The sequence below is a fragment of the Musa acuminata genome, chromosome BXJ2-9 (assembly GCF_036884655.1).
Source record: "Musa acuminata AAA Group cultivar baxijiao chromosome BXJ2-9, Cavendish_Baxijiao_AAA, whole genome shotgun sequence".
Taxonomy (NCBI): domain Eukaryota; kingdom Viridiplantae; phylum Streptophyta; class Magnoliopsida; order Zingiberales; family Musaceae; genus Musa; species Musa acuminata.
Genome location: NC_088346.1, coordinates 22308425 through 22380513, shown reverse-complemented (window position 1 = coordinate 22380513; position 72089 = coordinate 22308425).

Sequence of the window (72089 nt, the reverse complement as noted above, 5' to 3'; positions counted from 1 at the left end):
TAAGCACATACCCTTTACCATTTCTGGCAAAGGTCCAGAATATCCCACAGAGCGAGACCCCACAGAGCGGGCAATAAGCGCATACCCTTTACCATTTCTAGCAAAGGTCCAGACAATCCCACACACCAGAGTACAAGAGGGCAGTTTTAACAATAAGTAGCATATATCGGATGCACACGCGGAACAACAAAATGTGCATGTGCCTTTTCGAGACAATACGAAACAAAGAACAAATCTCTCACAAATGTATTCAGATTTGGAATGAAATGAAAACAAAAGTGTACAGGGATTCCAAGCAATCATATTTAGCTCAATTCCAATAATAAGGTTAGACAAATTCAAATATCCAAAGGAACGGAACAGAATACGCGAAATCGACCAAAGCTCGATTTCGGACAGAATTCCAGTGGCACATCAAACAAATACTTCAGAATATCAATTATGCTCTCCAATACCCATAAGAAAGCTATGGTCGAACCATATATCAATCTATATTCTGATGGAACAAATTTCATATGAAACATGGTTCCCAACACGGAGTTACCTTTGATTTGGTAACACAAGGTCAAAAACACAATCACTGTTTTGCAGAATTTATAGGGTCGGATTCAACAGATAATAGGGTAGGCAATTGAATTCCAAAATTTACAAACTATATGTCAAAAGAAATATTTTCAAGTCTAGTTTCAAATAAAATCAGTTTGGTACAAATCAGAATTTTCAACAGGGAGTTATAGGCATTTTAGTATCGACATGTCAGAAATCTTGAACCCTGTTCTACAGCATCTATAGGCTCATTTGAAACAGATGTTTGGGTATGTATTCGGTGTCCAAAATCTACAAAATTAGTGTCAAAAGGAAGATACAAGAGTCTAATTTCAAACAAAATTGTTCCTTTCCGAATTCACATTTTGTACTAAATCTTATAGCTGAAACAGTGTATAAGGGTCAGTTTACCGAAAAAACTTCAGAATCCATGGTTCTATGTCCAAAGAGAGACATATCAATTTCTAAATAGAAATCCTTCAATTTATTTTAAATAAACATAAAAACAGAGACTAAAAATTCTGTAGGATGGGGTTAGAACACTTGCCTTTGAGAATTTTGACCCGAAGTGAAAAGATTAAAGCAAGAACCCTAAAAACCCCAATTTTTTTTTTTTCTTCTTCTTCTTCTTCTTCTTCTTTCTTTCTTTCCCTGATCACCCAAGAGCTGCCTTCTCTGCTTCCTTAACAACGAAGGCAGAGAGGCTTAAACGGTGGAATTTGTCATTTTGTGTGTTTTGCAGTTTAGTCCTTGTTTTTATCATATTCACGATTAGGTCCTTAGGGTTTACATATAGGTCCTCAGATTTTCTTTATTTTTTTGAACAGATCTCCCAAATCTTAAAAATAAGTTACCTCTGATTCATACTCTATTTCTTTTGTCAATTTAAAATAGATGCTTACATTATCACCAGAAATTTATACGAAAATTCAGAAATGAGGGATGTTACACTCTCCCCCCTTAAAAGAAAAATTTAGTCATCTAAATTTATCGTACCTCTATCGATGAAAAGACGGGGGTACATCTTTTTCATTTCCTCCTCTAGCTCCCAAGTTGTCTCCTCTCCAGAATGATGTCTCCAAATTACTTGAACCAGTGGGATGACCCGATTCCTTAGGACTTTTTCTTTCTTATCAACAATCTGAATAGGCTCTTCCACATAAGATAAATCTTTATCAATCTCCACTAGCTCATACTTAATGATGTGAGAAGGGTCATATATATACTTCCTAATCATCGAGACATGAAATATATCATGGACATGACTCAATGATGGTGGCAAGGCAATCCTGTAAGCAACAGAACCAACCCTCTCAAGAACCTCAAAAGGTCCAATAAATCTGGGGCTTAACTTTCCTTTCTTCCCAAACCTTATAATGCCTTTGGAAGGGGAGACTTTCAAGAATACAAAATCTTCGATTTCAAACTCAATATCTCGTCTTCTATTGTCGGCATAACTCTTTTGACGACTTTGAGCAGTTTTTAACCTTTTCCTTATAACTTAAATTTTCTCGAAAGTTTCTTGTACCTTGTCCGGTGCTAACAGCTTTCTATCACCAACTTCCTCCCAACATATAGGTGTTATGCACTTTCGCCCATATAAAGCTTCATAAGGAGCCATCTGAATACTTGAATGATAACTATTATTATAAGTGAACTCAACAAGTGAAATATCCTTATCCCATTCACCTTTCCAATCCATAACATAGGATCTAAGCAAATCCTCAAGTGTTTGAATTGTTCTTTCTGATTGACCATCAGTCTGAGGATGATATGCAATACTAAACTGAACTTTAGTGCCCATAGATTCCTGTAATCTTCTCCAGAATCTAGAGAGAAATTTGGAGTCTCTATCAGAGATGATCTCCTTTGGAATACCATGAAGTCTTACTATTTCACTGACATATAAATCTGCAAATCTATCAAGCGAATAAGTCATATTAATCGGTAGGAAATGTGCAGATTTTGTTAACCTATCAATGATAACCCAAATAGCATCATGCTTTTTAGAGGTTCTGGGTAGTCCTGAAACAAAATCCATAGTAATGCATTCCCATTTCCATTCAGGAATATCTAAAGGTTGTAACAACCCTCTAGGTCTTTGGTGTTCTACTTTGATTTGCTGACAAGTCAAACATTTTGAAACATACATTGCAATTTCCTTCTTCATGCCTTCCCACCAATAATGACTTTGAAGATCTCTATACATCTTAGTGCTCCCAGGATGTATGGTGTACTTTGAAGTATGACTTTCCTTTAGGATTTGATTCTTGATATCTGGTTCATTTGGTACACATACCCTCTCCCCAAATCTCAATAGGCCATCCTTTGAAACTTGAAATTGTGGCTTCAATTCCTTTTCTACTTCATTCCTCAAGTAGATTAAATGTGGATCTCGTAATTGTCCTTCCTTAATTTGTTGAATAAGATCGGATTGCACTTGAATGGAGGCCATCAATATCATCGAGTCTTGCTCTTTCCTCAAAGCTTTCAAATCAAAATTTTCTTCTAATAACTTCCATTGCTTCACAACCAGACTAGCCATAAAACTTGTAGATTTCCTACTAAGTGCATCAGCTACAACATTGGCTTTGCCCGGGTGATAACGGATGGCACAATCATAATCCTTCAGAAGTTCTATCCATCTTCGCTGCCTCATGTTTAACTCTTTCTGAGTGAAAATATATTTTAAACTCTTGTGATCAGTGAAGATTTCAAACTGTCGACCATACAAATAATGTCTCTAAATCTTTAGAGCAAAAATAATTTCTGCTAATTCCAAATCATGAGTTGGATAATTTAATTCATAACCTTTAAGTTGCCTAGAAGCATAAGCAATTACTCTCCCTTCCTGCATCAAAACACCTCCTAGGCCTTTTCTTGAAGCATCAGTATAAACTACAAATCCCTCACTACCACTTGGAATAGTGAGAATAGGGGCACTAGTCAATCTTCTTTTTAACTCTTGAAAAATTTGCTCACAATCATCACCCCACACAAATTTCGTATTCTTCTTAGTGAGTTTGGTGAGAGGTTGAGCGATTCGAGGAAATCCCTCCACAAATCTCCTGTAATAACCTGCCATGCCCAAAAAGCTTCTAACTTCTGTTACATTTGTTTGTACTTCCCATTCAACTACAGCTTCTATCTTCCTTGGATCAACAGATATACCCTTCCCTGAAATCACATGGCCTAAGAAAGCAACTTCATTCAACCAAAATTCACATTTGCTGAACTTTGCATACAACTTCATTTCTCTTAGTATGGACAATACATTTCTCAAGTGTTCCTCATGCTCCTGATTACTCCTTGAATACACTAATATGTCATCAATAAATACAATTACACAGATATCCAAGAGCGGTTGAAATATCCTATTTATTAGTTCCATAAAAGCTATAGGGTCATTTGTCAAACCAAAAGGCATCACCAAGAATTCATAGTGACCATATCGAGTTCTAAAAGCTGTTTTTGAAATATCCTCCTCCTTGATCTTCAACTGATAGGAACCTGACCTCAGGTCAATCTTAGAGAATACTTGTGCACCCTGCAGTTGATCAAACAAATCATCAATTCTAGGTATGAGATACTTGTTTTTGATGGTCACCTGATTCAACTGTCTATAATCAATACAAAGCCTCAATGTTCCATCCTTCTTCTTCACTAATAGTACCGGAGCACCCCATGGGGATACACTGGGTCGTATGAAACCCTTATCTAATAATTCTTGTATTTACTTCTTTAATTCCTCTAGCTCGAGTGGTGCCATTATGTAGGGAGGCTTAGATATTGGGGTTGTACTAGGGACCAGATTAATAGCAAATTCACCCTCTCTATCTAGAGGTAAACCAGGCAAGTCATCTGGGAATACATCAGGGAATTCTTTGACCACTGAAATTTCATCTAGGTGGGTTTCCTGATTTGAATGCTCCTTTACACACACCATATAACAAAAACAACCTTTCTGCATAAGACGATAAGCTTGAAGTGCCGATATCAAGCAAGGAGGCAAATCATGCTTAATGCCCTCAAAGAAAAATATAGGCTGATCTGGTATGCAGAAAGTAATTATTTTTTTGTAACAATCAATACTAGCGTGATGAGAAGATAACCAATCCATGCCAAGTATAATATCAAAACCCTGGATCTCTAGGAGAATCAAATCAGCAAAGAGTTCGTGGTCTCCAATAGAGATCAAACAAGATGGGTAAACCAAGTTTGTTGCCAATGAATTTCCAATAGCAGTTGTTACATATAACATATAATCCAGGGGTTTAGGTAGAATATCCAAGTGACAAGCAAAGTATTGTGAAACAAACGATAAGTTGGAGCCGGGATCAAACAAAACTTTTGCATTTCTTTTAGAAACATGAAGAATACCTTCCACCACTGATTTAGAAGCTTTAGAATCTTGTTCAGTGATAGCGTACACTCTAGCATGGGCTGAGGGTCTAGGAGACAGTGGCTCTTTCTTCTTCCTCAAAAGGCAATCTTTTATTTGATGATCCAACTTTCCATAACCAAAACATGCTCCAGTCACCCGAAAACACTGACTTGTTTCATGATTTAATCCACATTTTGCACATGACTGAGTCCTCCGCAATGGTTTCCATTTCTCAAATCCAGATGTCTTAAACCTCTTGTTACTAGCTTCATATTCATTTTCTCTCCTGCTTTTGCTAGTAAATTTGTCCTTTTTGTTCTTGCCAATGATTTCTTGAATTTCCTCCATGTCTCGTTCAATTTTCAAAGCTCTTTCTACCGTATCTGCATATGTTTGTAGTTTTAAAGCTGACATTCGGCTTCTTATTGCTGGCCGTAATCCCCTTTCAAACCTTCTTGCTTTTCTAGATTCATCATCAGTCATATGCGTGGCAAACCTGGAGAGCTCAGTGAATTTAGATTCATACTTTGTAACCGTCATACTTCCCTGGATAAGATTCAAGAACTCCAATTCTTTTTGCTCTCTCATACAATCTGGAAAATATTTATCATTAAACTTTTCTTAAAATAACTTCCATGTCATTAGCTCATGTTTGATTTCAGACATCCTCTTAATCATTCTCCACCAGTGTTCAGCTTCTCCTTCCAGCATAAAGGTGGCAAGAAAAACCTTTCGATCATCAGAGTAATTTAAGGCATCAAATATTTTCTCTATCTGCATCATCCATCGTTCTGCCACTATTGGATCAGACTCACCACTAAAACTGGGAGGACTAAGCTTCTTAAACTGTTCAATTCCCAACCCCGTCTGGTTTGATGTTCTTGTTCCATCATTTCTTCCTTGTAGGACAGGTTGTTGTTGTTGTTGCATCACTTGTGCCATAGTCTCCAAAGTCCGCATGATACCACTCAATTGATCAGCAGTAGATGCAATAGGAGAACTAGATGATCTCATCATCCTTGCTTCCTAAAACATCAAAAGAACATTTTCTTTGATCAATCTCTAAATAATAGTCAATAAACCTAAAAAAAATAATATTCTTCGTGATTCTCAAATCATGCTCTGATACCACCTCTGTCAAGCCCCTCAAAATATCGACAATATTTAAAATTTTCATCACAACTAATCCAGGATCCAAACACACATTTGAGGTCACTAAGAAAACATTCAAATAAAAAATTTCACCTCTATAGTCTACAAATTCATAACCCTGTGCAGTTCATAAACATCCCACACATCACTCGATAATTCAAACAAACTGAACTTAACTCATCAAAATAATAACCACAACATAATATTCACAAGTGGGGAAGTCTATGTAGTCACCAAACCAACGATTACCATAAGATCATATCATTACATAAATTTAACTTAACATTCTAAAATCCTATACATGAGGGATCCTTTATCTTACACAAAATCCACACGTTTAGATTTATCGTCACATTTCATAAGATGCAAAGTATCTTATACAACAAATACACATATGCTAACAAAGATCTGCCCAAAATCTTCTAAACTTTCCATTGCCTTAGCCTAATCTTAACATTTAAGCAAGCGATACGCTATCCTGAAAAATTTATCAACAAACGAGGTGAGCATAAAGAGCTCAGCAAGTGACTAACATATCCATATCAAAATAGTACAATTTCCAAAGAGATACAGTTTCAAAATACAAGGCAGAATATACGATTTCGTAGACATAATATCATTAGGAGTAGAAACACAATTGTCCTTTCAATCTTACATATTTGGTTCCTGACAGTTGGGGCATAGAGTAATTGGAGCATATCAGTAACAAAGGAAACATATCGGAGCTTATCAATGGCATATAAAATGTTCCGAAGCATATCAACGGCATATGGAACATTTCGAAGCAAAATCATCAGTGAATGAAACATTTCAGAGCATATCAAAAACAAATATCATACAGAAGCTCAAACGTCATCCTTGACGTTGCAATCATATCATTCTTATCCAGAGCATGAACAGAAACAACTCACCAAAACTCTGGATGTCATATCAAACATACAGAAGGTCTAGTGGGATCTCAGTTAGAATGTGATTCATCCATTTCTGAATGACCACCTGACAAAAGTCTCCCACGTCTGGGAGCTCCATCCACCCACGTCTAGGTGAAGTCAGAGAGGGCCGGCAGAGCATCGCAGGCTCTAAGCACATACCCTTTACCATTTCTGGCAAAGGTCCAGAATATCCCACAGAGCGGGACCCTACAGAGCGGGCAATAAGTGCATACCCTTTACCATTTCTGGCAAAGGTCCAGACAATCCCACACACCAGAGTACAAGAGGGTAGTTTTAACAATATGTAGCATATATCGGAAGCACACGCGGAACAACAAAACGTGCATGTGCCTTGTCGAGACAATACGAAACAAAGAACAAATCTCTCACAAATGTATTCAGATTTGGAATGAAATGAAAACAAGAGTGTACAGGGATTCCAAGCAATCATATTTAGCTCAATTCCAATAAGAAGGTTAGATGAATTCAAATATCCAAAGGAACGGAACAGAATACGCGAAATCGACCAAAGCTCGATTTCGGACAGAATTCCAATGGCACATCAAACAAATACTTCAGAATATCAATTATGCTCCAATACCCATTAGAAAGCTATGGTAGAACCATATATCAATCTATATTCTAATGGAACAAATTTCATATGAAACAGGGTTCCCAACACGGAGTTACCTTTGATTTGGTAACACAAGGTCAAAAACACAATCACTGTTTTGCAGAATTTATAGGGTCGGATTCAACAGATAATAGGGTAGGCAATTGAATTCCAAAATTTTCAAACTGTATGTCAAAAGAAATATTTTCAAGTATAGTTTCAAATAAAATCATTTTGGTTCAAATCAGAATTTTCAACAGGGAGTTATAGGCATTTTAGTATCGACAGGTCAGAAATCTTGAACCCTGTTTTAAAGCGTCTATAGGCTCATTTGAAACAGATGTTTGGGTAAGTATTCGGTGTCCAAAATCTACAAAGTCAGTGTCAAAAGGAAGATATACGAGTCTAATTTAAAAAAATAGTTCCTGCCTGAATTCAGATTTTGTGCTAAAACTTATAGCTGAAACAGTGTATAGGGGTCAGTTTACCGAAAAAACTTCAGAATCCAAGGTTCTATGTCCAAAGAGAGACATATCAGTTTCTAAATAGAAATCCTTCAATTTATTTTGAATCAACATAAAAATAGAGACTAAAAATTCTGTAGGATGGGGTTAGAACACTTGTCTTTGAGATTTTTGACCCGAAGTGAAAAGATTAAAGCAAGAACCCTAAAAACCCTAATTTTTTTTTTCTTCTTCTTCTTCTTCTTCTTCTTCTTCTTCTTCTTCTTCTTCTTCTTCTTCTTTCTTTCTTTCCCTGATCACCCACGAGCTGCCTTCTCTGCTTCCTTAAGAACGAAGGCAGAGAGGCTTAAACGGTGGAATTTGTCATTTTGTGTGTTTTGCAGTTTAGTCCTTGTTTTTATCATATTCCCGATTAGGTCCTTAGGGTTTACATATAGGTCCTCAGATTCTTTCTTTATTTTTTTGAACAGATCTCCCAAATCTTAAAAATAAGTTACCTCTGATTCATACTCTATTTCTTTTGTTAATTTAAAATAGATGCTTACTTTATCACTAGAAATTTATACGAAAATTCGGAAATGAGGGATGTTACACAATTAGATTGACCCACGTGGCCTTCCATCGTTATAGGTAAGGATCGATTCTCGGTGTAGGTTGAGTTGGTTGAGTCCCTCAAGACTTATTTATATTTTGATTCGCTATCTTTCCTACGACATTGTTAGGATCCTTTTATTTTTTCTTTTATTTTCTATGCTTTAATTTTATTTTCTGCATATTTATTAAGTCTGTTTAGTTTAGCTAAAGTCGGAACTCTATAAATAGGGATGTAACTGCTTCTTTTCAATTATCTATGAACAATACTATTCTGTCTTTTGATAAACCCTAGGAGGCCAATCCCCTCGAAGCGATCAAGGAGGCCGATCCCCTCGAAGTGATCATCCCTTTCTCTTCTTCTTTTTTACGATAAGACTTTAGGGTCTTATCATTTGGTATCAGAGCGGTGATCCTTGGCGTTCTCGCTGCAACGTAACTATTTTTTAAAAAAAAAAGAAAAGGGGAAAAGGGTTGTTACCCCGGTGGCCATCGAGAAGGGTTCCTTGCTTCCCTTCTTCCCTTACTGCTACGAACGCCGGCTGCCGCCACCGTCACTTCTACTACCCAACTACTATGCAGATGCCCTTGACTAGACATCAGAAACAAGAATTGGGGATTAACGACTTGCAATCGTATGCAATGACTGCCAATAACTCAGTGAAGGCACAAATGGAGGCGTTGAAAACCAGAATTGAGAGTTGGCTACAAGAAACTCTTCATGATTTCAAAAAGAGATTGTTGGAGCACTTTAGCAGGTTTCAACAAGATGGGAGCTCCAATTCTATATTGAATAGATCGAGAGATATAGGAAAAGGGCCCCAGGATGGTGACACACACTACTCACGCATCAGGGTAGAATTTCCACGATGGGAAGATGGGGATCCGACCAGTTGGATTTCTAGGGCGGAAATTTTTTTTCATTTTCATAGAACCCCAGAAGAATCCAAGGTAGAAGTGGCCTCAATCCAGCTCGATGAAGATGCAATCCAATGGTATGATTGGTATGAAACTTATCATGGAGTTCCTTCGTAGGAGTAGTTCAAAAGAGGGCTTCTTATTCGCTTTTACCCATCCGAATATGAAAATGTTAATGGCCAACTCGCCAAAATTCGTCAGACTTCTATAGTATTGGAATATCAGAGTAGATTTGAAAGATTATCCAACCAAGCTAGAGATTGGTCAGAACGATAACTTTTGGGTACATTTATTGAAGGGCTTATTCCGAAGATCCGGTGCGAGGTTAAGGCTCGTCAACCCCGCACTATGATGGCTATGATTTCATTTGCACGCCTACATGAAGAAAAAATTAGTATGGAATATCGTCGAAACAGAGGTGCTAATAAACAGGTGATTAGCAGGCAACCTACCTCATCTACTCCTAGTCGAAACCATAACACTAGTAGACTAACCCGAGAAGAACTCAAAGAAAGGTTAGTGAAGGGTTTATGCTGGCAATATGATGAAAAGTGGAGTAAGGAGGACCGATGCAAACAAGGAAGACTTTTGATAATTGAATCGATTAAGGAGGAACTAGAAGTAGAAGTATCAGATTCTGATCATGAAGAAGTGGAAACCGATAATGATGTTGAAGCCGTAACACATATAGTGCATGTATTGGCTGGCTACTCTAATCCACAAACTATGAAAATTGGGGAACTCTGAAACACCAGTCTATCACTATTTTGATTGATATGGGTAGCACTAATAATTTTATGGATAGGAAAGTTGCAGCTGAATTAGCTTATCACATCGAATGTTATGACAAATTTGAAGTCAAGGTCGTTGATGGATAGATTTTAACCTATGACAGCAAGTGCTCAAAGATAAAACTAATTTTGCAAGGTCAAGAATTATTTATGGATTTCTTTTTATTACCCTTGGAAGACTATGAAGTGGTGCTCGGAATTGAATGGCTATCAATCCTAGGTTATATCTCCTGGAATTTTTCTAAACTAATTATGAAGTTCTTTATTAATGGAAGATAGGTGAGTCTCAAAGGAAGACGAGGAGGTAAGGTTACAACTATCACTAGCCATTAGATGGAGCGGGTCCTTCATAAGACACACACTGGATTTTTGGTGCAATTGCATAACATTGAAAAGGAAATGACAGTGAACATTCCGGCTAGAAATATTAAATCATTACTAACATAGTTTGCAGATATATTTGCAAAGCCACACGGACTTCCACCTCTTAGATGTCATGATCATCGGATCCCACTATTACCCGAGAAGGCACCAACCAATGTCTGACCCTATAGATTGTTGGGAAATCTTGGGGCGACATCATATGCGCAGTAGAAGAACAAGAAAACAAAATCCCCGATTCCCAAAAAGTTGTTCGTCGTCGTGCGAAGATTGGTGCGCAAAATCTGCGAAACTTAAAACTGCATATATAGTAGATTGTGTTACATAGGGAGATCGTATATCCTTGTTTCCTTACAGATCCTTAGGAGAGGGTGAAGGAGGTCAAGTGTCCTCCTCTCTAGCGGTGATTCACACAGTAGGGTTGCAACGACGCTCCTCAAAACTCCAAGCCTGCTCTGAGGTGGAGAGGGAGAGGAGAATAGGAAAAGCAAGCAAAGACTCTAGCCTATGAGGCTTTGAATCCCTCCTATTTATAGAGGTCCCCTGTCAAACCCTAATGGGTCCTCCCCTAGTGGGTATTGGATCTGCATCCAATAAGACAAGGGCTCTGTCGGATATCTCATATCAGAACCTCTACTCGTCGTAATACCTACCATATGTGTGTGACCCTCTAGGCCCAACATCGAGCTGGCCGTGAGTTATACCTATCAGAACTCCTTCTAACTCAGTGAATTATTATCTCTGTAATAATTCACTTGACTCAACGACTATGGACGTACTAGGCCACTACGCCGTAGTCCCTAGACGATATAGGAGAATCCAATCCATTGGACCTGTCCATCCTCAGTTACCGTGTACCTATAGTCCCTCATCCATCTAATATTCCAGAGACCGTATATCGAGCATGGTGTTGTCAGACCCATACGGTTTTTACTCGAGTTTCGCTCTAATCGGATTCTCCCGGAGAACTCTTTCTCTCTCAACCCGAATGACCCTGGCCAGGGATTTGTCTGAGCAAGAACACATGGGATATTCCTCTCATGATGTCGAGAGTGGATGATCCTCTATCGACACTCAATAGCCCTCGTAAGGTCGACTACCACTCCCAATGACCAATTGTACTAGATCTGGGACATCCAAACCTATAAGTCTGGTATCAAAGAGTGGAGCACTCATACAGGACATCCTTGGTGTCTTAAGTCTAAGAACCATATACACCACTAGGACCACGGAATCATTGTCTGACAATAAGGCATCATCAACCATCCGGCATTCCGTAAGCGGATTAATCAGTGAACTCATTCTCCAATGAGCATCTGTATTGTATCCCTAGTGTCCCTACACGAGCAGCTATGAGACCAGCTGCATCCATCATATGGACGGGTATACAGCACACCAGTCTGTCCGGTTATCACGATGTCCCTCTCGAGTAACCTATGAACGGGATTATTTAGGATATGTGTTTAAAGGTGAATCGATCTCATTATCGTGATCTCATCACGATCCGATTCCCATTGCACAAATCCAAGGACATCACAATATATGTATGCATTTATGCAATAGTTATAAAGTGATATACGCCAAAATATAATAGGCAAAAAGATTTTGTATTAAGTCACACGTGCTATCACTCACGTGATTGGCTTGCTGGGCATCTATGACTAGCAATCTCCCACTTGACCCAAAGCCAATCACCTATGTGTCTGATCCCCATCAGACCCCTGTGATGCTCAAAGACAAAATGAGACAACGACTTTGTCCGTGGATCTGTAATGTTATCTTCGGATGGAACTCTTTCCACTGCTACATCTCCTCGGGTTACGATCTCTTTGATAAGTTGGAACCTCCTCAGAATACTTCTGATGAGACCCGGGTTCCCTTATTTGAGTAATCGCCCCTTGTTGTTGCAATATAAGGAGATCGGCTCCTCGCTACCCAGCACGACTCTCAAATCTGTGATGAACTTCTTCACCCAGACTCCCTCCTTGCTGCATCTGATGCAGCAATATACTCCGCCTCTGTGGTCGAGTCAGTAGTGGTATCTTGCTTGGAACTCTTCCAGCACACTGCTCCTCCATTCAAGGTGTACACATACCCTGAATTCGGCTTGCTATCATCGACATCAGACTGAAAACTTGAGTCAGTGTAGCCTTCAACCTTAAGGCTATTACCTCTATATACTAGTAAAAGATCCTTAGTCCTTCTCAAGTACTTAAGGATACACTTTATTGCTTTCTAGTGCTCCAAGCCTGGATCCGCCTGATACCTGCTCATGACACTCAGAGCATGCGCTATATCAGGCCTAGTATATAGCATGACATACATGATAGACCCTATTGCTGAGGCATAAGGTATCATATCCATGTTCGCCCTTTCTTGGAATTTTCCATGCCAAACCTTTTGACAATGGTTTCTATGTACCTGGACTGGGACAAGCCAAGCATCCTCTTGGATCTATCTCTATAGATTCTAATCCCTAAGGTATAGGATGCTTCCCCTAAGTCCTTCATGGAGAAGTGTCTAGATAAGCAAGCCTTTACTGTGGATAGCATTCCTATGTCATTCCCAATGATGAGGATGTCATCCACATATAACACTAAAAAGGTGATAGCGCTCCCACTTACCTTTCTATATACACAAGGCTCATCTTCGTTCTTAACAAAGTCATAAGATCTGATTGCCTCATCAAATCTTATGTTCCAACTTCGGGAAGCTTGCTTTAGTCCATAAATGGATCTAAGCAACCTACACACCTTATCTGGGCAGTTCTTGGACACGAATCCCTCAGGTTGCATCGTATACACCTCCTCCTCGAGGTTCCCATTGAGGAATGCGGTTTTTACATCCATATGCCAGATCTCATAATTGTTAGGATCGAGAGCACTAAGAGGGGGGGGGGGGTGAATTAGTGCAGCGGAAATCTTTCAGCGATTAAAAACGAAAGCTGCGTTCGTTCGATAAAAACTATTTTAATGCAAAAGCCGATTCTAAGATTACTTATGATTAAGTGCAGTTTACGTTTAAACACAGTTAGCATCTAAACGCAGTTTGCGTCTAAATGCAGATTGCGTCTAAACTCAGATTGCGTCTAAGCGCAGTTTGCGTCTAAGCGTAGTTTGCGTCTAAACACAGTTTGCGTCTAAGCGTAGTTTAAGCAGAAGTATAAAGACAATGTGCTGCTATTGTACAGCTCAAAAAGTAATCTACAAAAAACATATTTACGTCTAAAAGCAGATTTACGTCTAAACGCAGATTTACGTCTAAACGCAGATTTACGTCTAAACGCAGATTTACGTCTTAAACGCAGATTTACGTCTGAACTTTGAAACTCGTTTGTATACTCGCAGAAGGCAGTATGCAGTTAAAATCAAGACGTAAACGTAAACTGAAATCTGATGATTGTGCGAGGAAAGCCGATTTACGTCTAAATGCAGTTTTACGTCTAAATGTTGAAACTCGTTCGTAAAATTGCAGAAGACAGTTTGCAGTTATAAATAGAATCAAAATGTAAATGTAAACTGCTAGGAAACTCGTTCGTAAAAACGTAGAAGACAGTTCGCAGTTATAAACAGATTCAAGACGTAAATGTAAGCTGCAATGTAAAGATCGTACGAAAACACCTATTGACGTCTGAATCCAGATTCGGAAAGATTAGAACTTAGAAACTTGTTCGTAAAAGCACAGAGAGCAGTAGCTTTGTAGGAGGTTTGCAGTAATGATAAAGTGCTCAAAATAAACGCAAACCAGAGATTTAGAGTGGTTCGGTCAGTCTTGACCTACTCCACTTTTGGCTTCCTCCACCGGCGAGGTCACCGACGTCAACTAGGGGCCTTCCTTCAATAGGCGAAGGCCAACTGCCCTTTTACAGTTTCTCTCCTTTTGACGGGCTCTGGAGACAACCCTTACAGATCCTTTCTCTCCTCTCTTTACAACTCAAGACTTGAAGAACAGAAAAGAGGAGAACTTTTGGACTTTACACAAATTTGAGCTCTTAGAATCACTGAAAAGATCAAGAATTCGGTGTGGATCTGTATCCCTTCAGTGCTGAATGGGTGGGGTTTTTATAGGCCCCAACCCAATTCAAATTTGGAGCTCAAAACGATCAAATCCCAGAATTTCGGGATCAGGCGGTTGCACCTCTTGACTGGAGAGGTTGCACCGCCTGGCAGAGCTCGAAGACCGAGCTCAAGCGGTGCCACCTCTCTATCAGGGAGGTTGCACCGCCCAGTCTTGCTCGAAGACTGAGCTCAGGCGGTGCCACCTCTCTGTCAGGGAGGTTGCACCGCCCAGTCTAGCTCGAATACTGAGCTCAGGCGGTACCACCTCTCTGTCAGGGAGGTTGCACCGCCCAGTCTAGCTCGAAGACTGAGCTTAGGCGGTGCCACCTCCTGGCTGGGGAGGTTGCACCGCCCAGTCTCGCTGGGAGGCTTAGCCCAGGCTGTGCCACCTCTTGGCCTAGGCGGTTGCACCTCCTGGTGCAATCAGGGTCCGAATGGTTAGCTCCATTCGGCCCAATTTCAATCTTTTCAAGGGCCCAATTGCCCCAAGATTAAGCTAATGGGATCACCTCCCATTTTCCAACTTAATCAACGTGCTAACTATGATTAAATCTAAGACAATTTCTGTAGCTTTGCTCCGATGCGTCAATCGCTTCTTCCGGCGAGTTTCCGGCGAACTTCCGTTGATCATCCGATGAACCCTCGGTGATTCTTCTGCGGACTTCCGGCAAACTCTTGGACTTTGCGACGATCCACTTGGCGAGTTCCGACGAGCTTCACTTGGCAAGCTTCTGGACTTCTCGGATCTGTTCTCGCAGAACCTCCGACGACCGTCCGAACTTCCTGTCGAACTCTCGAACTCCCAACGTGATCATGAACTTGACTCCGGCGCAACTCCTGCTGCTTGTCTAACTTTCATCGTAGTTAATCCTGCACACTTAAAACAAAACTTCGATCGAGACTATTAATCCTAAGCAATTAACCAAGTTGTCCGACATGTCATTGGTCCCTCGACGCTTCGTCCGATTCTTCGGCGCATCGTCCTCTCCTGCAGCCTATTGCCCAATCGGCCAATTGACTCCGTAACTCCAATATCCTTGGCACAATACCCGCTCTTCTTGGCCCGATGCCCGATTCCACGGCCCGAAGCCTTCTGTCGATACGTTGACCGATCCACCGGCCCGACGTCCAATCTTCTGACATGTTCCTTCAACACAACATGATTTTCCTGCTTTAATTGTCTCATCCTGATCGAAGCATCCTGCGTCACTCAAAACGTAGATTAAATCATAAACATACATCAAGTAGTTTCATCATCAAAATACGAGATTCAACAATAATCATAGTGTGCTGCAATAGCCAATAGAATTTTGATGGATTTTAGCATTGCTACGGGTGAGAAGGTTTAGTTGTAGTCAACACCTTGCCTTTGACGATACCCCTTAGCCACTAGCCTTGCTTTATAGGTCTCTACCTTTCTATCTACTCCGATCTTTTTCTTAAAGATCCATTTGCAACCGATGGGTACAATACCTTTGGGCGCATCAACTAGGTTCCAAACCTTATTAGAGTACATAGAATCCATCTCAAAATTCATGGCTTCTTGCCACTTCCCGGAGTCTATACTCATAATAGCCTCCTCGTAGGTCTGAGGATCAATATCCTCAACATCCTCTCCTCTAATATGTCCCACATATCTCTCAGGAGGATGTGATATCAGACCTACGTAAAGTTGAAACTTGTGTATTAGGTACCTGAACAGACTTGGGCTATAGAGTGGTGCTTGAGCTTGGTTCTCTAACCTCACTCAACTCTATCATTCTCCCACTGTCTCCACGAAGAATTTGTTCCTTCTCAAGGAACATTGCTCTCTTAGCTACAAAGACCTTTTGGTCCTCGAGATGATAGAAATAATACCCACAAGTTTCCTTGAGGTGTCCCACAAATTTGCATCGCTCTGTCCTTGATTCTAACTTATCGGGGTTGTGTCTTTTAATGTGGGCAGGGCAGCCCCAAATCTTAACAACCTTAAGATCAGGCTTCTTCCCTTTCCATATCTCATATGGTGTAGACACTACCGACTTAGTTGGAACTCTGTTCAGAAGGTAAGCTGCGGTCTCTAGGGCATATCCCTAGAATAAGATGGGTAGGTCAGCGAAACTCATCATGGACCGTACCATATCTAATAGCGTACGATTCCTCCTTCCAAAGACACCATTGAGCTGAGGTGTATAAGGAGGTATCCATTGGGATAATATCCCATGGTCCTTGAGGAACTGAGTAAACTCTGTACTTAAGTACTCACCTCCTCGATCTGATCGAAGAGTTTTGATACTCTTTCCAGTCTGGTTCTCCACCTCATTCTTATACTCTCTGAATTTCTACAAGGCCTCGGACTTGTACTTCATTAAGTACACATATTCATACCTTGAGAAATCATCAGTAAATGTAATGAAGTAGGAGTAACCTCAAATGGCATGAGTTGACATGGGTCCACATACATCACTATGTATGAGTTCCAACAACTTAGTGGCTCTCTCTCCAGTTTCACTAAATGGAGAGTTGGTCAATTTTCCACGAATGCAAGGCTCACAAGTTACATATGACACAGTCGAATGGATCTAGATATCCATTATTTAGCAACTTTTGAATCCTTCTTTCATGGATGTGACCTAGCCTACAATGCCATTGGTATGCACTATTCACCTCATCTTGTTTCCTCTTAGACACTTACATTCATGATATGTGGAGTAGTGTCTTGCATAAACAAACCTTTTTGCAATATTCCTCTCGTCAATCTCCCCTCGGCTTTGTTAGAATTTACAATAAATTATAGATGTAATAAGCAATACTGGTATCCAATACCAATGCACTATCACAAAAATCTGCCAATTGGAGATTGATCATGAATGTACCTGAAGCTTCTCCAAGCTTCTATTTCGCCCTTTCTACAAGGTACTCTTTGCAGTTCCTCTTCCAGTGCCCATCTTTACTACAGTGGAAGCACTAGCCTTTGTCCTTTGCTGGGTCTTTCTTAGTAACCTTTGCTTTACCTAGTCTGCCCTTGCCCTTTCCCTTCTTAACGGACCTTTTTACTTTCCTTTTCTTTTTGGTCTCACCAGTGTAGAGAACTGGCTTCTCTTTCTTAATAGTACTCTCTGCCTCCCTTAACATATTGAGGAGCTCTGGGAGAGTCACCTCAAGCTTGTTCATATTAAAATTTATTATGAACTGTGAAAAGGAATCTGGTAGGGACTGAAGTACAATGTCCACACACAAGTTATCCTCTAGGACCATTCCTAGACCTATGAGTTTCTCTATCCACTCAATCATCTTTAGGACATGGTTCTGAACCAGTGTCCCCTCAGTCATCCTAGCGCGGAAGAGGCTCTTGGATATCTCATATCGCTGAGTCCTTTCTTGTTCCTCAAACAATTTGTGGACATGTAGGAGAATGGATCTGGCATCCATCTTTTCATGTTGTCTCTATAACTCAGGAGTCATAGAGCCCAACATATAGCATTGAGCAAGAGTGGAGTCATAAATGTACTTCACGTAGCGAGCGATCTCATCCTCGTTTGCCCCTTCTTCGGGGCATCACTATATCAAGGACGTACATGATTTTCTCCGCTGTGAGAACAATTCTCAAGTTACCGAGCCAATCCGTATAATTTGGACCAGTGAGGCGGTTGACATCAAGTATGTCATGTAAGGGATTTAAAAGCGACATTTTCTGAAAATAAAGATGCAGCAGAAATGAATAACATGCAGATTTTGCAAGAAATAAACTATCAAGATATGAACTTCTATCTTAATATGCTCCCACTATTTTATTAGTGAGTTACACGACACCCTCATCACGTGAAACGGAAGTCTCCGGCAGACTTCTAGTGGGGATCAGGATCCAATCAGTGTCTTAGTGTAACCTCGAGGGACTCGACCAATCACACTAAGCCTAAAAGGTAGGCAACTCTTGCCGATCACAACTCCTTGTGATTCCCGTCCTGTTCGGCCTACGAATCACCATGGCCTCGAGGGACTCAACCAACCATGATGCTCGGTTAAGTCAACACCTTCGTTACAAGATGAGTCTGATTTGATGATATACCCTCGAGGGACTCGACCAAGTATACCATGCCCTCAAGTCACCGGTGACATCTCTATGTCGTAAGCAAGATAGCGAATCGCGATATAGGTGAGTCTCGAGGGACACGACCAACTCAACCTACACCGGAAATCGGTTCCTACTTATAACGATGGAAGGCCACGTGGGTCAATCTAATTGCCTTACGTTTACCGACTTAATATTATCGAGAGATGTTTCTAAGATTTGGTCTCCTAATATGACATGTCACACATATATATATTTAATATATATCTACATCGCATGCAAATATATATACTTATCTAGTATGTGTATAATCAATTACACCAGATGTTCATGGACCACAACCTAATGTGATTAGGCCTGAGCCAGTAGGCCTAATCACTCACATCAAGATCTATGTGTGCAACAGTGCATCTCCATGCCCTGTGATCGTCCATCTCGTCCTCGTCGGCTCCGTCGACATCTTGATGCATCTTCATGCATCGTGATCGTCCGTCTCGTGGGTCCCGCTATCGCATCCATGCTCCCGCTGTGCCTCCTCATGTGATTACAACTTAATCATAGGCACGTAGGCCCGACAATAAATGAGAAATATAATGGAGGCTCGCAGACCTCAATAATAATAATCACAAGTACACATATCACACGGTCTATGATCATCCGTCCACACATCATACATCACATGTATAATAATAATCAACTAAACCTTTTAATTAATTAATATTTTCTGAAATCAGGGACATGTAGGGAATTTTTGAATTTATAGGGGTATTTTCGTAATTTGGACAAAAGACAGAAATTGGAATTTCTCAATTTTCGAGGGGCAAAACTGTCTTTTGCCCATAAAACCCTAATGCCCTTGCCGGCGGCAGCCTGTGCGGCGGGGCGAGGTCACTGCCCTCGCTTGCAGGCGGCACGCTCGCTGGCGGCGATGCCGCTACGGGTGGGCGCCCCCTTCGGGCGCCGCTGCATCCGCAAGCGATGCTGTCCCGCCGGGCGGCCGCCCTTGTGGGGGGGGGGTTTCTTCCGCAGGAGCAGCGGCGGCAGGCGCCGCTGCCCTGCGGCGCCTCTGCCCGTGGGCTGCCAACCCCGCCGGTAGCATGCCTGCTGCAAGCAGGCCGCCGACCGGCTGCTACAGACGCAATCCCTGTGTTGCCCGCCTTCGGCTTCGCTTCACGCACGCAGATCGAGGGTAGCAACTGTTGCTGTCCTTTCTCGCTTTTGCGGCAACGATTTTGACATCAATATTCTTCCTAAACACAACACACACAGTTCAAAATCAATCATTCGCACGAACAACCTGGCTCTGATACCACTGTTGGGAAATCTTGGGGCGACATCATATGCGCAGTGGAAGAACAAGAAAACAAAGTTGTTCGTCGTCGTGCGAAGATTGGTGTGCAAAATCCGCGAAACTTAAAACTGCATATATAGTAGATTGTGTTACCTAAGGAGATCGTATATCCCTATTTCCTTGCAGATCCTTAGGAGAGGGTGAAGGTGGTCAAGCGTCCTCCTCTATAGTGGTGATCCACACAGTAGGGTTGCAACGACGCTCCTCAAAATTCCAAGCCTGCTCTGAGGTGGAGAGGGAGAGGAGAATAGGAAAAGCAAGCAAAGACTCTAGCTTATGAGGCTCTAAATCCCTCCTATTTATAGAGGTCCCCTGTCAAACCCTAATGGGTCCTCCCCTAGTGGGTATTGGATCTGCATCCAATAAGACAAGGGCTCTGTCGGATATCTCATATCAGAACCTCTACTCGTCACAATACCTACTATATGTGTGTGATCCTCTAGGCCCAATATTGAGCTGGCCGTGAGTCCTACCTGTCAGAACTCCTTCTAACTCAGTGAATTATTATCTCTGTAATAATTCACTTGACTCATCGACTACAGACGTACTAGGCCACTACGCCGTAGTCCCTAGATGATACAGGGGAATCCAATCCATTGGACTTGTCTGTCCTTAGTTACCGTGTACCTATAGTCCCTCATCCATCTAATATCCCAGAGACCGTATATCGAGCATGGTGTTGTCAGACCCATACGGTTTCTACTCGAGTCTCGCTCTAATCGGATTCTCCCGGAGAACTCTTTCTCTCTCAACCCGAATGACCCTGGCCAGGGATTTGTTTGAGCAAGAACACATGGGATATTCCTCTCATGATGCCGAGAGTGGATGATCCTCTATCGATACTCAATAGCCCTCGTAAGGTCGACTACCACTCCCAATGACCAACTGTACTAGATTTGGGACAGCCAAACCTATAAGTCTGGTATCAAAGAGTGGAGCACTCATACAGGACATCCTTGGTGTCTCAAGTCTAAGGACCAGATACACCACTAGGACTACGGAATCGCTGTCTAACAATAAGGCATCATCAACCATCCAGCATTCCGTAAGCGGATCAATCAGTGAACTCATTCTCCAATGAGCACCTGTACTGTATCCCTAGTGTCCCTACACGAGCAGCTATGAGACCAGCTGCATCCATCATATGGACGGGTATACAGCACACCAGTCTGTCCGGTTATCATGATGTCCCTCTCGAGTAACCTATGACCGGGATTATTAATGATATGTGTTTAAAGGTGAATCGATCTTATTATCGTGATCTCATCACGATCTGATTCCCATTGCACAAATCCAAGGACATCACAATATATGTATGCATTTATGCAATAGTTATAAAGTGATATACGCCAAAATATAATAAGCAAAAAGATTCTGTATTAAGTCACACGTGCCATCACTCACGTGATTGGCTTGCTGGGCACCTATGACTAGCATAGATATCCACATTTCCAAAAGGCAGAGATAGATAGGATTGTCATAGAGATGCTCAAAACAGGAGTTATACGAGTTACTGTTAGCCTAGATTCCTCCCCAGTCTTACTAGTCAGAAAGAAGGATAGCTCATGACGGATGTGTGTCCACTATCGAGTACGTAACAACATTACAGTGAAAGATAAATATCCTATTCCAATAGTGGATGAACTGTTGGATGAATTGGGAGGAGCTCAGGTCTTCACTAAATTGGACCCACGATCGGGCTATCATCAAATTAGAGTACATGAAAGGGATGTTCAGAAAACTGCCTTCAGAACACATAATGGCCATTATGAGTTTCTATTAATGCCTTTTGGGTTAACCAATGCGCCCTCTACCTTCCAGAGTTTAATGAATGACATATTTCGAGCTCATCTCCGTAAGTTTGTTTTGGTTTTCTTTGATGATATTTTAATATACAATCATTCCTTAGAAAGTCATTTATTATATTTATGAATTGTCATTAATATTCTTCGTGAGCATGGTCTTTTTGTCAAGAAATCCAAGTGTAGCTTTGGGCAACCTAAGATTGAGTACCTCGGTTATATCATATCTCAAAAGGGTATTGTAGTTGATCCTTCAAAAATCCAAGTGATGACAGACTGGCCAATTCCAAAGTCAATCAAAGTTTTAAGGGGTTTCTTGGGACTAATAGGCTATTATCAAAAGTTTATGAAGAATTATGGCAAAACTAGTGCCCCCTTGACGTCACTTCTAAAGAAAAATGCATTCAGATGGTCAAAAGAGGCAATTTAGGCATTTCAATTCTTGAAAACTATAATGACTACTACACCCATGCTTGCTCTACCCGATTTTAATAAGATGTTTCTGATTGAATATAATGCTTCTAGAGCTGGAATAGGGGCTGTATTAATGTAGGAAGGTCGGCCTATCACTTATGCTAGTAAGGCTCTTTCCCCTTCCCATTTAAGTTTATCTATTTATGACAAGGAGATGCTAGCCATAATAAATGCAGTCACAAAATGGAGACCCTACCTAATTGGTCGATGGTTTTAAATACGCACTGATCACAAAAGGCTCAAATATTTTCTAGAGCAAAAGATTTCTTATTCAGAGTAGCAGAAATAAGTCACAAAGCTATTGGGATTCGATTATGAGATCGTTTATAAAAAGGGGAGTGAGAATTTAGTAGCAGATGCCCTCTCACGCCTTCTAGAACAAGTTGAACTAGTAGCTATTTCTATTCCTATTTGTGAGACTTTGGAAGTGATCAGAAGGGAATGGTCAAATAATCCTGAGATCTAAAGCATCATTAAAAAATTAGAAGAAGCCCTAGGTTCTGTCTCAAATTATAGTTGGGATTCGGTGGACTTGCACTATAAAGGCCGAATAGTGGTTGCCCCACATTCTTCTTACCAGGCAATAATTCTAAAGGAGTTTCATTCATCACTAATTGCTGGTCAATCGGGATTTCTCCACACTTATAAGCGAGTTCGACAACTTTTTTTACTGGAAAGGTATGAAAAATTTTATTAAGAAATTTGTTACTGAATGTGATGTTTGCCAATATCACAAAAGTGAGACAGTAGCCACCCTAGGCTTACTACAACCCCTCCTTATTCTTGATGCTACTTGGACTGACATATCTATGGATTTCATTTACGGTCTCCCATCATCTCAAGGAAAGAGTACTATACTTGTAGTTGTGGATAAACTTACAAAGTATGCTCATTTTTGTGCTTTATGACATCCTTATACTACTGCAAGTGTTACTCATATTTTCATGGAAAACATAACTAAATTGCATGGGAGTCCCCGTTCCATTGTTAGTGACAGAGACAAGATTTTTACTAGCTCTTTCTGGACAGAACTTTTTCGTTTACAAGGTACTTAGCTGAATATGAACACTGTTTATCATCCACAAACAGATGGGTAAACTGAAGTGGTAAACAGGTGCTTAGAAAATTACCTCCGATGCTTTACTAGTGACAAGCCGAAGGAATGGGTCAAATGGCTTCCTTGGGCAGAGTGGTGGTATAATACCTCTTCCCATTCTTCTTTTAAAATAACACCTTTTGAAGCAGTTTATGGTAAACCCCCACTTACAATTACAAAATATATACCCGGTTCTTCTAAAGTTGATCAAGTGGACAAGGAATTGGTGGATAGAAATAAGATTATTTAGCTTTTAAAGGATAACCTTACAACTGCATAAGCAAGAATGAAACAAGAAGCTGATAAACACCGAAGTGAACGAGAATTTATTGTGGGTGATTGGGTTTTCCTTCATCTTCAACCCTACAAGCAAACATTCATAAAAGTCCGATCTTCCATGAAGCTATCTCCTCGATTTTTTGGGCCTTATAAGGTATTAGAACGCATTGAACCAGTTGCCTACCACTTGGATTTGCCTGCTAGCTCTAAAATACATCCAGTCTTTCATGTTGCATGCCTTAAAAGAAAATTGGGTAAAGATGTAATAGTGCAGTGCCATTTGCTGGACACCTCTACTATCGGGGAAGTTCAAGCTCAACCATAAGCCATACTTGATCGACAAGTTGTAATGTACCGTAGACATCCTATAACTAAAGTGCTGGTGCAATAAGCCAACTTACCAAAGGAAGATACCACTTGGGAGTCCTATAGCATGCTAAATGAGAAGTTTCCAGAATTTGATGCTGCTCAGCCTTAAGGATAAGGCTGAATTGAAGGAGGTGGGATTGTTAGGATCCTTTTATTTTCCCTTTTATTTTCTATACTTTAATTTTATTTTTTATATATTTATTAAGTCTGTTTAGTTTAGCTAAAGTCAGAACTCTATAAATAGGGATGTAACTGCTTCTTTTCAGTTATCTATGAAAAATACTATTCTGTCTTTTGACAAACCCTAGGAGGCAGATGCCCTCAAAGCGATCAAGGAGGGTCGATTCCCTCGAAGCGATCAAGGAGGCCGATCCCCTCGAAGTGATCATCCCTTTATCTTCTTCTTTTTTATGATAAGACTTTAGGGTCTTATCAGACATAGAGATATCATCAGTGACATGGGGATATAGTATGCTTGGTCGAGTCCATCGAGGGTATAACATCGAATCATACTCATCTTGTAATGATGGTGTTGACATAATCGAGCATCATGGTTGGTCGAGTCCCTCGAGACCATAGTGATTCGGAGGCCAAATATAACGGGTATCACAAGGAGTTATGATCGACTAGAGTTGCTTACCTTTTGGGCTTAGTGTGATTGGTCGAGTCCCTCGAGGTTATACTAGGACGCTTATTGGATCTTGATCCCCACTAGAAGTCTACCGGAGACTTCCGTTTCACGTGCTGAGGATGTCGCGTGACTCGCTAGTAAAATAGTGGGAGCATATTAAGATAAAATTTCATATCTTGATTGTTTATTTCTTGTAAAATCTGCATGTTATTTATTTCTGCTGCATCTATATTTTAAAAAAATATCGCTTTTAAATCCCTTACATGACATACTTGATGTCAATCGCCTCACTGGTCCAAATTATACAAATTGGCTCCGCAACTTGAGAATTGTTCTCGTGGTAGAGAAAATTGCATATGTCCTTGATACAGTGATGCCTACGCCGAAGGAAGGGGCAAGCGAGGATGAAATCGCTCGCTACGTGAAGTACATTAATGACTACACTCTTGCTCAGTGTTATATGTTGGGCTCTACGACTCTTGAGTTATAGAGACAATATTAAAAGATGGATGCTAGATCTATTCTTTTATATGCACGTAAACTGTTTGAGGAACAAAGAAGGACTCAACGATACGAGATATCCAAGAGCCTCTTCTGCGCTAGGATGATTGAGGGAACACTAGTTTAGAACCATGTCTTAAAGATGATTGAGTGGATAGAGAAACTCATAGGTTTAAGAATGGTCCTAGAGGTTAACTTGTGTGTGGACATTATGCTTCAGTCCCTACCATATTTCTTTTCACAATTCATAATGAATTTTAATATGAACAAGCTTGAGGTGACTCTCCTAGAACTCCTCAATATATTGAAGGTGATAGAGAGCACTATCAAGAAAGAGAAGCTAGTTCTCTACATTGGGGAGTCCAGAAAGAAAAGGAAAGCAAAAAAGTTCCTTAAGAAGGACCAGGGCAAGGGTCGACCAGGTAAATCAAAGGTTGCTAAAAATGATCTGGCAAAGGACAAAGGCCAATGCTTCCACTATGGCAAAGATGGACATTGGAAGAGGAACTACAAAGAGTATCTTGTAGAGAGGGTGAAACAAGAGCTTAGAGAAGCTTTAGGTACATTCATGATCAATCTCCAATTGTGAAATTTTTATGATAGTGCATTGGTATTAGATACCACCGGCATTGCTTATCACATCTACAATTTGTTGTAGATTCTGGTAAAACCGAGGAGATTGGTGTGAGGAATAGTGCATAAAGGTTTATTTATACTAGACACTACTCCACATATTATAAATGTAGGTATGTCCAAGAGGAAACAAGATGAGGTGAATAGTGCATACCTGTGGCATTGTAGGCTAGGTCACATCCATGAGGGAAAGATTCAAAAGTTGTTAAAGGATAGATATCTAAATTTATTCGACTATGATTCATATGGAACTTGCGAGCCTTGCCTTCGTGGAAAACTAACCAACTCTCCATTTAGTGGAACTGGAGAAAGAGCCATTGAGTTGTTGGAACTCATACATATTGATGTATGTGGACCCATGTCAACTCATGTCATTAGTGGTTACTCCTACTTTATTACCTTCACTGATGATTTCTCAAGGTATGGATATGTGTACTTAATGAAGTATAAGTCTAAGGCATTTGAGAAATTTATAGAGTATAAGAATGAAGTGAAGAACCAGACTGGAAATAGTATCAAGTCTCTTCGATCAGATCAAGGAGGTGAGTACTTAAGTACATAGTTTACTCAGTTCCTCAAGGACCATGGGATATTATCCCAATGGACATCTCCTTATACACCTCAGCTCAATGGTGTGTCTGAAAGGAGGAATCGTATGCTGTTAGACATGGTACGGTCCATGATGAGTTTTGCTGGCCTACCCATCTCATTATTGGGATATGCCCTATAGACCGCAGCTTACCTTCTGGACAGAGTTTCAACTAAGTCGGTAGTGTCTACACTATATGAAATATGGAAAGGGAAGAAGCCCGATCTTAAGGTTGTTAAGATTTGGGACTGCCCTGCCCACGTTAAAAGACACAACCCCAATAAGTTGGAATCGAGGACAGAGCAGTGCAAGTTCGTGGGATACTCTAAGGAAACTTGTGGGTATTATTTCTATCATCTCGAGGACCAAAATGTCTTTATAGCCAAGAGAGCAGTATTCCTTGAGAAGGAATATATTCTTGGTGGAGATAGTGGGAGCATGATATATTTGAGCAAGGTTGGAGAACCTAGCTCAAGCACCACTCAATAGCCCGAGTCTATTCAGGTACCTAAAATACAAGTTCTAACTTTATGTAGGTCTGGCAAAGTATCTTATCCTCTTGAGAGATATGTGGGACATATTAGAGGAGAGGATGTTGAGGATATTAATCCTCAAACCTACGAGGAGGCTATTATGAGTATAGACTCCGGGAAGTGGCAAGAAACCATGAATTCTGAGATGGATTCTATGTACTCCAACAAGGTTTGGAACCTAGTTGATACACCCGAAGGTATTATACCCATTGGTTGCAAGTGGATCTTTAATAAAAAGATCAGAGTAGATAGAAAGATAGTGACCTATAAAGTAAGGCTAGTGGCTAAGGGGTATCATCAAAGGCAAAGTGTTGACTATGACAAAACCTTCTCACCCGTAGCAATGCTAAAATCCATCTGAATTCTATTGGCTATTGTAGCACACTATGATTATGAGATATGGCAAATGGATATGAAAATCACATTCCTCAATGGGAACCTCGAGGAGGTGTATATGATACAATCCAAGGGATTCGTGTCCGAGGACTGCTTAGATAAGGTGTTCAAGTTGCTTAGATCAATTTATGGACTAAAGTAAGCTTCTTGAAGTTGGAACATAAGATTTGATGAGATAATCAGATCTTATGACTTCGTTAAGAACGAAGATGAGCCTTGTGTGTATAGGAAGGTAAGTGGGAGCACTGTCACCTTTTTGGTGTTATATGTGGATGACATCATAATCATTGGGAATGATGTAGGAATGCTATCCACAATAAAGGCTTAGTTATCTAGACACTTCTCCATGAAGGACTTAGGGGAAGCATCCTATATCTGTTAGGATCAAGAGCACTAAGAGGGGGGGAGGGGTGAATTAGTGCAGCGGAAAACCTTCTACGATAAAAAAAAAACTACGTTCGTTCGTTAAAAGTGATTTCGGTAAGAAAGCCGATTCATAAATCACTTTAACTTTTGATTAAGCGAGATGCAGCAAAGATATAAATGCAGTTTGCAGTTATGGTTCAAATCAGATAGTAGGCGCAAATTGAAATATGATATTCGTACGAAAATACTAATTTATGTCTAAATGCTTATTCGTAAATCACTTGATTAAGCGAGATGCAGTTAAAGCAAGGATATAAAGGTAGTTTGCAGTTATGATAGAAATCAAAATGTAAACGCAAACTGAAATATGATGATCGTCCGATAAAACTAATTTACGTCTAAACACCGATTCGGAAAGTGCAAAGCTTGAAACCCGATCGTATATGCGTAGAAAGCAGTAAGCTTTTGAGGAGATTTGCAGTAAGGATAAGATGCTCAAAGTCAATGCAAACCGAGATTTAGAGTGGTTTGGTCAATCTTGACCTACTCCACTTTTGGTTTCCTCCACCGACGAGATCACCGACGTCAACTAGAGGCCTTCCTTCAATAGGCGAAGGCCAACCACCCTTTTACAGTTTCACTCCTTTTGACGGGCTTAGGAGACAACCCTTATAGAATTTTCTTTCCACTCTTAACAGATTAGAACTTGGAAGAAAAGAGGAAGAAGAACTTTCAACTCATACAATACTTTTGAGCTCTAAAAATCATAAAGTAAAATCAAAATTTCGGTGGTTTCTAGGTGCCCTTTCAGTGCTGAAAGGGTGGGATATTTATAGGCCCCAATGCAATTTGAATTTGGAGCTCAAAACTGTCAATTCCCAGAATTCCGGGATCTGGCGGTTGCATCGCCTGGCAGAGCTTGAAGACTGAGCCTTTAGGCGGTGCCACCTCCTATCAGGGGCGATTGCACCTCCTACCAGAGCTTGAAGATCGAGCTCAAGCGGTGCCACCGCTTGATTGAGGCGGTTGCACCGCTCAACCAAAGCTCGGAGACTGAGCCCAAGTAGTGCCACCTCTTGGTTGGGGCGGTTGCACCGCCTAGTCTCGCTCGGAGATTGAGCCCAGGCTGTGCCACCGCCTCGCTTGGGCGGTTCAACCGCTTGGCAGAAATCAGGGTCCGAATGGGTTGATCCATTCGGCCCAATTTGGATTTTTCAGGGGCCCAATTGCCCCAAGATTAAGTTAATAGGATCACCTCCCATTTCTAACCTAATCATTGTGCTAACTACGATATTCTCTAAGACATTTACTGCAACTTGCTCCGGTGCGTCAATCGCTTCTTCCGGCGAGCTTCCGGCAAACTTCCGTCGATCATCCAATGAACCCTCGGTGATGCTCCTGCGGACTTCCGGCAAACTCTTGGACTTGCGACGATCCACTTGGCGAGTTTCGACGAGCTTCTTTGGCAAGCTCATGGACTTCTCGGATTTGTTCCCGCAGAACCTCCGACGACTGTCCGAACTTCCGTCGAACTCTCGAACTCCCAACGTGATCATTGTCTTGATTCCGGCGCAACTCCTGCTGCATGTCTTTCTTCCATCGTAGTTAATCCTACACACTTAAAAGCATGTCATTGGTCCCTCGATGCTTCGACAATTAATCTTAAGCAATTAACCAAGTTGTCCGGCATGTCATTGGTCCCTCGATGCTTCGTCCGATTCTTCGACGCATCATTCTCTCCTGCAGCCTATTTCCCAATCGGCCAGTTGACTCCGCAACTCCGATATCCTTGGCACAATACCCACTCTTCTTGGCCCAATGCCCGAGTCCACGGCCCGAAGCCTTCTATCAATACGTCGACCGATCCACCGGCCCGATGTCCAATCTTCTGACCTGTTCCTCCGGCACAACATGATTTTCCTTCTTTAATTGTCTCATCCTGATCAAAGCATCCTACGTCACTCAAAACACAGATTAAATCATAAACATATATCAAGTAGTTTCATCATCAAAATACGAGATTCAACAATCTCCCCCTTTTTGATGATGACAACCACTTGATGACGGAGTTAAACTTAACTCCTGGAGTTTAAACAAACTCCCCCTATCAATATGCCATATTGATAGAACCTTGAATTCAAACTGAATTCAAGTCATTACAATATTCATCATGAATACTTGCAACATGTCATCATGAACTTATGCATAAACTTATGCATAACATCATACTTCTCCCCCTTTGTCATCAACAAAAAGGAGAAGTCCAACTATTCTTGTGTTTGGAATATTAGTTTAACATTTTGCATGAAAAACATAATATCAAGTTTTATCATCATGCAGTTATGAAGCCAGAAAATTCAGCAAATGTTACATCATGCTTAGAAAATTCAAGCTATCAAGTTTTAGATATGCAAGTTTTACAGCATACAAGATAGTACTTTTAGAACATGCAAGCTAGCAATGTTACAACATTTTAGAACTTGCAAGCTAGCAATTTAGAGATGTTCAAGAAGGCAACTCTTGCTTCTTGAAATATGCAAGTTGCAAGCTAGCAAATTTTTGCTTCCTTTGCAACGTTTGAGCTCGCAATTTTTCTTCCATTGCAAGGTGTAAGTTTAGCATGTTTAATTTTCTTGAGATAGCAACTATTTGCTTCTCTTTATACTACAAGCTAGCAATTTTTACGATATGCAAGTTTTACTACATACAAGCTAGCAAAAATTTCGAAAGGAAATGCAAGATAGCTTTCTTGTGTAAGCTCATGATTCTTGCTTCCTATTACAATGTATAAGTTGCAAGTTTTGCTTCTTGTGATAGGCAAGATAGCACTTTTGCAAATTTTTGTTTCTTAAGATAGGCAAGCTTGTGATGTTTAAGATAGCAAGCTCTTTCTTCTCTTTTGAGAAGTGTCATTTTTGCTTTCTTAGCAAAATGCCAAACTACCAAGAGACAATGTTTTACATGAGGCAAGCAAACAATTTGGCAAGTGTTACATTTGTATCTTCTCTTTAGTTGTGCAAGAAAATAAACAAGTTTTTGCATTTTCTTGACATTTCAAGCTAGCAATTATTGGTGATGTTCAAGATAGCAATTTCTTCTCTTTTGTAATTTTTGCCTTTTTCTTGAATTGTGCTAGCAATCTATCTCCCCCTTTGTCATTGTCAAAAAGAAGGGAAAAACCCTTTACATCAATTTCTAAATCCTGACAAAGGTAAGTAATCATTCTTATTTGTGCATCATTATAGTTTTAATGCACAAATTCATGAACATTTCAGTTTTTTATGCACGATACCAAAAAATCGATCATCATTATGAGCATATCAAACATGATATTCAAGCATTCTTGATATATCATTTTGGCAACATGATCATAGCTATTCAAATAATGGTATCTAAATGTCAAAATTCATTACATCCTATCATGCATGAGCATTAACTTCTCATTTGTATTTCATGCATTATTTCATTTCATCTCATAAGGAATATCAAGAAGAGTTATTGGGTGATGAGATAAATATTTTATAAATACACGGAATTGTATAAAAATCATATCATAAGTGTTTCATGTATTCATATTATCACATGAAGCATACAATGCAAAGAAATCATGTCATGAAGAATATCAATGTGAAAACTCAGCAAAGATCACATGATACAATCGCAAAGCATGATATAATTATGCGATATATCATGAGATGATAATTTATCATATCAATGAAAGATATCAATGAGGATCAATTCATGAATACCAAAGATATGATTCATGGTTCATTAAAATTCTTCTTAACAAGTTCACGATCAGGATTCATATAATTCATAATAAAGCAAATTGATGTACAATTATTACACAAGACATACAAGGCAAAAAAATCTTGTTATTTCTATATTATGAAATATATGATATCAAGGCTCATGATTCATTTGAAAAGATATAGCACAAAGAGCAACTTGAAACATTCTTATCCAGATCACATTTTACAAGAAATTTCAAGTATCAAATATCAAGTAATCATCATGTTTCTTCAAAATTCTTAAGTCAAGAAGTCAAGGGAAAGTTCATGATTCGGTTAAAACAAAATTTCATTCAAGTTAATTCATAAAAAAAATCATAATCAAATTATCATTTTTGAGATTCATAACATGAATAACGTTATTACTATTTCATCAAAATCGAGAACACTAGAGATAGAAAATGATTGAAGCATTTAGCATGATTCATATTTAAAATGTATCTTATGTCGTAAATACGAATCAAGCATTTGTCAAATCTGAAATCATCCTCAAAATTACATTCAATAAATTGATATATGACAAGCATAGATTTATTGAAAAATCAATAAGATAGAGGATTACATTTCATTTTTATAAATTTATATTCATGTGATTTGCTTCTTATGAGCATGCCTTTGCTTTTAAAAAGAATGTCAACATAGAAAGGTAAATTTCGTAAAATAAATTATCAAGCTTGATTCCATGATAACATCCTTTTAATATCTTGATATTCATTATCAAGTATAATTTCAAGAAGTATGTTCAAGAGAAATCATTAAGACCAAATGCATGATACACTCATTTATTTTCAAAATATTCATCATGTTTATTTTCATGAGATTTACAAGATTGGTAAAATAAATTCATTAATCTCAATAGGATATAAAATTCATTTCCATTTCATACAATTGATTTCATGTGAGGGTGTTCAAGTCTTTTTGTGAAAACATGTATCATCATTTAAAATCAAAATATAAGTTTCGTCATAAAGCCGTCAAGACCAAACACATCAAAAATAAAACATCATGATATCACATCTATCATCAAAAGATTATCAAGAAATTCATACATAGATGTACATGCACTATGTCATCTTAAAATGTCATAAAAATGATTAAACCAAAAACATGTTAATCCAAAATGAGAGTTTCAAATCAACATTTACTTCAAAAGCTGATGCATGACATAAAATCATCAAAATACACATGCATGGATTAATCTTAAGCATTATCACATATCATATAACTATCATCTATAATGTTGCATACATCATTCAACATTTCAAAACATAACATGCATGAAACCTTAGCAATATACTTTTCATGATCAAATTTTTAGTTCTTCAAAGATGCTAAAAAGAAAAACATGATATAATTTTTGAAAAATAATTTTTTTTTATTCCTACTATCTAAATTAAGCACTCATGAAAAACTTCAAGTAATTTCAAAATAATTCAAGAGAGTTGAGTTACTTACCTTGTAGTCGAAGCCCGTCAAAGCCCAATTCGCCGTTTCACCTTTGCAAGTTCTTGATTCATCCTTGGTTGCCTTCCTCTTCTTTGGCCTCTTCCTTCATTCAAGTTCATTGTCTATTTTAGATTTTTATTTAATAAACTTATTAAGATTTAGTGTTCGAAGTTCAAGTTCATCATTGTCCTCATCACTTGAGTCATCGCTCAAGTGGTATTCATTTGTCCGGAGTTCCAAATCCTTCCTGTTCTTTGGAAGGTGATTTTGTTCATCATGTTCATCATGTGCATTGTGCACCATTTCATATATTATCAACGAACCAATTAGTTCTTCAAGTGGTAAGTTGTTTAGGTTTTTAGCTTCTTGTATTGCAGTTACTTTTGAATCCCACTTCTTAGAAAGAGAACGCAAAATCTTGTTTATGAGTTCAAAATCCGAAAAACATTTTCCAAGAGCTCTTAAACTATCGACGACATCCGTGAAACGGGTGTACATGTCACCTATAGTCTCGCTTGGTTGCATTTGAAAAAGCTTAAAATCATGCAATAAAATGTTAACTTTCGAGTCTTTGACTCTACTAGTTCCCTCGTGCGTGATTTCAAGTGTTCGCCAAATGTCAAAAGTTGTTTCACATGTAGAAATCCTATTGAACTCATTTTTGTCCAAAGCATAAAATAAGGCATTCATAGCCTTTGCGTTTAAAGAAAAATACTTATTCTCCAAATCTGACCATTCGTTCATCGGTTTAGAGGGAAGTTGAAAATCGTTTTCAATGATATTCCATAAATCCAAATTCATAGAAATCAAGAAAACTCTCATTCGAGTTTTCCAATAAGTGTAGTCCAATCCGTTAAACAACGGTGGACGAACAACCGATAAGCCCTCTTGAAAGCCATGAAGAGCTATTTCTCTCGGGTGTAAATCCGAAATGAGAAATACTGGGCTCTAATACCAATTGTTAGGATCAAGAGCACTAAGAGGGGGGGGGGGGGGGGGGGGGGGTGAATTAGTGCAGCGGAAAACCTTCTACGATAAAAAAAAACTGCGTTCATTCGATCAAAGTGATTTCGGTAAGAAAGCCGATTTGTAAATCACTTTAACTTTTGATTAAGTGAGATGCAGCAAATATATAAATGCAGTTTGCAGTTATGGTTCAAATCAGATAGTAGGCGCAAACTAAAATATGATATTCGTACGAAAAAACTGATTTACGTCTAAATGCTGATTCGTAAATCACTTAATTAAGAGAGATGCAGTTAAAGCAAGGATATAAAGGAAGTTTGCAGTTATGATAGAAATCAAAACGTAAATGCAAACTGAAATATGATGATCGTACGATAAAACTAATTTACGTCTAAACACCGATTCGGAAAGTGCAAAGCTTGAAACCCAATCGTATATGCGCAGAAAGCAGTAAGCTTTTGAGGAGATTTACAGTAAGGATAAGATGCTCAAAGTAAATGCAATCCGAGATTTAGAGTGGTTCGGTCAATCTTGACCTACTCCACTTTTGGCTTCCTCCACCGACGTAGTCACCGACATCAACTAGAGGCATTCCTTCAATAGGCGAAGGCCAACCACCCTTTTACAGTTTCACTCCTTTTGACGGGCTTAGGAGACAACCCTTACAGGATTTTCTTTCCTCTCTTAACAGATTAGAACTTGGAAGAAAAGAGGAAGAAGAGCTTTCAACTCATACAACACTTTTGAGCTCTAAAAATCACAAAGTAAAATCAGAATTTCGGTGGTTTCTGGGTGCTCTTTCAGTGCTGAAAGGGTGGGGTATTTATAGGCCCCAACCCAGTTTGAATTTGGAGCTCAAAACTATCAATTCCTGGAATTCCGGGATCTGGTGATTGCACCGCTTGGCAAAGCTCGAAGACTGAGCCTCTAGGCGGTGCCACCTCCTGTTAGGGGTGGTTGCACCTCCTGCTAGAGCTCGAAGACCGAGCTTAGGCAGTGCCACCGCCTGATTGAGGCGGTTGCACCGCTCAACCAGAGCTCGGAGACCGAGCCTAGGCGATGCCACCTCCTGGCTGGGGCGGTTGCACCGCCCAGTCTCGCTCGGAGACTAAGCCCAGGCGGTTCCACCGCCTCTCTTGGACGGTTCAACTGCCTGATAGAAATCAGGGTCCGAATGGGTTGATCCATTCAGCCCAATTTGGGTTTTTCAGGGGCCCAATTGCCCCAAGATTAAGTTAATGGGATCACCTCCCATTTCCAACTTAATCATTATGCTAACTATGATATTCCCTAAGACATTTACTGCAACTTGCTCTGGTGCGTCAATCACTTCTTCCGGCGAGCTTTCGGCGAACTTTCGTCGATCATCCGATGAACCCTCGGTGATGCTCCTATGGACTTCCGGCAAACTCCTGGACTTGAGATGATCCACTTGGCGAGTTCCGACGAGCTTCTTTGGCAAGCTCATGGACTTCTCGGATTTGTTCCCGCAAAACCTCCGACAACTGTCTGAACTTCCATTGAACTCTCGAACTCCTAACGTGATCATTGTCTTGATTCTGGCGCAACTCCTGTTGCATGTCTTTCTTCCATCGTAGTTAATCCTGCACACTTAAAACAAAACTTCGATCGAGACAATTAATCTTAAGCAATTAACCAAGTTATCCGGCATGTCATTGCTCCCTCGATGCTTCATCCGATTCTTCGGCGCATTGTCCTCTCTTGCAGCCTATTGCCCAATCGGCTAGTTGACTCCGTAACTCCGATATCCTTGGCACAATACCCGCTCTTCTTGGCCCGATGCCCGAGTCCACAGCCCGAAGCCTTCTATCGATATGTCGATCAATCCACCGGCCCGACGTCCAATCTTCTAACATGTTCCTCCGACACAACATGTTTTTCCTTCTTTAATTGTCTTATCCTGATCAAAGCATCCTACGTCACTCAAAATGTAGATTAAGTCATAAATATATATCAAGTAGTTTCATCATCAAAATACGAGATTCAACAATATCTTGGGGATTCTGATATATAGAGATAAATCCAAGAGGATGCTTGGCTTGTCCTAATCCCGGTACATAGATACTATTGTCAAAATGTTTGACATGAAAAATTCCAAGAGAGGTCTCATACTGATGAGACATAGGATATCGCTTTCTAAGAGTATTTCCCTAAAGACTCTTGAAGAAAGGGTGAAAATGGATATGATACCTTATGCCTCAGCGATAGGGTCTATCATGTATGTCATGCTATATACTAGGCCTAATATAACGCATGCTCTGAGTGTCACGAGCAGTTATCAGGCTGATTCAAGCTTGGAGCATTGGAAAGCAATAAAGTGTATCCTTAAGTACTTGAGAAGGACTAAGGATCTTTTACTAATATATGGAGGTAGTAGCCTCAAGGTTGAAGGCTACACAAACTCAAGTTTTCAATCTAATGTCGATGATAGCAAGTCGAATTTAGGGTATGTGTACACCTTGAATGGAGGAGTAGTATGCTGGAAGAGTCCCAAGCAAGATACTACTACTGACTTGACCACAGAGGCAGAGTACATTACTGTAGCAGATGCAGCAAAGGAGGGAGTCTGGATAAAGAAGTTCATCATAGATCTAGGAGTCGGGCCAACTAGCAAGGTGTTGATTCCTTATATTGTGACAACTACGGGGCGATTACTCAAATAAGGGAACCTAGGTCTCATCAGAAGTGTTCTGAGGAGGTTCCAACTTATTAGAGAGATCATGAATTGAGGAGATGTAATAGTGGAAAGAGTTTCATCCGAAGATAACATTGTAGATCCACTAACAAAGTCATTGTCTCAGATTGTCTTTGAGCATCACAGGGGTCTGATGGGGATCAGACACATAAGTGAACGGCTTTAGGTCAAGTGGGAGATTGCTAGTCATAAATGCCCAACAAGTCAATCACGTGAGTGATGGCATGTGTGACTTGACACAAAATCTTTTTGCTTATTATATTTAGCACTATCACTTTATATTAACTATTGTATATTTACATTTATATATTGTAATGTCTTTGGATCTGTGCAATGAGAATCGGATCGTGATGAGATCATGAATATGAGATCAATTCACCTTTAAACACAGATCCTAAATAATCTCATTCATAAGTTACTTGAGAGGGACATCGAGATAATTGGACAAACTGGTGTGTTATATACCCGTCCATATGATGGATGTAGCTGGTCTCATAGTTGCTCGTATGGGGATACTAAGGATACAGTACAGGTGCTTATTGGAGAATGAGTTCACTGATTGATCCGCTACGGAATACTGGATGGTTGATGATGCCTTATTATTAGACAACGATTCTGTAATCCTAGTGGTGTATCTGGTCCTTAGACTTGAGACACCAAGGATGTCCTATATGAGTGCTCCATTCGTTGATACTAGACTTATAGGTTTGGCTGTCCCAGATCTAGTACAGTTGGTCATTGGGAGTGGTAGTCGACCTTACGAGGGCTATTGAGTGGTAGTCGACCTTACGAGGGTTATTGAGTGTCGATTAGAGCAAGACTCGAGTAGAAATCGTATAGGTCTGATAGCACCATGCCTGCTATACAATCTCTAGAATATTAGATGGATGAAAGATTATAGGTACATGATAACTAAGGATAGATAAATTCAATGGATTGGATTATCCTGTATCGTCTGGGGACTATGACATAGTGGCCTAGTATGTCCGTAGTCGATGAGTCGAGTGAATTATTATAAAGATAATAATTCACTAAGTCAGAAGGAGTTCTGATAGGTATGACTCACGACCAGCTCGATATTGGGCCTAGAGGGTCACACATATATGGTAGGGGTCGCGATAAGTAGAGGTTTGAATATGAGATATCCGTCGGAGCCCCTATCTTATTGGATATCCAATAAGCTCCTGAATTATTGGATCCTATGGACGAGATCCAATAAGAACCCATGAGAGATTATTGGATAGAGATTCACTAATCTAAAAGGCTTGGGTAATTGGATATAGATCCAATACCCAATAGGGGAGGATCCATTAGGGTTTGACAGGAGACCTCTATAAATAGGAGGGATTTAGTGGTTCATAGGCTAGAGCCTTTGCTTGCCTCTCCTATTCTCCTCCCCCTCTCCACCTCAGAGCAGCCATACTATGTAGATACCATTAGAGAGTAGGACGCTTGACCTCCTTTACCCTCTCTTAGAGATCTGCAAGGAAGCAAGGATATACGATCTTCTTAGGTAACATAATCTATTATATATGCAGTTTGTTTTGCAGATTTTTGTGCACCAATCTTCGCACTACTATGAACATCTTTTTGGGAAATTAGGGATTTTGTTTTTTTGTTCTTTCGTTGCGCATGTGATGTTACCCCCAAGATTTCCCAACAATCATTACTTCAAATCCTCATGTATAATATAAAATAATCAAGTATGATTTCATAAAGCATCTTCAATTAAACTCATTTTGATTCGACTAGTGAGCTTTGTAAAGTATGTTAGATATGCAATTATAAGCCTTAAGCATCGATTATCAAAATTTTATTTTTGCTCATAGCTTTCAATTGTAGACATATCTACAAGAAATTAAGTTTTCTTTTAGGTACCCATTTAACCTTGGGTCCCTCATAAATAGATCTACCTATCATTGAGTGATTTTTTATTCCTTTAGGAACCCAAACTAATTTTTGTGGACTATATCTTTTAAATGGATATTTGTAGGCAAAATGACTATATTTTTTATAAAAAATATATATATTTCGTTTGGTGAGATATGTAATGTAGGTCCTTTAATGAAGATATTTGGCTTTTGTTGAGTGTTACTCACAAAGCCAATTCCTTTCTTTCTATGAACATGACCCTTATTAGTAAGGATTATGAGATTTATTACATATTTTAAAATTTTCTAATGTTTCTTGTCCCAAGACATTTTCTTTCTTAAGTGAATCTATCTCATCACACTTAGTGCAAGAAGCTAATATACTATCATCATGCTCATTTTTTAATTTATCAAATTCACTAACAAGATAAGCATGCTCCTTTTTTAACAACTTGTATTTTTTACCAACTAGCTTACATTCATCATAAAGATTATTGAAAGCAATAAGTAAATCATCATAAGCTAAATGAGATTCGATTGAGTCACGTACCTCATTATTGAGCGCCATTAAAGCATAATTTACAACTTTGACTTTGTTAATTGGCTCCTCGTTTTTGGATGCATTCAAATCGTCCTAAGTTGCTTTGAGCATCTTCTTTTTTTTTGGTAACTTCTTTTTTCACTTAGGGACATTCATTTTAAAGTGCCCTAGCTTCTTGCATTCATAGTAAATTATTTGTTCCTTTTTGAGTTCTCTTTTGTTCTTAAAGTCTTGTTTTGTTTTGTTCCTTTTAAGATTTTTTTAAACTTTTTTGTAAGGAGTGCTAAGTCATCATCTTCATCATCATCACTTGAGTTTTCACCCAAGTGGCCTTCTTTGGTTCTAACTATCATGTCCTTCCTGTTCTTTGAATGGTTGTTCTCAAGTTTATAATGTGCTATATATGTCATTTCATAAGTCATCAAGGACCTGATAAGTTCTTTAAGCGAAAGTTATTTAGGTCATTTGCTTCTTATATTGCCGTTACTTTAGGATCCCAACTTTTTGGAAGGGATCTTAATATCTTGTTAACAAGTTCAAAATCAGAAAAAAATTTATCAAGTGCTTTTAGACCATTGACAACATCTATAAAATGGGTGTATATATCTCTAATGGTCTCACTTAGTTTTATATGAAATAACTCATTGCTATGAACCGAAAGATTAATTTTTGATTCTTTAACCCTACTTCTGCCTTCATGTATGACTTCAAGTACATGCTAAATCTCATGTGCAGTTTCCCATATAGAAACCCGATTAAATTCGATTTTATCAAGAGTATAAAACAAAGCATTCATCACTTTAGCATTCAAATAGAAAGTTTTCTTTTCCAAAACATTCAATTCGTTCATTGGTTTAGAAGACTTCTTAAAACTACTTTCAACAATATTCCATAATTCAAAATATATAGAAAGCAAGAAAATTCTCATTCTAGTTATTCAATACGTATAGTCCGTCTCATTGAACATAGGAGGACGAGTGATAGAAAGACCCTCTTGATTACCAACAAAAACCATCACTCTTAGGATTTAATACAAATAGAGAGTAACCTTGCTCTGATACCAACTATTAGGATTGTGAATGACACTAAGAGGAGGGGGGGTGGGGAATTAGTTCTATCGTAAAAATTAAGTCGATTCGAAACTTTCAGCTTGATAAAAATGTATCAGAAGATATATTGAAAGTGTAATTGACTTAGAATAAGAGCGATAAGCAATTAAGGTAGAAAACAACAGTAATGAAGAGCAACAAGAAAGTGCGCACCAATTTTATAGTGGTTCGGTCATCATGACCTACGTTCACTCTTGATTCCTCCTCCGTTGAGGTCACTAGTGTCCACTATCGGTCTTCCTTCAATTGGTGAAGATCAACTACCCTCTTAAAATACTTTTTCCTTTTTATATGTTTAGGAGACAACCTTTTACAAGCCTCACACCTCTTTTAGATTGATCACAAAGCAAAAGAAGGAGGAGGAGGACACTTAGTACTTTTTCAATACTTTTACAACCAAAATATCTAGAATTTTATTCACACTTTTTGTGCTCTTTCATGCAAGAAATAGTGGGGTATTTATAGGCCCTAGTGGCTTAAAAAATAAAGCTAAAAAGTATCTCATCCTGGGTTTCTAGGGTACTGGTGTTACCACCGCTTGTAGACTGACATTGGTCCATACCACTGCCTGATAGAGCCTCAAAGATCGAGCTCTAGTGGTATCACCACCTGACTCTCTGACACTGAGCTATACCACCGCCAGACAGAGCTCTCGAAGATTGAGCTCTAGCGATACCACCGCTTAACAGGTGGTACCATCATTGGTAGGTAATAACTGCCGATGGTACCATCATTGGCAGGTAATAACTACCGGTGGTACCACCACCCAATCTGGGCGGTACCACCGCCCATAACACCTGGAAGACCGAGTACCAAGCGGTGCCACTGCCAATTGTGACTTCAGGGGCTGAATGGGTGTTAGAACCCTTACAGATTCTAAGCTTGGAGTTGATCTCTTTAGGGGATCGGCCTCTTTGGAACTCTATAGGGGTTTCTTCCTCCAAGTTATCACTCAAAGGCTGTAGAAAAGATTCTTCTATTGCTTGAGAAAAGAAGATGAATACATGGCTATTTATAGGGCATCTAAACCCAAAGTCCTAATATGACTCTTACTCAAGACTCCTACTACTAACCAACTCCTAATAGATCTTCTGCTTAAGACTCCTATTCCTTTACAACTCGTAATGCTTATCCAAGAAACAACCTAATAACCCTAGTCGACCTCTTCACCTCTTTAATAGGGATTGACTAGGTAGGTTTTACATGAATGCCCCTCTCTATTGAATCTCATATTTTGATGATGAAACTAATTTATAGTATTTATGATTTGATCTACAATTTGAGTAACATATAAAGTTTCGATTAGGATGAGATAATTAAAGCAAGAAAACATATTAGAAGATTGGACGTCGCGTCGAAGGATCAGTTGACGTATCGATAGAAGGCTTCAGGCCATGGATTCGGGCATCGAGCCAAGAAGAGCAGAAATTACGCTAAGGAAATTGAAGTTGTGAAGGTCAACTGGCCGATTGGGCAATAGGCCGTAAGAGAGGATAATGCCCCGAAGAATCGAACGAAGCGTCAATAAACCAATGACATGCCGGACAACTTTAATTAGCTTAGTAATAATTATCTAGATCATAGTAGGTTTTATGTTTGCAGGATTAACTATGATAACAAGGCATAAAGCAAAATGAGGTCCCGGAGTCAAGAACGTGATTTCGTTGGGAGTTCGAGAGTTCGTTGAAAGTTCGGACATTCGTCGGAAGTTCTATCGGAATTGATCGAGAATTCTAGGAGCTTACCAAAGAAGCTCATTGGAACTCGCCAAGAAGATCATCGTGAAGTCTAGGAGCTTGTAAGGAGTCTACTAGAACATTGTTAAGAGATCGTCGGAAGTTCACCGAAAGATTGCCGGAAGAAACCTTGACTTATCGGACTTATTTAGCTTAGTGTATGCCTTAGAATTCGTAGTTAGCACATAATTGGGTTGGAATTGGGCCAACCTAATTAGGGGATAATTGGGCCTAAGATTAGGTTTTGTTGGGCCAAGTGAAATGGCCCAAATAGTGACCCAACAAGTGTAACCATTGTGGCACAGTCTTTGAGACTATGTTATGTAGTGGTACTGCCTATCTGGGCGATGGTACCACCTAGACACAGCCTTTGAGAGGCTGTCAGGTGGTGGTACTGCCAGTTTGGGTAGTGGTACCGCCCAGTGTTATTGTGAGACTAGGTAGTGGTACCACCCAGTGTTAGTGTTAGTGTCAGACTAGCACTAGCGGTGGTACCACCCAAAACAGGTGGTGGTACCGCCCATACTCGGGAGACCCGTGATGAGATATTTTTAGGCTCCAAGTTTGAATCAACTTGAGGCCTATAAATACATCTCTCATCCTTGGTTAAAAAAACACAAGAATTGAGAGTGAAAAAGAAAGAAACGCTATTGTAATCTTGTGTGAAGTCCTCTAAAGAATCTAAGTGTTAGATTAGGTTGAGAGAGGAGTAAGTGGGGGTGTAAGGGTTATTTCCTACACTCGGTAAAAGGAGAAAGAGTTATAAAAGGTGGTTGGTCTTCTCCTATTGAAGGAAGACCGATAGTGGATGTTGGTGGCCTCGACGGAGGAGGAATCGGGAGTAGATGTAGGTCACGATGATCGAACTACTATAAACTCGATTTGCATTTACTTTGAGTAATTTACTTTTATAGCAAATTGCCTCTCCTCCTTAATGTGCTTTTACTACGCCTACGCTTGCATACGCTTTCAAGTTTCTGAAATTGATTTTTAATCAAAATAAATTTTTCGAAACCGATGATTTTACCGCTGCACTAATTCACCCCTCCTCTTAGTGCCGACTTATTCCTAACAGTTGGTATCATAGCCTCGTTATTTTTCATTTGGTTTAATACCCAAGAAAAATAGCTTTTTTTTGGCTTTTAAGAGGGAGTTTCTCTCATGCATCCTCCTATGTTTAATGGGACAGACTATACATTGGAAAACTTGAATGAGAGTTTTCTTACTTTCGTTGAATCTCGATTTATGGAATATAGTCGAATTTGGTTTTCAAAGGTCTTCTCTTCCAATAAACCATTAGAATGATTTGGAGAAGAAGTTTTTTTCTCTAAATGCAAAGGCTATGAATGCCCTATTTTGCGCCTTAGATAAAACTAATTTTGATCGGGTTTCTACTTACGAAATGGCTTTTGATAGATAGCATACTCTCAAAATCATACACGAAGGCACTAGTAGAGTAAAAGATTCTAAGATAAATCTTTTAATGCATGATTTTAAACTTTTTCCAATGAAGCTAAGCAAAATCGTTGTTGATATGTACACCCATTTTATGGATGTCGTCAATGGTTTAAAAGCTCTTGGCAAATGCTTTTCTAATTTTGAACTTGTTAACAAGATCTTAATATCTCTTTCTAAAAATTGGGAATCGAAAGTAATGACAATACAAGAAACAAAGGACTTAAATAAAATTTCACTTGAAGAACTTATCAAGTCCTTGATAACCTATGAAATGATTCATGATACACTTGATGAACATGAGAACCACCTTCTAAAGAATAGGAAGAATTTCAGACTTAGAACAATTGAAGACCACTCGAGCATAAGCTCAAGTAATGGTGAAGTTGAACTCATCACTATGAAATTTAAAAAGTTTATGAAACAAGAATTAAAGAACTAAAATAAACTTAAAAAGAACACAACTACTTGCTATAAACGCAAGAAGAAGGATGCACTTTGGGACGAATTGTGCTCATCCGAAGACGAGGAGAAAATCAGCAAAGGCGAGGTGGCAAACTATGCCTTAACGGCTTTCGATGATGAGGTAATCAAAATCCCCTTAGTTTACTTTGAAACTACTTGATATTTTTCATGAGTTGTTCTTAATTTAGTTTAGAAAAATTATATATATTTTTTAATTACATGTTTAATGATGTAATGAAAATGTTAAAAGGATCATGCTTATCTTTCTAGTAATTTTGAAAAAGATCATGATAATTGCATGTTTTATGATAATGCAATAATGATTGTACACAAAAAAAAGATTAATTCTATCTATGTTTTAAAGAAGCAATAATGAGTATCTTGATAATTTCTGTATTGCTTTTCAATGATGATGCATGACTTTTGTATGGAAAGCTTGACAAAGGCATGCTCATATGAAATAAATCACATGATGTATATTTTTGTTTAGTGTAAATGACAAAGGCATACTCATATGAAATAAATCACATGAATTGAAACAACTATAAAGAGAAAAATATTTTTCTTGAAATTTTTTTCTCCATCTTATCGAGTTTTGAATAAGAGATTGATAAATCTATTTATATTATTTTGAATCTCTTGAACTATGAAAGTGATTTTGATGATTTAAATTTGAATAAATTTTTATCCAAATCATGATCTTGATTTATTGATATTTACAAATTAAGATTTATTATGAATCAAGAATTTTTATTAATCGTTCTCCTACGATTCTACTTGGTATTTTATTAAGAGGAGATTTTGTAAATGAATCATGATTTTCTTGTGAGTTCTTGGATTTATTACTTGAGATTTTTTTTAATCAAGATATCTTCTTTGTACTCCTATAATTTTTTTTGGTATTTTATTTAAGAGGAGATTTACTATATGAATCATGTCTTTTGGCATTCACATGATCTTATCCTTTATGATATGATTTTTATGTATAATTCCTTGTATTCATGAAGTGTTTATCTCATCACCCAATTAATTTTCCTTGATATTTTTCATGTGATGATATGAAATTATGTAAGAAATACTCATGATATTATGTTGATGCATTCAAATGAGAATTTATGATCATGGATGGTAGGATGTAATGTAATTTGACTTTTTGATACCATTATGATTTGAAATATTTATGATTTGTATATTGCATGATATGATTGAATCATTATTGTAAAAGAAAAAAGAGATTATTAGCTTACACATTGCAAAAGAGAACAAAAAAATATATGCTAGCTTGAATGATAAAACATGAGATTATGTTTATAATACAAATTTATTGTTCTCATGATGTGAAAATTGATGTAAAGGGAAAAGAACTACAAAATTGTATTCTTCCCTTCTTTTTGACAATAACAAAGGGGGAGATGAAATCTGCTAGCTTGCTTGATGATATATGGAAGAAGAAGCTAAAACTTGTTAACTTGCACATCGCAAAGAGTGTAAAAACATGCTAGCTTGCTCATCTCAAAAGAGAATCAAAGATTGCTAATTTGCTTATTTCAAGAAGCAAAAGTTACTTTCTTGAACTTCTCAAATATTGCTAGCTTATGCTTTGCAAAAGAAGCAAAAAATTACACTTCTCAAAAGAGAAGAAAGAACATGTTATCTTGAACATCACCAAAAATTGCTAGCTTTCCTATCTTAAAAAGCAAAAATGCAAACTTGCAAAATTAACAATTTTACACATCTTTAAAATTAATGATGATTTGATAATTATGCATGCTGTAAGGTGATGAACAAAATTGCTAGCTTACATACTGATAAAATTGGAGATTATGTTTATTATGCAATGATTTGAACTTGTATGTCTATAACACTTGATAATTGAACTTCTCTTTTTTGTTGATGACAAAAGGGGAGAAGTATAATGTTATGCATGATTTTATCATGACATGTTGCTTAGATTTTTAAATCCAAGAGTTCTATCAATAAGAGATATTGATAGGGGAAGTTAAGGTTAACTCCGTAATCAATTGGTTGTTATCATAAAAAAGGGGGAGATTGTTGAATCTCAGATTTTAATGATGAAACCAATTGATAGTGTTTATGATTTGATATGCATTTTGAGTGATGCAGGAAGTTTCAATCAGGATGAGACAATTAAAGTAGGAAGAATCATGTTAAGCCGGAGGAAAACATATCAGAAGATTGGACCTCGCACTGAAGGATCAGCCGACGTATCGACAGAAGGCTTCGGACCATAGATTCAGGCATCGGGCTAAGAAGAGCAAAAATTGTGCCAAGGAAATCAGAATTACGGAGGTCAACTAGTTTATTGGGCAATAGGCCGCAAGAGAGGACGATGCACCAAAGAATCGGATGAAGTGTCGATAAACCAATGACATGCCGAACAACTTTGATTAGCTTAGTAATAATTGTCTAGATCAAAGTAGGTGTTATGTGTGCAGGATTAACTATGATAGCAAGGCATAAAGTAAAATGAAGTCTCGAAGTCAAGAACATGATTTCGTTAGGAGTTTGAGAGTTTGTCAGAAGTCCGGATGTTAATCGGAAGTTCTACCGAAATTGATCGAGAAGTCCAGGAGCTTACCGGGAGTCCACTAGAACATTACCGAGAGATTTCAGAAGTTCACCGAAAGATCGCTAGAAGCTCACTAGAAGAAACCTTGACTTATCAGACTTATTTAACTTAGTGTATGCCTTAGAATTCATAGTTAGCACATAATTGGGTTGAATTGGGCCAACCCAATTAGGAGACAATTGGGCTTAAGATTAGGTTGTGTTGGGCCAAGTGAAAAGGCCCAAATAGTGACCCAACAAGTGCAACTGTCATGGCATAGTCTTCGAGACTATGTTAGGCAGTGGTACCGCTAGTCTAGGCGGTGGTACCGCCCATACACAGTCTCCGAGAGGCTGTGAAGCTATCAAGGATAAGATATTTTTAGGCTCCAAGTTTGAATCAACTTGAGACCTATAAATACTTCTCTCATCCCTAGTTAAAAAACACAAGAATTGAGAGTGAAAAAGAAAGAAATACTGTTGTAAACTTGTGTGAACTCTTCTAAAAAATCTAAGTGTTAGAATAGTTTGAGAGAGGAGTAAGTGGAGGTGTAAGGGTTATCTCCTAAACCTGGTAAAAGAAGAAAGATTTGTAAAAGGTGATTGGTCTTTGCCTATTAAAGGAAGACCGATAGTGGATGTCGGTGGCCTCGACGGAGGAGGAATCGAGATTGGATGTAGATCACAATGACCGAACCATTATAAACTCAGTTTGCATTTACTTTGACCAATTTACTTTTATAGCAAATTGCCTCTCCTCCTTACTATTCTTTTACTATGATTACGATCGCATACACTTTCAAGTTTCCAAAATCAACGATTTTACCACTGTACTAATTCACCCCCCTCCCCTCTTAGTGCCGACTCGTTCCTAACACTCTCAATTAGGACTCTCCTAGCTAGAGTCCTAATAAACCAGCCCTCTTCAAATCAGCCTTGTCCTCGAGGATGACGATTCATGAATTCTGAGAATTTGATCTTCAAGTCGTCATAGTTCTCCCAAGTTGCACCTTTTGCTGGTAAGTTCGCCCACTGTATTAGCACTTCAGTAGTGGGTAGTCATCATCGAGTCACGATCCGTCGATCAATAATTACACTATGCTGAGTCTGGAGTTCTCATTGGGTAGTCATATTTGGTGGATCGCTTTGGGCTATCTTGTTTTATCCCAACTTGAGCTTTAAACATGACATATAGAAGACTGGATGGATTCGGGAGTTGGGGGGTAAGTCTAATCTGTATGCTATAACTCTGATGTGCTCTAAAATTTGGTCGGGTCCATAGAATCGAGGTGAAAGCTTCATGGATGCTCTGGTCTGGATTGATGTTTGCTTGTATGGCTAGAGCCGTAGGAAGACTCAACCTTTGTGTCGATCATATTGTTGTTTCATCCTTGCTTGAGCTATAGTGAGATTATCTTTTAGCAATTTCAGTATTTTGTCTCTGTGTTGTAGTTCCCTATCTACTTGTTCCACTTTAGAGGTGCCCAACACATATTTTGGGATCATAGGGGGAGGTCGATCATACAAAGTCTCATAGGGAGTACATTTTGTGGATGAATGATAAGTTATATTATACCACCCTTCGGCCTAGGGAAGCCACTTTGTCCACTCTTTTGGCCGGTCACTAGTGAAGCATATGAGGTATGTCTCTAAGCACCTGTTCTCCACTTCAGTCTGGTCATCAATTTGTGGGTGATATGTCATACTCCTTTTCAATTTAGTGCCCTGCATATGGAATAACTCCATCCAAAATCTGCTTGTGAAGATGCAAGTAGAATTTGACACAAGCACAGTGGTCCATTATAGCATAATTCTTTTGATTCTCAATTGTGATGAGCCATGGAGCTTGGTGCTTTTTAATTTTTTTTATGATCTTACTGGTCTCCGGATCTTCCTACCATTCCCTCTTAATATCCTCAAGGAAGTCACTGGTCAGAAGTGAAACGACCGAAAACTCAACTTGCTCGGGTAGCCGCAAAAGCGCATTTGCAACAATATTATCTTTCCCCCTTTTGTAAGTAATCTCATAATCATATTCAAGAAGCTTTCTTACCCTTTTTTGCTGCTTAGGAGAAGATTTCATCTGCTCCAAGAAATATTTTAGGCTTTTATGATCGGCCTTGATTTGAATCCGTCGCCCGATCAAGTACGGTCTCCACTTGGCCACCTTATGCATAATCGTGAGCTTTTCCTTGTCGTAAATAGTTATCTTGAGAAGGGAAGGAGATCACACCTTATTAGTATAAGTGAGGGGGTGGCCATCTTGCATTAGTATTACCCCAATTCCGACTCTGGATGCATTGGCTTCAATAACAAAAGTCTTGCTAAAGTCGGGTAGCACTAGTATTGGCATTATTGTCATTGCAGCTTTAAGTTCGTCGGTGGTAGTGGTGGCTTTGTTCGATTATTGGAAAGCATCTTTTTTCAACAAGGAAGTAAGGGGTGCACTGATCTTTTCATAGTTTTTTATGAACTTACGGTAGTAGCCAATTAAATCGAGAAAGCCGCGTAGCAATTTTATGTTCCTTGGGGTCGGCCAGTTCTGCATTGCTTCAATTTTGGACGGGTCTACCACTATACCTTCCTCCGATATGATATGCCTAAGATATTCTACCTTATGTTGAAGAAAGCTGCACTTTGATTTTTTGACAAAAAGAACATGTTCTTGCAAAATCGTCAAAATAAGTCAAGTGCTGAAAATGATTTTCAAGAGAAGGGCTGTAAATAAGGATATTGTCAAAGAAAACTAGCACAAACTTATGAAGATAATTCCAAAAAAAATCATTCATAAGGTTTGGAAGGTGGAGGGAGCATTGATGAGACCAAAGGGCATTACCAAAAATTCATAGCAGCCATTGTGTGTTCGAAAGTGGGTTTTCGGTATATCTTCTTCGTACACTTGTATTTGATGATACCTGGATCGAAGGTCTAGCTTTGTGGAGACTCGTGCTCCCTTTAATTCATCAAGAAATTCATCTACTACTAGAATAGGGTATTTGTCCTTGACAGTTATGCTGTTGAGAGCTTGGTAATCAATGCACATTCGTCATTTTCCATCCTTCTTTTGTACGAGGAGCACCGGTGAAGAGTAGAGACTGCAACTTGGCCGAATAACTCCTATTTCAAGTATCTCTTTTATAATCTTTTCTATTTCATCCTTCTGGAGATATGGATACTGATATGACTAAGTATTTGCTGGAGGTTTGCCCATAAGAATCAGTATATAGTGATCATACTGACGGGTAGGGGGTAGGTTGCACGGTTCGTCAAATATATCTGAAAATTCAACAAGCAAATGAAGTAGGTTTGGATCTTCAAATTCTGTTGGCTCTCCCTTAGTTTGCTACTCAATTTGTACCAAAAAGTTGTTGCATACTTTGTGCAAAACCTTTTCCATTCGTTGTGCGCAAATCATCGTTACGTCACCCCCACGTTTCCCATGCAGTATCACTTGTTTCCCATTATTATAAAATTTCATAATTAGTTTTACAAAGTTTTAGGAAACATCACCTAATGTTATCAGCCATTTAATGCTGAGCATGGCCTCATAAACATTAAGAGGGAGGAGGAAGAAATATGCAATTATCTCTTGGTCCTACAATAATAGTTTCACCCGCCGGCACCTATGATCACACTTCAAAATTCGTCCGTCGGTGACCTTAACATCAAATCTACTATAATTCTTGATAGGTAAGGTCATCCAAATAGCAACCTTGCTATTCATAAAATTATTAGTGCTCCCGGTGTCAATAAGAATGGTGATAGGTTGTTGCTTCAGAAGTCCTCCCATTTTCATCGTTTGCGGGTTCACGTAACCGACAAGGGCATTCATCGTAATATCAATCAACTATTGTTCTTCATCTGCAACCTCTCCCTTATGCTCCTATTCCTCCTCCATGTCTTCAAGAGGTTCAATCAGTAGGAGACGACCCCTTTTGCAATGATGATCGCAATTTCATGGCTCGTCGCAATGCCAACAAAGACCCTTTACGGATCGGTCACGTAGTTCTTCTCTTGTCAATTTTTTTAGCAGAGAAGGATGGCTGAGAGCAAAAGGAGGTTTATATGCCATGGGCCTAGGAGAGATTCTCATCCCCCAAGTATCTTGGTTGAGCCATTTTTCTTGTATTCAAGCGAAAGAAATCACAGCTATCACGGTACGGGGCTATTGTGCCTTAACCTCTCCTTTTATCTCTGGCTTGAGTCATTCGATGAATGTTTCTAACAATTGATGATCAGTCCAATCATGAGCAAGATAGGATAGCTTCTTAAACCTGGTTTGGTACTCTTGAATCATAGAGGTTTGTCGAATCTTTGCAAGTTGGCCATCGATATTTTCATACTTCGTAGGTTCGAAATGATTCAGCAGTGCATTCTTAAATTTATTCCATGTCAGAGCTCCATGATTGTATTCCAGTCAATTGTATCATTGAATAGCATCTCCTTCAAGGTATATGATAGCAATTTCCACCATAGCATCATTTGACGTTCGGTAGTAGTGAAAGTAATGTTCGGTGTGCGAAATCCACCTCGCCAGATCTCCTTTCCACCGTGGGAATTCCACCCTCATGTGTGGCTGAAGCATGTCCAAGGGCTATCACTCCTTCTCTAGAGGTCTCTCTGAACTCTCTCTTCACTAAAATTTGGTTGGACTTGGTGATTGTCCAATTCTGAATTATGTAGACAAAGCGCGTAATTTGTCCTCCAAGTGCGATTCAAGCAGCGATTCAATCCGAGATTCCAATACTTCAAATTTGGTAATAATTGGATCTTGAGAGGCTATAACATATGCCTATAGATCAGAGATGTCCCTATCTTTTTTTTGTTGATGGGTTACTGGCATAGGGTGGTGGAAGGTTTGAAAAAATTGAGGATCACGGAAAGGTGGTGTAGTGGATTTTTATGTCTAAAGTGTAGTAGTTTGGGCATAAAAGGTTAGTAGTTTATGTTAAGAATTTTTTGACGAAACTAAAGAGAAATATGATATTAGGGAGTGTCAAAGCTATCATAAAAAATTCATAGAGATTTGGATAGAAAAAATGTAGTAGCAAGATCAAACAAACTATGCTATGCGGTTGGAATTCTATAGTGCATCTTTTGTCGTAGAGATGAAAACTTTACGACGAAAGATTTATACAACAATATAGGAACAACTTTTTTGGATTTTTGAATAAGGATAACTAAATTACAATAGCAGTAAGCTAGGAAACCATAACCTATTGTAATTCATGGGGAGATTAAAGGAAGATCCGCGGTGGTGGAGATGATGGTAGAATTCAGCGATGATCTTTTAAGAAATTGTGAGAATTGCTTTGGGCGGTTGTGAAGAGTTGATGGATGGTTGTGGAAGGATAACTAAATTGCAGTAGCAATAAGGTAAGAAACCAGAACCTATTATAATTCATAGGGAGATCAAAGGATGATCCGTGGTGGTGGAGATGACGACAGAATTTGGCGATGATCTTTTAGGCAATTGTGGGAATTGCTTTGGGCAGCTGTGGAGGGCTGATGGATAGCTGTGGAAGGGCAGTGAGATGCCAAGAATGCTACTCTAATACCAAGTGATAGAACCCTTGTGGATCAAAGCTTGGGGTTGATCTCTTTGTGGGATTGGCCTCCTTGGAACTCTACAGGGGTTCCTTCCTCCAAGTTGCTTCTCAAAGGCTGCAAAAAAGATTTATCTATCTCTTATCAAAAGAGGATGAATACATGACTATTTATAGGGCTTCTAAACCCCAACTCCTAATAGGACTACTACTCAAGACTCCTACTCAATTAGAACTCCTACTTAAGACTCCTAATAGGACTTCTACTCAAGACTCCTACTTCTAACCAACTCCTAATACTTCTCCAAGAAGCAACCTCCAAACTAATCCTATCCTTAGCCGGCCTCTTCACCTTTTTAATAGGGGTCGACTAGGTAGGTTTTATATATATGCCCTTTTCAATTAGGATTCTCCTAGCTAGGGTCCTAACATATACTTGTCATAAAACCTCATCGACTATGGATGTACTAGGCTATTACACTACAGTCCCCAAATGATACAGGAGAATCCAATCCATTGGACCTATTTGTCCTCAGTTATCATAAGCCTATAATCCATAAACCTATCAGGCCCATACGATTTCTACTCGAGTCTCGCTCTAATTGGATTCTCTCGGAGAACTCTTTCTCTCTTAATCCTAATGACCCTGACTTGGGGTTTGTTTGATCAAGAACACATGAGATATGCTGAGAGATCGTCAGAAGATCGTCGGAAGATCGCTAGAAGCTCATCGAAAGAAACCTTGACTTGTCAGACTTATTTAGCTTAGTGTATGCCTTAGAATTCGTAGTTAGGACATAATTGGGATTGGAATTGGGACAACTGAATTAGGGGCTAGTTGGGCCCATATATGGACTGTGTTGGGTCTAATGAAAGGCCCAAATAGTGACCCAAGAGGTGACATCATCGTGGCATAATCTCCGAGACTATGTCAGGCAATAGTACCGCCCAGACACAGTCTCCAAGAGGCTATTAGGTGGTGGTACCGCTAGTCATGGTAGTGGTACCACCCAGTACAGGGTGTCAGGTGATGGTACCACTAGACCAGGTGGTGGTACCACCCAATGCAGTGTCAGTCCCAGACTGACACTAGCGGTGGTACCGGCCAGCACAAGCGGTGGTACCACCCGTACCCAGGAAACCAAGGATGAGACATTTTTATGGTCCAAGTTTGAATCAACATAAAGCCTATAAATACCCCTCTTATCCCTAGTTAACACACACAAGCATAGAGAGTTTAAAAATGAGAAAATGCTGTAGAAATCACTTGAGAATGTTGAATCTCGGATTTTGATGATGAAGTCAATTGTCATTTGTTTATCTAATCTATATATTGACAAAAGTGTGCAGGATTAACTATGATGGCAGTAAGACATACAACAAGTGTTATGCCGGAGTCAAGATCAAGATCACGATGGGAGTTTGAGAGTTCATCGGAAGTCCGGACGTTCGTTGGAAGTTCTTCGGGAACCAGTTGAGAAGTCTAGGGGCTTACCATAGAAGCTCGTCAGAACTCGCCAAGAAGATCGTTACGAAGTCTAGGAGCTTGCCGGGAGTCGGCTAGAGCATCACCGAGAGTTTGTCAGATGTTCGTCGAAAGTTCGCGGGAAGCTTGTCAGAAGAAGCGATTGACGCACCAGAAAACGAATTTCTGTAATGATGTCATAGTTGTCGTAGTTAGAGTTTAGATTAAGTTAAGATCGGGAGGTAATCCTACTAACTTAATTAGGGTCTAATTGGGCCCTTAATAGACCCAAATTGGGTTGAATAGAACAACCCATTCGGACCCTGAATTCTTGGCCGGTGATGGCACCGCCCAGGAGACTCGGTCTCCCAGGAGTTCTGGGTGGTGGTACTACCCCTTTCAGATGGTAGTACTGTCGGTAGTTATTGCTGCCAGCGGTGGTATCACCCCTGTCAAGTGGTGGTACTGCCAGAGCTCGATCTTGAAGCTTTGTCAAGTGGTGGTACCGCCCAGTCTAAGCGGTAGTACCACCTAATAATGGCGGTGGTACCACTAGGACCCCGAAAATCCGAGAATGAATACTTTTAGGCTCCATTTTTGAACTCATTGGGGTCTATAAATACCCCATCCTTTCCTGCATGAAAGGGCACTGAAATATTGAAATACTCTTGAGTCATTGAGGCCTTAAACTGTTGTAAAAGCTAAAGTTCTCTTCTTTCTTTCTAAGTGTTAAGATCATCCAAGAGAGGAGTAAAAACTTGTAAGGGTTGTCTCCTAAGCCCGTCAAAAAGTGTAAAGCTGTAAAAGGGTGGTTTGGCTTCGTATATTGAAGGAAGGCCCCTCAACAAATCACCTTAGTCTTCTCTTGCGTTTTCACTTTAGACTTCAAGCTCAAATTTCCTTCCGAAACAAATTGAGTTGAAATCATTCTCATTGAATTGGCTTTAATCGAAATAAATTTTCTGAAATCGTAAAAGTTTTCCACTGCACTAATTCACCTCCCCTCTTAGTACGCTCTTGATCATACCAATTGGTATTGGAGCAAGGTTCACTCTCAATTGGATTAAAACCCAAGAGAGATGGCATTTGCCGGAAACCAAGAGGGTCACTCAATTACACGTTCGCCCATGTTTAATGGGATAAATTACACATATTGGAAGACTCGAACGAGGATCTTCCTAATTTCTATGGATTTTGAGCTTTGGAAAATTGTAAAAAATGGATTTCAAAAGTCTTCTCTTCCAATGATCGATTGGAATGAATTGGAGAAGAAGACTTTCACTTTAAATGCAAAGGCTATGAATGCCTTATTTTGTGCGCTAGATAAAAATTAGTTCAATCGTGTTTCGATTTATGAAACAATTTTTGATATTTGACATACACTCGAAGTGACTCACAAAGGCATAAGTAGAGTGAAAGAGTCAAAAATCGACCTTTTAGTATATTCTTATGAATTATTTTGAAAGAAACCGAGTGAGACCATTGGAGACATGTACATCCATTTTACGGATGTCATCAATGGTTTAAAAGGACTTGGTAAAGGTTTTTCGGATTTTGAGCTCGTTAACAAAGTTTTAAGATCCCTTTCAAAGAGTTGGGACCCTAAAATCATGGCCATTCAAGTGGTCAAAGACTTAAACAACTTTCCTCTTGAAGAATTAATTAGGTCACTAATAACCTATAAAATGACTTACAAAGCTCATAAAGAGCATGAGGATACCCTTCTAAAGAACAAGAAGGATATGGCACTAAAAACACAAGAAGACCACTTGAGAGAAAACTCAAGTGATGAGGACTTTGATAATGACTTGGCACTTTTAACAAGAAAAGTCAAAAAATTCATTAAAAGAATCAAATTTAAAAATGACACTAAAAATAAATATGAACCTAAGAAAGATCAAGTAAATTGCTACGAATGCAAGAATCCGGGACACTACAAAAGTGAATGTCCCTAAGTCAAGAAGAGAACATCTAAGAAGAAGATGCTCAAAGCAACATTGGATGACTCAAGCGCATCCGAAGAAGAGGAGCCCAACATCGAGCAAGTTGCTCACTATGCACTAATGGCCATTGGAGAGGAGGTAATAAATTTAATTGATGCAGATTTATCATTTGATGAACTATTAAATGCTTTTCATGATTTATTTGATGAATACAAAATAATTACTAAAAGATATAAATTGTTAAAAAAAGAGCATGATTGTCTTATTAGTAATTTTGATAAATTAAAAATTTAGCATAATGATAGTTTAGCTCTATGTACGAAATGCCATGAAGTAGAAACACTTAGAAAAGAGAACTTACTACTCAAGGATACCTTGAAGAAATTTGAGGTTGGTAGCAAGTCTTAGAACATGATCCTTACCAATAAGGGTCATGTTCATAAAAGAAGTAGAATCGGATTTGTGAGGAGCTCTCACCATAATCCAACCACCTTTGTTAAAGGCCCTATCTTGCATATTTCGCCCCAAAATAAATGCAACTTATGTTGCAAACTTGGACATATAGCTTATCATTATCTATTTAAAATAGTTAGTCCACATAAATTGATGTGGGTTCCTAAAGGAACCGTAAAGAATTCCATGCAATATGATAAGTAATTTAGATCGAATTTTGAGGCACCCAAGGTCAAATTGGTACCTAAAAATCATCCTCTTTTGTAGAAACGTATACTATCACAAGCTAGGAGTAAGAGATGATACCTTGATAGTGGATGCTCAAGGTATATGATTAGAGATTCATCTCAATTCTATAAGCTCACTAGCATAGACGAAGGATATGTCACCTTCGGAGATAACAACAAGAGTAAAATCATTGGCAAAGGAACCATAGGTAACAAATCCAACTTCTTTATTGAAGATGTTTTGATAGTTGATGGTTTAAAACATAACCTCTTGAACATTAGTCAATTGTGTGACAAATGATATATTGTTAAATTCGAATCTAATACTTGCATTATTGAAAAACCACATAAAAACACATCTATGATTATATTAAAATAAAATAACATATACACCATTGACATTAATGATCTTTGCAATAAAATGTGTTTTTCGGTTTTGAATGACGATGCTTGGCTTTGGCATAGGAGATTAGGTCATGCTAGCATGAAACTAATCACCCAAATTTCATCTAAAAAATTTGTAAGAGGAATTCCTCATATCAAGTACGTCAATGATAATATGTGTGATGCTTGTTAATTAGGAAAATAAATAAAAAGTAGCTTCAAACCTAAGAACCAAATAAGTACCTCTAGACCTTTGCAATTGATTCACATGGACTTGTTCGGACCAATTTCTACATCAAGCCTAGGAGGTAGCAAATACACTTTTGTCATTGTAGATGATTATAGTAGATACACATGGACTTATTTTTTGATACACAAAAGTAAATGCTTTAGATATTTCTTCAAGTTTTGTAAACTTGTTCAAAATGAAAAGAGTTTTATGATTTCATCAATTCGAAGTGATCACGGTAGTGAATTTCAAAACCATGATTTTCAAGAATTTTGTAAGTCTAATGGATACAACTACAACTTCTTTACTCTAAGAAATCCTCAACAAAATGGAGTGGTAAAAAAAAAGAATAGAAATTTACAAGAAATGACAAGAACCATGTTGAATGAACATAGTCTAGCCAAATATTTTTGTGTTGAAGCTATAAACATGACATGCTATGTCATGAATAGAGTTCTAGTAAGACCCTTACTTACCAAAACTCCTTATGAGTTGTGTAACAATAAAAAACTCAATGTTTCATATTTTAAAGTTTTTGGGTATAAGTGTTTTATCTTGAATGAAAAAGATGCCTTAGGAAAATTTGATGCTAAATCCGATGAAGGAATTTTTCTTGGCTATTCTTCGATTTCTAAAGCATTTTGTATCTTCAATAAAAGAACTTTAATAATAGAAGAATCCATTCATGTTGTTTTGAATAAGATTTCTGAAATAAAAAAAAAAGATTTTGATGATGATGTTAATTTTGATACTTTAAATTTAAATGAAACCCCTTCTCCATCTAGTAACTTGGATACATCGGTTAGGATCGGAGCGGCACTAAGAGGGGGGGGGGGGGTGAATTAGTGCAGCGGATTAAAATGTTGGTTTCGACAAATCTTTCGTACGATAAGAACGGAACTTGAAAAGCTTAACTTGAAAGCGTATTCTTAAAGTTGTGCAGCAAAGGTAATAAGGAAATAAAGCATGTAAGAAGGTTTGCAGTAATGTAAATAGCAATAATGAAATGCAAACCAAAGATCACGCCGATTTTAGAGTGGTTCGGTCAAATGACCTACATCCACTTGCGAGGCCCCTCTTCGATGAGGCTCCCACCTTCCACTAGCAAATCTCTTGAAATGGAAGGGTAAATACCCCTCTTACGACCTTTTACAAGCAGTTCAACCTCTTACAAATTTTCAGCAAGAAAGAAGGAGGAGAACACTCTAGCAAATTGAAAACAAGACTTGCTAAGACTTTTCTCTCAATCAATTACTTCTCAAAAAGTTGTAGTCCCAGCTGAGATTTGAGGGGTATTTATAGGCCTTAAGAGGATTCAAATTTGGGCTCCAAAATTTGAATTCTCTTTGGGTTCCCGATGCTGGCGGTGCCACTGCCTGTCACTATCAGACATTGACAGTGCTGGGCGGTGCCACTGCCAGACCCTTCGGTTCACTTGTTGGGCTTCAAATTTAGCCCAAACCAAGTCTAATTTTGGGCCCAATTGGCCCCTAACCAGGATATAGGATTATCTCTTAATCCTAATCCTAATTACAAGTGAACTATATAACAAAACACATCCTAAGCAAGTTTTCAACCGCGAACGTCGAGTCTTGTTCCGGTGAGCTTTCCGACGAACTTCTTCCGACGGACTCCCAGCAAGCTCCCGATCTTGTGATGACTTTAACGAGTAGCCGACCCTTCTTGGTGATCTCCGTGAACCTCCGACGATCTCTTCGGCGAACTTCCGAAAATTCCGACATGTTTCCGATTTCTTCTCGGTTGGTTCCGGCAACATCTCTGACGATTCTTCGGACTCTTAAATGTCTATCGAACTTGACTCCGGTATTCTTGCTTTGTGTTTTCTGGTTATCATAGTTAATCCTGCACACTTAACTCAATAATATGGATTAGATCAATTAACCCATCAATTTATTTTATCATCAAAATCTGAGATTCAACAATCTCCCCCTTTTTGATGATGACAATCAATTGATGACGGAGTTAAACATAACTCCCCCTATCTATATTCCATATTATGAGAAGATGAAAACACTTGAATTTCATCCATTGAATTCAAGCATAAACCGATAAGTTCTAACCGTAGAACTTATCGTTATTCTCATTAAGCAATAGTAAATACAAAACTTCGATGAAAATCATTTTCAAGTCTACTGATAATAGACAATTTTTACTACGACAGGAGATAAAGATTTTCAACATGAATTTCATGATATACATGTTAGACATGCTTTCAATATGATCAATCAATCTTGCGATATTCTCAAAGATTTTGCAAAGCATATAAGACATTCATATCACACAAGCTAAGGCATATAAGATATTCATATCACATAAGCTTTTGCAATTCATATAAGTCATGCTATTAAAATGGTACAAGTCATCACTTTTCTCCCCATTTGTCATCAACAAAAAGGGAATGAGACTTGAAGCACATAATTTATGATTATAACATCAGGAATTCAGCATTGATTATACAAAAATTTTATCATTCGAAATTAAGTATGCTAAAATATTTACACAGAGTTCATCTTAAAGGAAAATTCAGCATTCATCCATTTTATCAAATCTCTTCTTTCTATAAATAACAAAAATTATAGATGTACAAGGAAGAGATAGTGAAATTTTTTTTTTTTTTCAAGTAGTAACTCCAATAAGTCAAGATCATAATTCGAATACAAATCCCTTCAAATTCAATTCGTCAACTTGAAACTCATAATCAAGCCATCAAAATCAATTTTGAGATTCACAAAATATCATAAAATCATTAATCTTGATCAGATGGGAGCGGTGTTTGACTCAAGATAGGATAAGATAATTTAACATGTCATTCAGAATCGAAAGAGAAGGATTTGAATCACCGAGGAACGGAGAGAGGATGAAAAACTTTACGAAAAATCCATTCAAACAAGTTTATTCTTAGGGACAATTTAACATACCTAATTCCCTTCTAATGAATTTAAATTGGTCTTCATTCAAAGCTTTTGTAAATATATCTACTAATTGATGCTTTGTGTCAATGAATTCTAGAACAACATTATTGTTAAGGACATGATCGCGTATGAAATGATGCCTAACGTCGATGTGCTTAGTTCTAGAGTGCTGAATTGGATTTTTGGTGAGATATATGACACTAGTATTATCACATTTTATGGGAACATTTTTTAAGTGAATTCCATAGTCTTCTAATGTATTTTTCATCCAAACAACTTGTGCACAGCATGCACTTGCAGCAATGTATTCGGCTTCCGCCATAGATAGTGCAACTGAATTTTATTTCTTGGAAGTCCAAGAAACAATTGCATGTCCTAAAAATTGGCATGTTCCGGATGTACTTTTTCTATCTATCCTGCATCCGCCAAAATCGACATCTGCATAAGCTATTAAATCGAATTTTTCAGATTTTGGATACCACAATCCTAGATTTGGAGTTCCTTTAAGATACCTAAATATTCTTTTAACACTTTTAAGATAAGATAATTTAGGATTTGATTGAAACCTAGCACAAAGTCTTAAACTAAACATAATATCTAGTCTAGTCGCGGTGAGGTAGAGTAGACTACCTATCATTCCCCTATATATTTTTTGATTGAAATTTTCACTATTTTCATCCATATCTAACTTAGTCGCTGTACTCATAGGGGTGTTTATTGCTTTTGAATTATCCATGTTAAATCATTTTAATAATTCTAATGTATATTTAGATTGGTTAAGAAATATGCCATCCCTAAGTTGTTTGATTTGTAATCATAAAAAGAAAGTGAATTTACCCATTAAACTCATTTCAAATTCATGACTCAGACATTTGGCAAATGATTCACATAGTGATTCATCCGAAGAGCCAAAAATAATATCGTCAACATAAATTTACACAATAAGAAAATTATTTTTAAAATATTTAATAAACAATGTAGTATCAACCATGCCTTTGGTAAAATTATTTAAAATAAGAAATGAACTAAGCCTTTCATACCAAGCTTTAGGAGCTTGTTTCAAGCCATAGAGAGCCTTAGTCAATTTGAATACATGATTAGGAAGAAAAGAATTTTTAAATCCGGGAGGTTGTTCGACATATACTTCTTCGGAAATAAAACCATTCAAGAAGGCACTTTTGACATCCATTTGAAATAGTTTAAAATTATTACTACTAGCATAGGCAAGGAGCATCCTTATGGCTTCTAATCGAGCCACGGGAGCGAAGGTTTCTTCGTAATCGATACCTTCTTCTTGGTTGAAACATTTGGCCACTAATCTAGCTTTGTTTCTAACCACGATATCATTTTCGTCTTGCTTGTTTCTAAAGACCCATTTAATACCAATGACTAAATGGTCACTAGGTCTAGGAACAAGCTTTCATACCTTATTCCTCTCAAATTGATTCAATTCCTCTTGCATTGCAATAACCCAAAAATCATTTTTTATGGCCTCGTCAATGCATTTAGGTTCGATTTGAGAAAGGAAGGCGGCGTTAGCACAAAAATTCTTGAAAGAGGAACGAGTTATCTATATACTTTTGATGTATCTCCTATAATTAGCTCCTTTGGATGAGCATCTATATACTTTCATTCCTTGGGTAAGGAAATTTCAGAAGAAGGTGCATCCAAGTTGCTATTTTGAGGAGGGGGTTCATTTAAATTCAAATTATCAAAACCAAGATCATCATCAAAATCATTTTTCTTTAAATTATAAATTTCATTAAAAACTATATGAATAGACTCTTCTATTACTAAGGTTCTTTTGTTAAAAACCCGAAAAGCCTTAGAAACGGAAGAGTAACCAAGAAAGATGCCTTTATCGGATTTAGCATCAAATTTTCCTAAGGCATCCCTTTCATTCAAAATAAAGCATTTACAACCGAAATCTTTAAAATAGGAAATATTTGGCTTTTTGTTATTCCATAATTCATAGGGAGTTTTTGATAGGGATGGTCTTATTAGGACCCTATTCATGATGTAACAAGCCGTATTTACGGCTTTGGCCCAAAAATACTTGGGTAGACTATGTTCATGTAACATCGTTCTTGCCATTTCTTGTAGGTTTCTATTTTTTCTTTCAACTATTCCATTTTGTTGGGGATTCTTCGGAGTGGAGAAGTTGTGATTATATCCATTAACTTCACAAAAATTTTGAAAGTCACGGTTTTGAAATTCGCCACCGTGATCACTCCGAATTGATGAAATCATGAAACCTTTTTCGTTTTGAGTGAGTTTACAAAATTTAGAGAAACACTGGAAGCAATCACTTTTGTGAGCTAAGAAATAGGTCCAAGTGTATCTAGTATAGTCATCCATAATTACCAATGAATATTTGCTTCCTCCTAGACTTGTCGTGTCAATTGGTCCAAATAAGTCCAAATGAATCAATTGTAATGGTCTAGTGGTGCTAATTTGAGTTTTTGGTTTGAAACTAGTTTTTATTTGTTTACCTAGTTGACATGCAATGCATACTTTGTCCTTAATAAACTTTATATTTGAAATTCCTCGCACTAATTCTCTAGATGAGATCTTAGATATTAGTTTCATGCTTGCATAGCCTAGTCTCCTATGCCAAAGCCAAGCATCATCATTTAAAGCGGAGAAGCACATTTCATTACTTAGTTCATCAATGTTGATGGTGTAGACATTATTTTGTTTTAATGCAATCATAGTTATGTTATGGTTTGGTTTTTCAATAATACACACATTTGATTCAAATCTAATGATATAACATTTATCGCATAATTGACTAACACTCAAGAGATTATATTTCAATCTATCAACTAGTAAGACATCATCAATAAAAAAATTTAATTTGTTACCTATAGTTCCTTGCCAATGATTTTGCCTTGGTTGTTGTCTCCGAAGGTGACGTACCCTTCTTCTTTGCTAGTGAGCATAGAGAAATGAGATGGATCTCCAGTCATATGTCTTGAGCATCCACTATCTAGATACCATCTCTCGCTCCTAGCTTGTGATGGTGTATGTTTCTACAAGAAGGGATTATTTTTAGGTGCCCATTTTCTTTTGGGAGCCTTAAAAACTTATTTAACTTGTTCATCATATTGCATAGAATTGATCATGGTTTCTTTAAGAACCCAAATTAGTTTGTTCGGACTAATCTTCATGAATGGAAATTTATAAGTTTTATATCCATATTTGCAACAAAAGTTGCAATTGGTTTGGTGTTGAACATGTAAGATAGGGCCTTTAATAAAGGTGGTTGGATTTTGGTGAGGACTTCTCACAAATTCGATTCCATTTCTTTTAGGAACGTGACCCTTATTTGTAAGGATCATGTTCAAAGATTTGCTACCAACCTCGAATTTCTTCAAAGTGTCCTTAAGTAGTAAGTTCTCCTTTTGGAGAGATTCTAGATCATGACATTTTATATATGGAGCTAAACTATCATGATATTCAGTTTTTAATTTATCGATATCACAAGTGAGACTATCATGCTCCTTTTTTAGCAATTTGTATTTTTTACTAATTATCTTACATTCATCAAATAACTCATGGAAAGCATTTAATAATTCATGATAAGGTAAATCTGCATCAATTAAATCCGTTACCTCTTCTTCGATGGCCATTAGGGCATAATGAGCAACTTGCTCAGTGTTGGACTCCTCTTCTTTGGACGCGCTTAAATCAACCCACGTTGCCTTGAGCGCCTTCTTCTTTGATGTTCTCTTTTTGGCTTGAGGATAATTGTTCTTGTAGTGTCCCGATTTTTTGCATTCATAGCAAATCACTTGGTCATTCTTTTGTTCGAATTTATTTTTTATATTATTTTTAAATTTATTTTTCTTAAATATTTTTTAAATTTTTGAGTCAAAAGTGCAATGTCATTGTCACTGTCCTCATCACTTGATGTTCCTTTCAAGTGGTCTTCTTGTGATTTGAGTGCCATATCCTTCCTGTTCTTTGGAAGGGGGTTCTTGAGCTCGTCATGAGCTTGACATGTCATTTCGTAGGTCATTAGAGACCCAATGAGTTCTTCAAGAGGGAATGTTTTAAGGTCTTTGGCCTCTTGAATTGTCGTAACTTTTGGATCCCAACTTTTAGGGAGGGATCTTAAGATTTTAGTTACTAGTTCAAAGTTAGTAAAATCTTTACCAAGAGCTTTGAGTCCATTGATGACATCCGTAAACCGGGTGTACATGTCTCCGATGGACACATTTGGTTTCATTCGGAAAAGTTCGTAAGAGTGCACAAGGATGTTGATTTTGGACTCTTTCACTCGGCTAGTGCCTTCATGAGTGATCTCAAGAGTTCTCCAAATATCAAAAGCCGAATCACAAATTGAAACACGATTAAATTCATTTTTGTCTAGTGCACAAAACAAGGCATTCATAGCCTTTGCATTTAAAGCAAAAACCTTCTTCTCCGATTCATTCCATTCGCTCATCGGAAGAGAAGATTTTTGAAATCCGTTTTCAACAATAGTCCAAAGCTCGAAATCCATGGAAATGAGGAAGATCCTCATACGAGTCTTCCAATAAGTATAATCTGACCCATTAAACAAGGGTGGACGTGTGATAGAATGACCGTCATGTATGCTGGAGTAAGCCATCTCTCTTGGGTATCAAACCAAATATGAGAGTGAGCCTAGCTCTGATACCAATGGTTAGGATCAGAGCGGCACTAAGAGGGGGGGGGGGGTGAATTAGTGCAGCGGATTAAAACGTTGGTTTCGACAAATCTTTCGTACGATAAGAACGGAACTTGAAAAAGCTTAACTTGAAAGTGTATTCTTAAAGTGGTGCAACAAAGGTAATTAGGAAATAAAACATGTAAGAAGGTTTGCAGTAATGTAAATAGAAATAATGAAATGCAAACCAGAGATCACGTCGATTTTAGAGTGGTTCGGTCAAATGACCTACATCCACTTGCGAGGCCCCTCTTCGATGAGGCTCCCACCTTCCACTAGCAAATCTCTTGAAATGGAAGGGTAAATACCCCTCTTACAACCTTTTACAAGCAGTTCAACCTCTTACAAATTTTCAGCAAGAAAGAAGAAGGAGAACACTCTAGCAAATTGAAAACAAGACTTGCTAAGACTTTTCTCTCAATCAATTGCTTCTCAAAAAGTAGTAATCTCAACTGAGATTTGAGGGGTATTTATAGGCCTCAAGAGGATTCAAATTTCGACTCCAAAATTTGAATTCTCTTTGGGTTCCCGATGTTGGCGGTGCCACCGCTTGTCAGTGGCGGTGCCACTACCTATCACTGTCAGACATTGACAGTGCTGGGCTGTGCCACCGCCCAGCCAGGCGGTGCAACCACCCAGCTCTCGGGTGCTGGGCAATGCCACCGCCCAGCCCAGGCGGTGCCACCACCCAGCTCTCGGGTGCTGAGCGGTGCAACCGCCCAGTTTGGCGGTGCCACCGCCAGACCCTTCGGTTCAATTTTTGGGCTTCAAATTTAGCCCAAACCAAGTCTAATTTTGGGCCCAGTTGGCCCCTAACCAGGATATAGGATTATCTCCTAATCCTAATCCTAATTACAAGTGAACTACATAACAAAACACATCCTAAGCAAGTTTTCAACCGCGAACGTCGAGTCTTGTTCCGGCGAGCTTTCCGACAAACTTCTTCCGACGGACTCCCAGCAAGCTCCCAATCTTGTGATGACTTTAACGAGTAGCCGACCCTTCTCGGTGATCTCCGTGAACCTCTGACGATCTCTTCGGCGAACTTCCAAAAATTTCGATAGGTTCTCGATTTCTTCTCGGTTGGTTCCGGTAGCATCTTTGACGATTCTTCGGACTCTTAAATATCCATCGAACTTAACTCCGGTATTCTTGCTTTGTGTTTTCTGGTTATCGTAGTTAATCCTGCACACTTAACTCAATAATATGGATTAGATCAATTAACCCATCAATTGATTTTATCATCAAAATTTGAGATTCAACAACATCCACTTCCGAAACATCCTTACCCAAGGATTGAAAGTATATAGATGCTCATTCTAAGGAGCTAATCATAGGAGACACATCTAAAAGGGTTCAAACACGTTCTACTCTAAAAAATTTTTGTGCCAGCACCGCTTTTCTCTCCCAAATTGAACCTAAATGTATTGATGAAGCTATGAAAGATGATTCATAGATTATCGCAATGCAAGATGAGTTAAATCAATTTGAGAGAAACGAGGTGTGGAAGCTTGTTCCTAGGCTAAATGACTATTTAGTTATTGGTACTAAATAGGTCTTTAGAAACAAGCAAGATGAAAATGGTATCATGGTTAGAAACAATGCTAGATTAGTGGCCAAAGGTTTTAACCAAGAAGTTATTGATTATGAATAAATCTTCGCTCCTATGGCTCGATTAGAAGCCATAAGGATGCTCCTGGCCAATGCTAGTAGTAATAACTTTAAGTTGTTTCAAATGGATACTAAAAGTGCTTTTCTTAATGGCTTTATTTCCGAAGAAGTTTATGTTGAACAACCTCCCGGATTTGAGAACAATAGTCTCCCTAATCATGTGTTTAAATTGACTAAAGCTCTCTATGATCTAAAACAAGCCCCAAGGGCTTGGTATGAAAGACTTAGTTCATTTCTTATTGAAAATAATTTCTCTAAAGGAAAGATTGATACCACATTGTTTATTAAAAATTTTAAAAATAATTTTTTATTATTCAAATTTATGTTGATGATATTATTTTCGGTTCAACGAATGAATCTCTTTATGAATCATTTGCTAAAAATATGAGTCTTGAATTCGAAATGAGTTTGATGAGGGAATTACCTTTCTTTTTGGGCTTACAAATCAAACAACTAAGTAATGACATCTTTCTTAGTCACACAAAATATGCTTTAGATTTACTAAAAATGTTTAATATGGATAGCTCAAAAGCTATCAACACTCCTATGAGCATTGATGAAAGTGGAGAAAGCTTTTATCAAAAAGCTTATAGGGGTATGATAGGAAGTTTACTTTACCTCACTACAACTAGACCGGATATCATGTTTAGTGTAGGACTATGTACTAGGTTTCAATCTAATCCTAAGATATCTCATCTTAAAGCAATTAAAAGACTTAGATATCTTAAAGGAATCACAAATCTAGGATTATGGTATCCAAAATCCAAGAATTTTGAGTTAATTGGTTATGCTGATGCGAATTTTGCTAGATGTAGACTAGATAGAAAAAGCATATCAGGAACATGTCAATTTTTGGGATATACACTTTTTTCCTGGTCATCCAAGAAATAAAACTCGATTACACTATCAACAACCGAAGCTAAGTATATTGCAGCTAGTGCATGCTATGCACAAGTTGTATAGATGAAAATCACTTTAAAGGATTATAAGATTCATCTTAAAAATATCTTCATAAAATGTGAGAACATAAGTACAATATGTCTAACAAAGAATCTCATTCAACACTATAGAACAAAACATATTGACATTAGGCATCACTTTATACGAGATCATGTCACTAATCATGATGTAATCATAGAGTTTATTGATACAAAATATCAATTGGCCGATATTTTTATAAAACCTTTAAGTGAAGAACAATTTGATTTTATTAGAAGAGAATTAAGAATGTTGATTTGTCTGAATGCATGAATTTATTAAATTTCGTTTTCAGACTTTCTTGAATCTTTGATCACTCACTTAAATTCTGTGTTGAAAATTGTGTGCCATGATGCTAAAAGCTTTTATGATCATGCAATATCTTGTTTACCTTCATGATTATGATTGAAAAGCTTTGACAAAACATTGTCCGAATGCATGAATTTGTTATATTTCTCTTCCGGACTTGATGTATTTCTTGAATGGAGCTTTCATGAGTCTATGCTATATCAAATTTATTTCATATCCATGCTTTTTCACTTAATGATTTTTGATACATGGAATTAATCGACAAATGCATCTCTCATGAATTTATCTTGTGTGAATTTTTATTGAGAAATGGATTTGATATAAAGATTCTTTCACATGAATTCCTTCTCGATGAAGGAAGAATTTTTTTTTAGATAAACACTTGCAAGGATTTAATTTCACATGTATATCTTGATCCTTGTGAAAAATGAAGCATGATTTAATGAAATCTCTTATCATTTTAACTTCATTTAAAGTTGGTTCTCAATGGCTTTACCATCCTTACTTTCCTCCTTCATGCAAAGCCTTGATGATAAATAAAAGGGAAGAAGTAATGAATGCTATCTCCTTAATGTTGAGAACTTTTGAATGAAACCTGTTGAATCTCGGATTTTGATGATGAAATCAATTGTCATTTATTTATCTAATATATATGTTGAGATAAGTGTGCAGGATTAACTACGATGGCAGTAAGACATGCAGCAGGTGTTGAGCCGGAGTCAAGACCAAGATCATATTGGAAGTTTGAGAGTTCGTCGGAAGTCTGAACGTTTGAGAGTTCGTCGGAAGTCTGAACGTTCGTCAGAAGTTCTGCGGGAACCATCCGAGAAGTCCAGGAGCTTGCCATAGAAGCTCATCAGAACTCACCAAGGAGATCATCACAAAGTCCAAGAGCTTGCCGAGAGTCCGCCGGAGCATCACCGAGAGTTCGTCGGATGTTTGTTGAAAGTTCGCTAGAAGCTCGCTGGAAGAGCAATTGACGCATCGGAACATAAAATTACAGTAGTCATGTCGTAATTATCATAGTTAGAGTATAGATTAAGTTAGGATTGGGAGATAATCCCACTAACTTAATTAGAGGCCAACTGGGCCCTTAATAGACTCAAATTGGGCCGAATAGAATAGTCCATTTGGACATAGAATTCCTGGTCGGTGATGGCATCGCCAAGGCTAGTGGTGGCACTGCCCAAGAAATTCAGTCTCCTAGGAATTCTGGGCAGTAGTACCACCTCTATCAAGACGTGGTGCCACCGATAGTTATTACTGCCAGCGATGGTACCATCGGCAGTTATTACTACTAGCGATGGGACCGCCCCTATCAAGCGATGGTACCGCATAAGCTTGATCTTCGAGCATTGTCAAGCAGTAGTATCGACCAGACTGAGCAGTGGTATTGCTCAGTGATAGATGACAGGTGATAGTACTGCCCAATTATGTCGGTGGTACTGCCAAGACCCCGAATATCTAGGAATGAACACTTTTAGACTCCATTTTTGAACTGATTGGGGTCTATATAAACCCCACCCTTTCCTGCATGAAAGGGCACCAAAACCTTGCTTTAATCTTGAGTCATTGGAGGCCTTAAAGTTTTGTAAAAGCTAGAGCTCTCCTCTTTTCTTTCTAAGTGTTTAGATCATTCAAGAGAGGAGCGAAAACTTATAAGGGTTGTCTCCTAAGCCCGGCAAAAGAAGAAAAGCTGTAAAAGGGTGGTTGCCCTTCACTTATTGAAGGAAGGCCTCTAGTGGATGCTGGTGACCTCGTCAGAGGAGGAAGCCGATAGTGGATATAGGTCACGTTGACTAAACCACCCTTAAATCTTGGTTTGAATTTACTTTTAGTATCTTTCCTTTATAGCAAACTACCTCTCCTCCTTACTATGCTTTAAATACGTATACATTTGCTTTGACGTTAAACATCTTCCAAAATCGGCTTTCTACGAAGACTTTACGAAATCTATGTTTTTGTGATTAGCACTACTGCAAATCACCTTAGTCTTCTTTTGCACTTTCACTTAAGACTTCAAGCTCAAATTCCTTTTGAAATGAATTAAGTTAAACTCATTCTCGTTGAATCAGCTTTAATTGAAATAAGGTTTTTGAAATCGTGAAAGTTTTTCGCTGTACTAATTCACCCCTCCCCTCTTAGTGCGCTCTTGATCCTAACAAAACTATGTCATGAATGCTTAAAATATGATTGGTATGATTTTGTGACATGAATTTTTACCATAATTGCATTTATTGTTGAATCGCTCCCCTTTTTGTTGATGACAAAGGGGGAGAAATATGTGGTAAATTGATGATAAATTGATGTATGCAATTTTGCACTTGAAATGTTTGCATTATGATAAGATATCTAGAGCTTATCTTGTAATTTTACAAATTGATATATTGTCATATAATGAATTGCTATGATTGCTAACCTTCATATTTGAAATATAAGACTTGAAAATGAATGTCATGCCTTGACATCATTTTCATAAAGCTATATCATGATAGGAATCATGATGGGTGTATTGATAAGTTTAAATGAACTTAACTTATCAATATGTCTCTTGAATTCAAAGGCTTTGAATTCAAGAATAACTTTTCTCAAGTATGGCATATAGATAGGGAGAATTAAGGTTAACTCCGTCATCAATTGATTGTCATCATCAAAAAGGGGGAGATTATTGAATCTCGAATTTTGATGATGAAGTCAATTGTCCTTTATTTATCTAATCTATATGTTGAGAAAAGTGTGTAGGATTAACTACGATGGCAATAAGACATGCAGTAGGTGTTATGCTAGAGTCAAGATTAAGATCACGATGGGAGTTCGAGAGTTTGTCAGAAGTTCTACGGGAACCAACCGAGAAGTCTAGGGGCTTGCCATAGAAGCTCATCAAAACTCACTAAGAAGATCATCGCAAAGTCCAAGAGCTTGTCGGGAGTCCGCCGAAGCATCACTGAGAGTTCGTCGAAAGAAGCGATTGATGCACCGGAACACGAATTGCAGTAATGATATCTTAATTGTCATAGTTAGAGTTTAAATGAAGTTAGGATTGGGAGGTAATCCCACTAATTAATTAGGGGCCAACTTGGCCCTTAACAGACCCAAATTGGGTTGAATGGAATAGCCTATTTAGACTTTGAATTCCTGGCCGGCGGTGGCACCGCCCAGGAGACTCGGTCTCCTAGGAGTTCTAGGCGATGGTACCGCCCCTGTTAGGCAGTAGTATTATCGGCAGTTATTGTTGCCAGCGGTGGTACCGCTAGAGCTCGGTCTCCGAGCTTTGTCAAGCGGTGGTACCGCTTAGTCTGAGCGGTAGTACCGCCCAGTGATAGATGACAAGCGGTAGTACCGCCCAGTAATGGTGGTGGTACCATCAGGACTCCGGAAATATGAGAATTAACACTTTTAGGCTCCATTTTTGAACTTATTGGGGTCTATAAATACCCCACCCCTTCCTGCATGAAAAGGCACCGAAATAATAAAATACTCTTGAGTCATTGAGGCTTTAAAGTGTTATAAAAGCTAGAGTTCTCTTTCTTTCTAAGTGTTAAGATCATCCAAGAGAGGAGTGAAAACTTGTAAGGGTTGTCTCCTAAGCCTATAAAAAGGAATAGAGTTGTAAAAGTATGGTTGGCCTTTGCCTATTGAAGGAAGGCCTCTAGTGGATGCTGGTGACCTCGTCGGAGGAGGAAGCTGATAGTGGATGTAGGTCACGTTGACCGAACCACTCTAAAATCTCGGTTTGCATTTACTTTGAGCATCTTTCCTTTATAGCAAACTGCCTCTCCTCCTTACTATGCTTTAAATATGTCTACATTAACTTTGACGTAAGACATCTTTCGATTTCGGCTTTCTATGAAGACTTTACGAAATCTACATTTTTTTCATTTGTGTGATTTACATTGGTGCAAATCACCATAGTCTTCTCTTGCATTTTCACTTAAGACTTCAAGCTCAAATTTTCTTCCGAAACGAATTGAGTTGAAATCATTCTCGTTGAATCAGCTTTAATTGAAATAAGTTTTCTGAAATCAAAAAAGCTTTCCGCTGCAATAATTCAACCCCCACCCCCCTCTTAGTGTGCTCTTGATCCTAATAGAGAAATCCCATCTAGCTTAAACTTAGAATTCTATTTAGAGAGGAGTGTGTGCTTGTAACGGTTGTCTCCTAAACCTTTGAAAAGGAGAAGAGGGGTGTAAAAGGTGGTTGGTCTTCATCGATAGTGGATGTCGACGGCCTTGACGGAGGAGGAATCAGGAGTGAATGTAGGTCACGACTACCGAACCACTATAAACTCGATTTGCATTTATTTTTTGCAATTTACATTTATAGCAAACTATCTCTCCTTCTAACTATGCTTTTACTATGCCTATGCTCGCATACGCTTTCAATTTTAAGTATCTTTCTGAGATCGGTTTTAATCATACGAAAGAGATTTTTCGAAACCGACTTTTTTATCGCTGCACTAATTCACCCTCCCTCTTAGTGCCGACTTGTTTCTAACATTAATGGCCTTAACACTATTTAGGTGAAATAGTTTTAGTATATCCAAAGCATACTTAGTTTGACTAACAAAAGTTCCATCACTTAGTTGCTTAATTAGTAATCTTGAGAAAAATATCAATTCACCCATTAAATTCATTTCAAATTCTTTGCTCATGCTTTTGGCAAAAGATTTACATAGATTCATTTGTAAAACTAA